At 42.1% G+C, this 60,948-nt stretch overlaps 5 protein-coding genes across 14 annotated transcripts in view; 3 read left to right on the top strand and 2 right to left on the bottom strand.

Moving 5' to 3' along the window:
• Positions 1-521: 521 nt before the first annotated feature.
• LOC148099996 (protein myomixer) lies at positions 522-1,380 on the top strand. The gene has a single exon (XM_087850317.1). The coding sequence runs from the start codon at positions 1,126-1,128 to the stop codon at positions 1,351-1,353; it is 228 nt and encodes a 75-aa protein (XP_087706443.1). The 5' UTR covers positions 522-1,125; the 3' UTR covers positions 1,354-1,380.
• A 15-nt stretch (positions 1,381-1,395) lies between these two features.
• mymx (myomixer) lies at positions 1,396-28,321 on the top strand. 6 transcript variants are annotated; one of them, XM_035915253.2, is made up of 34 exons: positions 1,396-2,024; positions 2,554-2,643; positions 3,874-4,017; positions 6,596-6,742; positions 7,217-7,408; positions 8,341-8,424; positions 8,644-8,762; positions 8,865-8,979; positions 9,061-9,138; positions 9,240-9,355; positions 10,391-10,553; positions 13,977-14,122; positions 14,211-14,307; positions 14,628-14,777; positions 15,031-15,180; positions 15,670-15,926; positions 16,985-17,120; positions 17,724-17,918; positions 18,401-18,553; positions 19,427-19,644; positions 19,976-20,159; positions 20,244-20,399; positions 20,585-20,941; positions 21,198-21,317; positions 23,064-25,004; positions 25,430-25,564; positions 25,676-25,750; positions 25,831-25,917; positions 26,023-26,114; positions 26,218-26,303; positions 26,383-26,446; positions 26,534-26,748; positions 27,186-27,332; positions 27,436-28,321. In XM_035915253.2, exons 1-34 carry the CDS (start codon positions 1,533-1,535, stop codon positions 27,699-27,701), a joined length of 7,167 nt encoding a protein of 2,388 aa, XP_035771146.2. In that variant the 5' UTR covers positions 1,396-1,532; the 3' UTR covers positions 27,702-28,321. The 6 variants fall into 6 exon arrangements, with proteins under 6 accessions (XP_035771146.2, XP_035771148.2, XP_035771147.2 ...); XM_035915255.2 differs by having other exon boundaries at positions 8,338-8,424; positions 10,436-10,553; XM_035915254.2 differs by having other exon boundaries at positions 8,338-8,424; positions 14,214-14,307.
• Positions 28,322-33,561: 5,240 nt separating this feature from the next.
• Positions 33,562-36,120, bottom strand: ntpcr (nucleoside-triphosphatase, cancer-related). The gene is made up of 5 exons (XM_006807673.3): positions 36,037-36,120; positions 35,480-35,642; positions 35,288-35,393; positions 34,445-34,660; positions 33,562-33,941 (listed from the first exon to the last, which is right to left on the bottom strand). The coding sequence occupies exons 1-5, from the start codon at positions 36,068-36,070 to the stop codon at positions 33,864-33,866; spliced, it is 597 nt and encodes a 198-aa protein (XP_006807736.1). The 5' UTR covers positions 36,071-36,120; the 3' UTR covers positions 33,562-33,863.
• A 1,139-nt stretch (positions 36,121-37,259) lies between these two features.
• Positions 37,260-39,989, bottom strand: map10 (microtubule associated protein 10). Its single transcript, XM_087850316.1, has one exon. It carries the CDS (start codon positions 39,897-39,899, stop codon positions 37,416-37,418), a length of 2,484 nt encoding a protein of 827 aa, XP_087706442.1. The 5' UTR covers positions 39,900-39,989; the 3' UTR covers positions 37,260-37,415.
• A 532-nt stretch (positions 39,990-40,521) lies between these two features.
• The window catches only part of sipa1l2a (signal-induced proliferation-associated 1like 2, genome duplicate a), an 80,104-nt gene continuing 59,677 nt past the window's right edge, over positions 40,522-60,948 (top strand). For 2 of the 5 annotated variants that reach the window (XM_006807670.3, XM_006807668.3), the window contains exon 1: positions 40,522-40,682. The gene's annotated coding sequence lies outside the window, so the exon portion shown is untranslated. Of the gene's footprint in view, positions 40,683-56,937; positions 57,626-60,948 lie in introns of those variants that run through there. The other 3 variants (XM_006807671.3, XM_006807669.3, XM_035915261.2) reach the window with 2 other exon arrangements.

Raw genomic sequence — 60,948 nt, 5'->3', positions numbered from 1 at the left:
CTTCTCAGACAAACTCAGTAACACTGGAGACTTCACAGCATGTGCAATAATGTTTGGGTTTTTTTTCTTTTTATGTTTCTATTTCTAAACGTTACATAATACCACCGCATGGGTCAAATATTAGAGAACACTGACTCCACAAGCGCTGCGCTGTAAATGAAGCATGCAGTAACATCAGTTTCATAACACTGCCTGAGTTTTGTTATAAGGAGCTGAACCGCACTGGAGAGTCACTGGACCAGGTGCAGGGGTCAAGTCAGTGGGCAGCAGAAGAGCGAGAGTTCCTTGTAAGGGAAAAGCTTTCAGCAGTGAAAGCATTTTCTCCCCTCTGCTCCTCTGCAAATGTTTTCTCTGCTGTCTGCCCCCCCAACCCTGACATAAGCACGCCACTCCTGGCATTCCGATCAGTCATCCCAACATTTGTTCTGCTGAACCTTTTGCCACCATCAAGGAGTGGTGGGGGTCATCATCTGCTTAACTTCTGTATGCACCCCTCCTCCTCTACACACTTGTTATGTCAGCAGCTCTGAGGTTTAAGGAGCAGAGCGACAGATTTGGTCTGTTTCATTCAGCTCTAACCCGTGAGGCAACTGCTCCCCTCTGATGGAGAAAGAGGAGGCTCAACTTAGACCTGAGGGAAGCATTCTCGCTCCTGGACAGACAGCATAAAGTTGAGTCTCTGAAAGCGATCCTTCTTATTTTTAAGACTTTTTTTTGTCTTGTAATTCTTGTGTTGGGACAGATCCCAATGCCTTACAGCTGAATGAGTTCTTCTGCACTTCAAAGTGGAGGTAAGGGAGAGGCAGTGTGGGTGTGTGTGAGTGTGACTCAGCCGAGGATATTACCTCATAGAGGATAAGCTGTGATTGAAAAGGTCCAACAGAGGTCTCTCCCTCTGACTCCATAACTCTGGGTCTCTTATCTTGCTAGATTTTCTGTTAGGGTTCAGAGGGGAAGTTTTGACAGCCAGGCTTTACAGCCCCCCCTGTTGCTCCTGACAGAAAGAAAGCGAGAGAGAAGAGGTGGTGACTTCATCCCTTCTCTTAACCAACCCTCCTTCTTCCCCCTCCTTTTCTGAGCTTTCTTTTTTTTTTCCAAGACTTTAGTGCAGCACAGTCAGGCAGCATGCCAGCAGTTTTCATCTTGCTGCGGTCCCTGGTTATCAGGCTCCTCAGTAGCAGACTGGTAGGCTCAGTGGCACAATATCTTAGGAGAATCCTCTCAACAGGCGCTACGCACCTTGGAACAGCACTGCGCCACATCTGGGACCGTGTTCGATCCCAGGAGTCCAAGGAAGCCATCCTGGGCTGTGTGCTGTGCATTCTCAACATGCACAAGAAGGTGGAGAATTGAGCTCTCTCTCTCCCTCTCTCCACTTTCGGTTCCACCCTCCACTTGACTGCTGAACTGAGACTGGACAACTGTTTAGTCAGGAGAGCGCACAAAGGGATGAAACAGACTTTTTTTTCAGAGCTCATTTGGACCTAAGCAATTTTGGGTTTTTTTGTTTTTTTCTTATTGGGACACTAGTCATGTCTGAGAGCATTGTGAGGAAGGTGCAGCCCTTTACCATTGGGACAAGGCTGTCAGCTCCTGCTGTGGCAAAATGTCAGGATTTTACACAGAGTTATCTGCCCGGCGAGACTCTGGATAACTGTGTGCTGCAGCACAATCTGAACTCGCTCTACCTCAGTGGATCACAGGTGTGTGCGCATGGACCCTGTCTCGTCTCGCCGATTGTCAAGCAGGTAGCCCCCGTGAAACACAACCAAGACCGGATGGCAGCGGAGGACCAGCTGAACCAGAACGTTGCCTCTGCCTCTGCTGTCTCCAGATCAATAAAGAAGATCACAATCTCTGGGAACAAAGACAGACCAGAGAACAAGATGACAGCAGAGCCTACAATTACACGGTGCACATCTGAAAACAACAATAACAACAACAACATCAGCAGCACATCAGAAGTACATCTGCCAAGGATAGTGGGTGTGAGCTGTGAGAATAAGCCCACTTCTCAATTTAAGGTACAAGACTGCATGCACACATAGAATTATAACAATAAAGAAAAAAAAAAAGACTCAAAAAATATGGCAGTGCATTAAAACAGTTGTTAAGGTAAAAAAAAAAGTCTAAATATAGATAAATATTGTTTGTCAAATATATGTGTAGCATACCTTTAGTTACATAAAGGATATTTGATAAATTGGCTATTTTAATGAGTTTCAAAATAATTAACCTTAAACTTGAAGAGGCCAGTTTTCCAACACTGTTCTGCTTTAATTATAGCATTTCCAGTAGAATATGGAAATGATCTAAACATGATCTTTTAAAAACATAAAGTTATTAAAGAAATGGCTGTTAATCGAAGATATGTTTGTTTTACTAGCTCCAACCGAAAAGGCCTGTTGGAATTAGTCACACGCACGTGCGCTTTCACACCGTGTAAAACGTTAATTACCAGCGTTCATTTTTGACTAGCTTTTTTTATTTTTTACCATTCATTATTGACATTTCTCGTCCCTCCCGGTTGCATATTTTATCCTAATATTTTAGGTTTTACTCAAAAAAGAGAGCAGCGATGAATTTCAGCCCATGCAGGGACAAACCAGACCGAAAACGAACAGAGAGAAATCCCTACAACAGGTAAGATGCAAGCTAACTGATACAATTTATGTCAAATAGTTAGCATTATTTAAAAGACATGTTTTAGAGTAAAAGAAGTGGTAAAATCCAGGAATTTTGAGGCTAAAATATTTTGTTATTACTTACTGTGCTACTGTGAGCAGCTGTCTTTAGTGTTTTATTTAGACTAAAGGAAAGCTAGCCCTTGTTGGGGGTTTCTTTATAGCCAGCTGCTTTTATATTATAAATTTAAAGCGAAGTGACACAGGGGTGGAAAACCAGTTCTAGGAACAGTGTGATTTGGTTGAATGCTACCCAGAATACTCGTTGTTTCCTCTTGATTTTGCTGTCGTGTATTTAAGACACGTTATACAGAACAAATAAACACAAAGTATATTTGTAGGATGTTGTGTAAAGCTAGTGGGCTGCTGGATTTGGCCGGTTCCAAGCTGAAGTCATTGCGTCTTGCGGATGAAGGCTGTGTTAACAGCAGAGCTTGCAGAGGCAGGGCCCACTGGAAAACATGAAGTCAGGAGTAGATGTTAACAAAAGAAAAGGCTAGCTGAAGTACTTGTGGAGGCTGGTTGTAATAATACACAGACTGCCATGGCCTTAATTCCCCTTCAAGAACAAAACAAGGAGTAATTTTTCCACATAATTTCCTATTTTGTTACCACAACAATACTTTGAGTTTACTCTGCTCATGTATTATTCATCCACGTTGTCAAAATGTTCTTATTACAAGAGATAAAGTGGCTTTGGTGCCTGTACCTGTGCAGGTAATAATGAGCGAACATGATCTGTCAAGGCTTTAAAGATGACATGTTTACACATAAGCCTGAAAAACATTGGAGGATCTGCCTGTTCCTGCTTCCCTCTTGTGCCCAGATGTTTCCTGATTGGGGACCAGCAGGAATGCTTGTCCATTAGTGAACTTGTGCCAGTCGTGTTCATTTCATCCTACGTGGTGCTGACAGTAGGTTTTTGTTAAGAGAGACCTTGGGGCCAGTCTGCCATGTGTTTGTAATGTGCCTGGATGGCAAACATAGGTATAATCAACGTAAGCGGACACTTAGGCATCCTCTGATTGTGAAGTGATATTGCTGGAGAGCTGTGCCTCTTTCTTAAAGGTTTTTCAGAAGCAATCATCATCTGGTGTATGGTTTTATCTGTTTAAAAAAAAAAAGTTTACGTTGGAGACAAACTGCTCTTGTGTTTTCAACACTTTCTCTGTGTTGCGTGCTCACACAGATATCAGTACCTGAACCGCAGGAGGATGAGCCTCAGAGGAAAGAAAGCCATCCACGCACACCGATTGAAGGGTCGGCAGCTGTTACACCCCCAAGTGACTGCTTCACTCAGCGCAACTCACTCTTCAGCAAGGAAGTACTGCAGGTAACATGGGGAAGGCATACCAGCGTATTAGCATCAGTAGCTCCTCGTGGTATTTCAGTGGGTTTATCATTTATTTTTCACTCTTTGACATACAAGCTTTATTTTCCTGCTCTCCGTCTTTTCCTAATGTCTAATAAACAAGGAAAGATTTGAGGAGATACTTTTTCTATGGAGCTTCTCGTAAATTTGCAGCCTCTTATTTTACAGTTAATTAATCAGAATCTCTTTTAATCTATAAATGCTACAAAGACCACAAGCTACAGTGGGCTGATCCCAAAAGAAACATGTTATGCTGTTCAGTTAAAATCAGAAAGGAAATTGCCTGTTGTATGACCCTCCGAGGAGAACAAAATATGTACTGATTCTTATTTTGTCCCTAAGAACTGTATGAGCTGTGTTCGGCTGAGGGAAGAGAGGGAGGGGAAACCGCCACAAGCAATTATTTGGGGATGAGATCATTGTTTGGCTCCATCTCTTCACGCCTATTGCTCAGAGAGACTCAGCCAAGCAGCACAACTGGTTGTGTTATCTCACTGCTGCGTTTACCCCAGCACACACAAGGACATTTTTCAGCAAGTTCGGCTGAGGGACATTTTTGTCCAGCAGTTGGCTTTGCCATCAGACCTCTGTCGAGCAACCATCCAAGTGATAGGCGAGAAAAAAAAGAATTACATTTGAGTATGATGTATGTATGTGTTAAAAGCTTTGTAGCACATTAACAAGCTTACTAGACTCATTGGACACAGTGGAGGACGCTTTTGTATGTTCACGGTTTTTGACATTTGGCTTTATAAAAGTGGAAGTTTAGGTACCTGGGGACCTGCCTGTTTTACAGCGATTTGGTTGACTGCTATTGCTGATGAAAATGTATTATTATAGTATTACATTTCTGTCAAAGTGGAAGTGAGCCTTCCAGGGAGAGACTTTTAATGGCCCCCAATGGTTCAAGCTAGGGGAGCGGAGCGGGTCACAACATGGCGCAGCAGGACTTTGTGTAGAGCCATCTGTCTCCCAGGCTGCTCTGCAACATATCTTGCCTTTCACCATTTCATTTCCAAGATAGAGAAATAGAGAAACTTCAACCCCCACAATGTTCTCTGGGCCAAGTTGCATTACAAAAGAGGTAAAAAATGTGGCCCGTTAATAGATATTTTATAACTGTCAATCAACTGTCCTTGTTTTCTCTATAAATTCCAAAATCAGATTTCTTTCAACATTTTATATTTATTTTAAAATTTGTTATGTATTAACTGCAGTGTTTATTTATGTGGCCATATTTTTTTTTAAACTGCAGTCGTTCTATTCTTTGTGGCTAGACTAAGGCCCAACTGTATGATTTGAACAGACCATTGTTGTGCAGAGTGGACAGGAAGAAACAAGGGAATCATAGACTTCCTGTATGAGGTCATTATAATGCCATGGGAGCCAGTGTGAGAAGATAGGGGCAGGCCTGTTTTGTCAAGCTCTTTTCCTTCTGTTGAAACCAGAAATACGCCCGTTACCCTGGGGGCCTTGTAAAGTTAATGACCTGCTCCTCTGGGGAGCAGTGACATCATATTTTAATCTAGAGCAAAAAGCTGTTTGGTGGATGTGTCATGTGCAGTCTTGATGTTTCATTGATTTTAAAGTGGAGTTGCTACAGAGTTTATTATTCAATGTCAGTCGTACCGAATTCCTTGGGAAATAATGCTCTGATGTAATGTCAAGGTATAATGACTTATTTGTGTGTGTAACTGTCAGTTGACGTACACAAAAGCAGCGCTGTGAAAAAAAAGGAAAGTCCGGATCAGTCTGACAAGTAGAAGAACCTGAGCTGATTTATTAGTTTTTGTAACTTAGGCGCGCCACTGACTTCCATGCTGTGTTCTTTGCAGAAAACAAACACGTACTTTCCAACACTTTCTGATTTTGGCCACCTGGTTTGGCCTTCTCACTCCATACAGAAGGCTGCCAGAAAAGGCTGCTCTGCAAGACAAAGCCTTATGCAATGGAGACGAGGCCCTTGCCAAGAGAAACTTCTGCTCTGTATAACATGACACTGGAGAACAAAGAGCTGGTCTTGATGTGCTTGATGTGCTGTATGCTGTATTACAATAAGACGGGAAAAAAAATTCGGTCTTTGCTAGATATGTAAAATGATGACTGCTCTTGTCTAGTGTGCTTTCATCCAGATGATATCTCACAATCCAAGCTCTAGATGAGCTTAAGGTGTGAAATGACTCGCTGCAAAAGAAAAAAAATAGAATATACTGTTGGTCCAAATGTACAAATCAGTCTTCACCATTGATTTTCACATGTACAAGGAAGCATTGCGTCACTTTTATGGGCTTAAATGTGCACAATAGAGTTTGGTCCAAAATCAGTTTTTGTCATGTCTGTACTTTGTCACTGTCACAAAAAATCACCAAATTGTTGTGAAAATTTGGCCAAACAGCACTGAATATATGCTCCCTAAACCAGCATGAAGTGTGTAAAGCAGTCTTACACACTCTCAGATTCAGGTCAGCAAACATATTAGTGAATAACAATGTGAAGCATGACTGAGACATTTTTGCCTGTGTTTGTAATTTGGATGTAGGCTGAGGCGTGGATCAAAGGCAAGCTACAGGATTTGAAGGATGGATGTAATATTCAGTGCTGCCCCCTGGAGGATTGGGAAGACGCCTCACAATTGCTTCAGAGAGATCTTAAAGACTTTGAGAACACCCTGATTCAACTCAACCAGGTGGGAAAGTTATTCAAGATGAGACTGGACACTAACTGAAATATCACAGAGTTACCAAAACAAGCACATCTGAGCACCCTATGTCCAAAATTAAATGTTTATTTTAACTTTTTAACACATAATGGGCATCTGAATGTAACCATTAATCACTGCGTTTAGTGTTAAAAGAACCTGTCAAATCATATAACACATAACATAATGGTAGGCACTTCCAGGCAAGAGAAAAGCAGAACCTCAGTATTCCAGGCGACTCTGTCAAGCCAGTTTATACTTTCTCCCACAAGAGAAATGTTTGGAAATTGTGCATTGGTCATGATTAACATTGCTCGGCAGTCAGACAGGCCGGCAAGGGCAGAAGCAGAACTCTGAGAGTTTTCAGGAGTATATCCAAAACACGAATGACAGATGTGTTGCCTCTGCTCTGGGTGACAATTCAAATGAACAATGTCTTTGTGTTTCTGTGTGTTTTAAAAGATGGGTGAGCAGCTGATCTGTAAACTGAATCCCACATCTGATTTGGTAAAGAAGCAGCTCAGTCAGCTCAGGGACCAGTGGCAGACCCTCAAACAGATGGCTGCAAATCAGATGAGGGCCCTAGGAGGAGCCAAGAACCTGCAGGAATTCAACAAAAAGGTGGACAAGCTGGAGGCATGGATTAAAGAGAAGGTAAGGAACATATCAGTCTTTCTCTACTTTTATACTACATACAACTAAAATTTTCAATTCAGGAGGAAGGAGCCAACTTTAGTGGGTTACTGGGTAAAGTCAAAGCATTTTGTAATATTGGTTGTCTTTACGATGCACGTATTTCCTTCAAATTGTCTTATTTTCTTAAATTCAACACCAACAGGGTGAAATGTAATTTACGTTTTCTTACTTTTTTTCCTTTTGCAATGTTTTGTATTTCACTGTTAATTCCTGAACATGTTTCATTTTTCTTATCCTGTTCACATCATCTTTGTAATCTCCCTACATTTCTCTTTCCCCTTCGTATTTATCAAAGCAGACAATCCACATATTAAAAAACGGCAGTTAATAATGCTCTCCAACTTCAACAATTATGCCAAAACAGTTGGCCCAGAGGCAAATCTAAGTCTACAGGCAGCTCCAATCAACATTTGTCAAGATATTAGTCACAAAAACAGCACTTTCCAATACAGGAAATTAGCTCAGTATCCTGAAGACATCTCTGGTTTGTGTATGTTCACCGGTGTAAAACATCTGCCTGTCATTATCAAAAAGCAATCATCTAATTCATTTTAGGCCTATGTTTATCTCTCTGTTCATGTCCGTGTCTGGCACAAGGGAACTGATGATTGATAATGGACCTGTGGGATTGTAATGAAGGATGCTGGTTATGAAGTCTATAAAACATCCACCCTAGGAGATGTATTCTCCATTACGTTCCACTCATCCTTTCCTCTGTCCCTTAGTATCAAGTTCAAAGTTCCTCACTACATGCTGAAGGCTATTTCTGTTTAGCATCTTGCTTGGTAGCAGAGGTAATGTGGTTTAATGCTGGTGCCTCTGAAAAAAAATAATGGTTGGGTTCCTAACAAATGGGGGCTATAAACACTGACTTTTATGTGTGCCAGCAGGAAGAGGAACAGTGTCTGGTGAATGTCCTGGGGGAAAATGTTGACAAAATGCAGTTGACTAGAAGAATTTTAGATCTGAAACAGGTGAGCTACTACTAATAATTACCCGAACACTGATAAAAGTGTTATAAACAACATTCCTGTGGTAAAAATATATGCATTTCCATATGTTAATAGCTTCCGTTACAGTTTTGTAGAGGTTTTCCAGTAATTTATCTATGGCTGCCTGTAATTTGTCTCCATCAGTGTATGGTAAAGACAGCTGAGGTCATAGTTGGATTGTGTTCTCCTGTTCCCCTGCAGGATGAGCAGCTACACAGAAATCTCCATGAGGAAATCAACAACTTGGCACTGAAACTGGAGAAACAAGGGAAGACAGATAGCAAAAACATATCCAGCAGGAGGAAACACATCAATAAAATGTTTGTCACTTACATTTGACTGAAAAATTGCATGAAACACCTCCAATCTAAAGATTAATTGAAGACTGAGTTTCTCTATGCTGCTGTCTGCTGTTTGTGTAGGTGGCTGAAGATGCAGTCGCATCTGAAAAACTACCATGAAAATCTTCATCTGGCCCTGGAAGTGTCCTCATTTTACCAGCAGGCTGATAATATATTATTTGCTATAAACAGCATGGTAAAACTTCTTGAAAACCTAATTATATTATCATATATTAGATCTGAGAGGTTCTTCCACTCACAGTGTCCCTTCTTTTAGAGGAAAAACATGTCTGTATTGAAAGACGTGGACAGCTTTGGAGATAGAGAAATGCGTGAGATCGCCAGTCAGATCATGGTAAGCTGTGTCTTTTCACTTAAAGCAGCACTGCTTTGTCAGATCTTGAAAGTGTGTTGCAGAAGCCTTCTCTACCTAACCTGCAGGCCTGTGTGTGGTAGATGCTTGATGTGAGTGTATCCCAGCTGTCGAATCTCCGTCCCGCCCTGGCTGCCAGTGTCACACGGAAGCAGAGTGAGGTGAAGGATTGCTGGGTACTTCTTCAGAAGCTTTTCAGGTACGCCAACAGGCCAAGGATACCCTAACAACTTTGGTGGCCTTAAATATGGGGATCATTTCACTCAATAATTGGTCCTTTACAACTACCCAGTGAGTTGGAACTTTGTTTTTTCTGTCATTACCCTACTGTTACTGACGTCAGACGTATGCACTGGGAGAACCAAACAGTTTTCCAAATGAAAATGAGCTCTGCCCGAAGAGTTTTCTCTTCATTCTGATTATCCGTGTCTAATTTTGGTTTAAATCTGTGAAAAATTACAAGCAAAGAAAAAGTCTGCCGTATGTGTCTGTTGACCAGTTAGCACACAGATTATCATTTACCTCTCAGTTTAGAATATGAAGTTTTCTGTGCTGATTTGGAATTTGGAGAGGTGTACAACATGAATAATGTATTGGCAAAACTGCAAGTTGGAGACGTGGTTTGTTCACCTCTTACTATTAAAATCCTGATGTCATCTGAAACAGTCTGCTAAATCTGAGTAGAACTTCTTTACAAGCATATTTGGTTGTTTTTTTATAGAATGTGTAAAATACATTTATTGTTACTGTAACTACAAGCACTATGTAGCCAGACTTTTTTTTTCTTTTTATTAACCATCCAGACTTTTGCATCCTTAGACTGATTAGGGTGCTAGAAGCTGTATCAAATTAATGACTACAACCAAAATAATTGTTATATTGTTTCAAGTTCCCAATTTTTGTATCAGAAGGCATTTAGGTTAAACAGATGGATTACTCCGTTTGGTGAAATAATCATGATAATAATGATTATAATTCTAATATTGCAAAATTTGTAAATTGTGCGAGTCAGAGCTTCTGATATCCATGTGCAAAAACTTTCTCATGTTAGTAGCCTATCTTTAGATCCAAATATTACATCATGCCGTCTCTTATCAGCTGCTTTTCAAGACTATTTTAATCAAACAACACAAACACTGGCATGAAACTTCAGAGCCATAATTGGAAAGAATCGCTGGCCTCTGAAGTCCTGCTGTCAGTACTACAGTAACCTCCTGGTCTGCTCACCCTGCAGGAGTGACAAGACCACGCTCTCTCTCTCTGGCTCCACTTTCACCAGGGAAGATTCTGACCTCCTGACACTGGCCCAAGAACCCCAGTGCAACATGGGAATGGAGGCAAATTGTATCATGGGAAAGGAGGTGAAGGAGGAGAAGAATCATCTGAAAGGCTGTGCTGTAAGTAGCTTTTGTATTTCACTGTAATACTGGAGAAACCACATTGTGGTTCCCAAGTAGGAGAGAACAACTCCATCAGTGCTGGCAAAAGATGACACCAGCCCCATTCAGTCCTACAAAATCTGTGGCCTCAGAAAGTGACGCACTTCGTCCTTTGGTTTGGAAACTGCCTGATATACAGCTAAAGCACAGTTTTCCAAAATAGAATTTGACAGATGTGCTGTAAAGCAGTGGCTTCTACTCTTGGCACCCAAAATACTGTTTTCCATCTTCCCTCTACTTAATTATATCATCGGATGTCCCAGTTTTGGAGAATTCCGTGATAAGATGGTTTGCAAAAATACCAATTTTGTGCTTAAATCAGTGCTATAGGGAAAAAAGCAATATGTAACTGTGTTTTCTATTTTTTGCCAATCACCTTCTGTATCATCTAACAAGAACCCCAGTCTTCAAATGTTGCAAATATGCCCTGTAGGAGACACAGGAAGAGCTTTTAGAGGTGTTATTTGTGCTGGCACAAGAATTACATAAGTTTCCATGAAAAATGTCAAGCCTCGACTGCACAACATGGTTGAACAGTGCGCCAGAGCAAATAAGCCTTTCCCTCCAAAATTTCACTTCATGGTAGAAAAATATCTTGGCTTTCAACCATTCTAACAAAAGTACAGTCATTGAATTAATACTATATTAACAGAGGGTCCATAGTTCAGTCCAGGGTGAATATTCTAGAGAGTATGTTTATTCCTTGGACTTGACATTCCTTGTCTTGGAGGCCTACAGGAATTTTATTGAACTCGCGGGTCCTCCTATAGTTACCGCACTGCCCATAAACCTGACAGAAAGTCTGATTATCCAGAAATGTAAGTGTGGTTAAAACCAGTAATTATGTGAATATTTAGTCTTTAAACTTAGCGCATTACATTTCTTTGATTACAGTGGCTGTTTGAGTTTAGCCTAGAGCAAAGCTGTTCTTGTATCGCTGACCTTGAGCACTTCTGATCCCTGCTGGGCCCATGTCCTAACTTTGTCAAGCCAGAAAGTACAGATGCTTGAGAAAGCAAACTTCATTCTTTCCATTCTTCTCATGTTACTATTTCAGTAAATTTCTCTACTCGTGTTTTCTCGCATCTCACCATCTGTGACAGGAGCCCATCAGGGCAGCAAACCTGACTCAGTTGTTCCTGTACAAACACTGATCTTGTTGCCATGGCATTCAGGACGACCTTGAGTAAATGGTTAGAATGGTCTTTATTGCACTAGGAGTTAGTAGTTGCCTGGGTACACCGACTATGGGAGCTTTACTTGTCACTGTTTTATGGAAGGGTTAAAAAGACACTCTATGCAAAAGCCTGGAGCCTTAAAGGCCAAACGCAGCGCTAAGCCCAAGCACAGGTACCTGTTAAAACAGTAAAAGTAATTTGTCACATAGTTTCACAGCACCCTAGTGTATGGAATTGAGCCCATTACTTTTAAGGGTGCAATGACGCAGTTACATGGATCTTTAGGTTAATAGTGACTTTGAGTTATTTGCACATTTGCTGGTAGACAGCATTGTCAGCGCATTTGCATATGTGTTCATGTGCACATACACACTGTATTTATTCTCTCTGTTGCAATAATTCAGTCAATTAGCTGTAAAGGTTTTAGTGTCTGTACGTGCTTCAATATATGCATCCATGTCTGTGTTAGCCGTATATAGCCTCTTGTTTCTGAAGGTAAACATGGCTATCGTCTGTTTCTCTGGCTAATTGTAGCCAGATGCTACTGCTGGAGACCAGATGGGTCTGCTGCTAAGTGATAGTTCTTGGCTGACATCATAGCACACTACAGAAAGACACACAGGGTGAGAGGAGATCAGTAGAAAAGGGATAGGAAGGAAGAGTGAACAGTATGCTGAAATGGTAAATGATTGGATAAGACGGTAAAGCACAGAATACCATTAAATATGACATACCAAATTGTTAAACGGCTATTTTTTCTGTAGCTGATATTCTGCCAAAGTGAAACGACACGACATGTTTACAGTGGAGTGCCCTGCAAAAATGAAAGACAGAAGCAAATGCCTGTCTACGGAGGAGACCTTAGCAATGATTATAAATTCTTTGACACGAGGTTTTTAGCTCTACAGCTTTAGCACATAAATGGGCCTATAATTTGCCTCTATGAAACTCAGCCTGGCCTATAAAATGACTGGCATGTTGGTAAATGATGTTAGACCCCTACAATTTACTGCACTTTGCATAATTTTGGAGGCGACACTTTTCTTTGCTCCCTGCCTCACTTTTTCTATAAGCCCAGTCAGAAAATAATATGATTAAATTAAGGGCCCTCCATAAAACACTGTTATAAATGGATTTTTTGTATAATTACTATGGCACATTGCCAAGTGCTTCCATAACTTTATAATTTCATATTCAGTATATATCATCTGGTTTAGTTAAGAGAAGCAATCAAAAACTTACATGTATAGCACTGTATAGTTAGAAACAGCACCAACATCAAGAAGTAATTACCGAATAAAGCAATAAAAAACAGCCTAAAACACTTGAATTAAATATTTGTATACATACATATACCTAATTATGAAAACATCAGTTTAAAAGAAAAGATGTTGTTGTAGTACACAGCTGCTCGCAGCAGGATGAAGAAGATAAAAGACCTGCACTCAGGATAGCCCAATGTAGCAGTCCAGATACTTGTGGCTCTCATTGGAAACTCTTCAGTAGAGCCCTTTGGCCAACCTTTAAAATACTCATATGGTTGTAAAAGTAGCTTAGTGGCTGTTGACGTCTTTAATATATTTCTGCCCATAGACAAGGTTGATCGCTGTGGCATTGACCTTTCTAAAAACTCCAGAGTTCTCAACAGAGTCGGGGTGGATGACCATGGAAATCACTGTCTAAAGCTGAAACAACACTGCTGCTTTAAATGGGAGCAGGGGCATGGGAGTTTGAGGGTTATATTTCTATCTACAATGGCTCTTTTTATGATCAGAGTGGTTTAACATATGTTAGTAACGTTGTGCTCATTCATTTTGTAATTTCACATTTTTAAACCTTTCTTGCCATCTTTAGTATTGAAAAAGTTTGATGCTGTCAAAAAGAAATAGCTTCTACTCTGAGACTGGTCTGGGCTGTTTCACTAAAAATAGTGAACCTTTGTGAGTATGTTTTGTGTCATTTACAGGAGAAACTCCGGGCAGCTGTCCATGTTGTCCAGCGTCCAGCCACATTGTAACATTCATATTAGTACTGAGCTACAGCAACGCCTCATTGTCTAGTGACTGTTCACAGCATGAAATCCTCTTTTCTGAGACGTTTAATCATCCTGTCAGCATTAATTCAGCAAAGGCCAAGCATTACTCACACGCCATGTTGCTGATCTTTTGGATTTTCCTACAGACATTTACTCCTTTGTCCACAGAGTACTGCTGACGGTGGGAGTGGTAGACGAACACAGAGCTGCCAAAGCCAGGAGCAGCAATCAGTGAACCACACCTCTTTACCAATGAGAGACAGCCCTGTCTGCACTGATGATGCTATCGTCGGAAATCAATTGAAGGGGGAAAGGTGACGTTTCTGCCTGGCTTCTCTCGCCATCTTACATAATGAAAGGTCTTTATGTAAGTCATAATTGGAGTCTATGTTTTCTTTGCAGCAGGAAGCCCAGAACAGAACCCAAGATTGCCACCCCCTCTCCAGGCCACCCACAGCTTCACATACAGCTTCAGAGGTTCACTGTGTCTGCTGACAAGGTGACTACTTCCCCTGCCAGTCACACCCACTATTCTCCCGACAATAGAAATCAATTTGCAAAACTGTTTCCATGCTCCACACATACAAATAAAAGTAAAAAAAACAGGTTAGCTGGCAGTAAGGACTGTGCCTTCAACATCAGAAGTGATTGCTGTTAGTTGTCAGCATAGCATTTGTATTCCGCAATATGGCCATGTATTTTTGCATTAACTCATATTTATCACTTAGAAGTTGTTTATGTGGTTTCCTGTAGCCTCAGCAGCTAAATCATATGTGTAAACTGTTCCTCATTACTGTCTTTGCTTTTTTTCCATCTCAGACTTTGTCATGGCTCAAAGACAACGTGTCCATGGCTACACAGGTGTGTTCAATAGCCAGTTTTGAGGGTCTGGAAGCAGCAAAGAGGTGTCAGCAAACCGTTGAGCAGGAAATCCTTAACAACCGAGCCAGGATAGAGGTGGTCAAAAAGGTAAACTGAAGCACACTGTCACATTCACAGTTTCTCTTAAAATAAAGCACTGAATGAATTCCTTTAAAAAAATCTCCCCACATTTTGCAACTTAGGTTTCTTGGCAGGTCTGGTTTATTAATCAATGAGCTGACATCATGTCTGAGACAACTTTACTTACCCAAAGCTTTAGATTAGTCTATAGTTACAATATAAAATTCACTTCACTTCTTATTCATAATTTTCTCTCATCACTTCAATGAACCTTCCTTAGGAGGGCCACGGGCTGGTCCGGGCACAGCACCCGGGAAGCGCAAAGATCGAGGAGTTCCTTGGCCAGCTGGAAGTCCTGTGGGAAGAACTGAGGAAGAGACACCAAAGGAATGCTGTCTTTCTCCAGGCCTCAGAAGAGCTGGGTTTTAGGGTAACATTCTTTTTTAAAGAAAAGAAAATAGTTCACAGGCTGTTCTCTCTTCTCTGTTGAAATTTATGATTATGACAAATTATCCTGGATCCTTTTTATCCCTACTAAAAGCTTTCTGTTCAGCCACATCCTGAGCTGTATGCATGCACTCATGGTTAGAAACTTGTTTACTTTATCACCTTAATTGGCTGAGTTGTTGAGATGTAGTCACAACATTTTATGAAGGCTAATCCAAGGAATATAAAATGTGCTCAGATATAATTTGATTATGACTTGGAAAGAGGCTGCAAATCCAGATTGATGACCTAGTTGGAAACCATGAGTCATGTAAGTCTTAGCAACTACTTCCACATATTATTGTTGTCTTTGTACAGTGTTTTTGGTAGTTTAAACTGTGCATTAAATCACCTTGAAATTAAAGCAGGAAAACTTCTATAACATGAGACATAAATTGCACTCCCCTAACCTCTCCATGTCTGTTCTGTACAGGTTGTAAAAGTGCTCCAGGCCCTTGGCAGCTTGGAGGCCTGGCTGGAGTCTGTGGAGCTTTCCATGAAGGAATCTGTCTTAGCCGGTGACCCCGAAACAATGAGCATGGCTGAGAGGGAAAGCCGTTTGCTGGAGAAAGAGGTGGCATCCCGCAGCCTGGAACTCAGTGCTCTGAGGCAGGAGGTGGACCGCCTTCATAGTCACAGCCACCCACGTACACGAGGGCTACCGGCACGCATGGAGGAGGTGGAGAAAAAGTATGTTAGAAGGATAGGTCAAGGGTAGCGCTTTGATATTTGTCATCATGGAAAGTTCATGTTATGGATCTGAGCAATGAGACTGGTGGTTTTTCTCATCACTGTGGTCAGGAAATAAAGGAAGTCAGTGTTTCCAAGAGGTCACAGGTTTGGGCTTGCCATGTTTGTAATCCAACATGGAAGAGTTTGTTCATAAAGCTCCCCAGTTCTTATTTAAGACAAACAGTTTCACCCCATAAACCACAAATATATATATAAATATATCCATAGATTTTTCTCTAAGTTGGCAAAAATATCTCTCCATGTGCTCATCATTTCACAGCCAAAGTTTATTCATTTGGGATTCATGCAGCACTTAGTGAGGTCTACCCCAGAGTTTTGACATGCACTTCACCCACAGCTTGTCAGTGTGTGTCAGAGTCACCCATTTCGTGTTTGCAAGATGACGCCTCTCTTTTTGGTTGGCCCTTGAAAGACAGGTTGTTGCCATCGACTCTCACTAAAACTTATGATGCTGGCTGGTTTACCCAACATACCTATGTCTATAAACAGAAGTTCAGACTCTGTAAAGAACACCAAGCTGACCAAAGAAAATACAGATGTGGAAAGGTCTCAGTTTAAGTGTTTCCAGGGTGGGGGTGTTAGATGGGGCAGGGATGGCCACTTGTGTAGTCTGAGGTCCTGTTGATGCAGGAGGCTCTCGCTAAGCAGCTGAAAGACACTTGTTATGATGTCATTATTTAACAGTGCACACAAGCAATGTAAGGGTCATTTATTCTGGAAAAATACCCTTTCAAAAAGATCCCTTTACCATTTCCTATATAAACTCTGCACAGTGGAGGTACCTCAGTGCACTAAAGTACAGGATATGTTTATGTGACACATGATATATGATAACATAAGCAGTGCTCTAGCACGGTACGAGTCACCTAGTAAGATGCTTGCGGTCTCTGTAATGTGGTTCTGCTGAAGGATGCAAGGTTGTATATGTGGATGTGGTTTACCATTTAGGTGTAGCTTTTGGTTATAATATCCCTGCTGGTGTTTGTGTTTCCCAGGTACCACCGTGTCCAGAGTGCCCTGACCCAGCAGAGCTCTGAGCTGCAGGACACGCGCATGCTGACTGAGTTCCTGGAACGTGTGGAGCTGGAGGAAAGCCAGGATCTCAGTGGCAGTCAGTACAGATTAGGGCAGGTAGGTAAATTTTGCAATAGTGGCATTCAAAGTATAAGCTTGTAAAAAGTTTCAATAAAAGAAAAATATTGTTGTGCATGTGTAGCCAGTTTTAGCATTACAGTACGCTGGTTCTTAAATATACTTTTCTACTCTATCTGAGCACTCAAAGCACTTTACACAAATTCCCTCATTCACTCATTCGCACAGCACTTTTTTCTAAGCTCTTTCTATGTAGGTGCTTTTATCTAACATTCATACACATTCAAACTCTGAGGGATTTATTGGAGACCAACAGACTGGAGCAGACGGGGATCAAACCACCAACCTTCCCATTAGTATGTGACCTGCTCCACCACCTGAGTTACAGCCACACTGCAAACACAATATAAATCCATTTTATGAACTCTACAACAGCTTTAAACTAAAAGCAGTCCTTATCAAAACTGTTGACAGTGTTCTATGAATTAATCAAAATAATATAGTATAAGAATTTTTAGATTAAATTATAAATTCAGGAGTGGCAGTATTGCAATGCACTACTACTTTTTCTCATTCACATTACTACCATTTTAATTCAGTTGAACTTGGCAAATGAATAGTAACTCTTTGTGTACCTAACAGCCTCTCCACAGTGAAAATTCCCCAGCTCCTACTTTGCTGACACTTCAGAACAGCGGCAGTGGTGAGCCTCTGTTAGAAACCATGGGAGACCCCGTGGAAGAGCTACGAGAGGCTGTAGAGATGCTGAATGACACAGTGAGAGAAAGAGGTCGGTCACAAAGCCACGACCAGGCTATCCAGGAGCTGATGAGCAAGGTAAGAAGATGAGATTATATATATATATATATATATCACACACACACTGATCACATATAGTCTGTTCAGAAAATGCATGTACACGAGTGCTGCAGTGGCTCAGATTTACTGTTTGATGTAGTATTAACATATAACAATATTAGAAGGTGCTGAATGGGTTTTAAAGTCCCCCATCTCTAATAGAGTTGCATCTGGTTTCCTTTTTCCTGTAGCTGTGCACATTAATAGGCCCAAGACAGGCCACCACTCCCCCTCACATGTGTGTTTTTGTGTTATTTCAATTTACTCTTGGTTTAAGAAAAAGGAAAAAAAAGAGTACACATTTTAAAAAAGCACATACGCAGATGGCTGGAGGGGAATCCATGACACCATTTTAAACTAATTTGCAATGTGGCTCTCATTGGAAAACAAATAATGTACACTGAAGTATAATGACTTAATAACATCCTATGAGTACTCATGATGACTTGGTGCATCGCCAGCATGCCAGCCTGGCAGTGCGTGTGGAGGAGTGCGTGTGCTTCAGCAAGGATCTGAGCCTGGACATCCTGGAGAAGGAGACAGACATGGCCATCCAGTGTGAGCCAGATCGCTGTGGCCTAGAGGCTCTGCGGGAGGAGCAGGACCACCTGGAGGTGAGAGAAAGATGCAGGCACATGTTGTGATTATGCTGTAAACATCTGAAATGATTCATTTCTGGTAATGCAGTCCAGTATTCCATTACACTGATGTTGGATTATGGACAATTTGCCCAGTGTATTTAAAAAAAGGGAAGTCCCCCCCACCCCAACCCTGACTGTCTTATACCTCCAACACATTGTTCCACAGTCTGTTTCCTGTTGTGACATATTTTTTCACAACAACAACAAAAAAAAGCCTGCCTTTTCTCCTTTGTGCCATGAGCAAGCAACATAGAGCAAGCAAAAGTTTGTTATTCCCGTGGGATATTTATTTGTGCTTGCATGAGTCACTGTTGTGTTAGCTCTCAAAGTGTATGTGTGTGTTTATGAGCAAATCTGGTAGGGTGTGTATGAGTGTCCACGGTTCACAGGGTTGGAGATGTGAAGTTGGGGATGGTAAAGTTCTGTGTGAGTCATTTTCTGGGCAGTGTTATGTTTATCACACGCACACACAGCTGTCTGTACTTGATACCTTTGAAAAGCAGAAATGACCTAATCTCCCAAACTGAAATAACTGTGCCGTCAGCAGACAAGCATCTACAACTCAGTGTTTTTGTGGCTTACTGTAGCTGAGAAACGTTATGAAGTAGTGGTCCCAGAGAACCCTCAACACTATTAATTACTGCCTCGTCAAAAGGAGGAAAAAAAAATTCCGATTGCAAGCTAGCTATAGCGTGGCAGCCCATATGTAGACCATATGGGCCTCTAACTGAATAATGTGCATTAAGCTATGGAGATGAGGTCATAGTCAGAGATACAATTGGTACAGGCTGTTTGAGTGAGTGGATTTGATGGGAGATGATAGATTCTTACTGTGATTCTCCACAGATTGACTACGAAATCATCAGGGAGGAGGTAAAGGAGTTGCAGAACCAGGCTTCTCGACTGAAGGATCTGTGCCCAGAGAGAGTGCACGTACTAGATGCAAAAATTCAGGCTACACTGCAGGCCTGGAACGAGCTGGGAAAGAGCGTGATAGAGAACAAATCACGTCTGAAAGAGTTTGCGCAGCTCCAGGACTTCTTCAGGAGCTACCTCGCCATGATGTAAGCAGGGCGTGAGGATGTTGTGACCCTTTTCTGGGCCTCAAGTTATTTTGTAATCAACTTTTGTGAGAACATCTGCCCCTTACAACATCTATCAAGGAAAGAACAGGATGTTCTCATTGTCAAGCACAGGTCCCTGGGGAAGTGTATAATTTAAGATGTGCTGAGAAGGTCAGAGCAAGTTTCCTGGGCTGAGTGTGACAGGGCAATGAATGTCTGTCCTATCAGGGAGAGCCTGGTCATTCTCATGCTTTGTGAATGTATGGTTTTTCTCACAGCCCTGTTGCTTGTCTCCTCCACTACCTCCCACCCCAACCTGATCTCTAAATAGCTCATGGACAGAAGACACCAGGTCATGCATTTTCTCAGATACCACCTTGCATTTTGGGAAAGATGGGCAGACATCACTGGTTGCAGAGCTGGATATGCAAATTGAGCAAAAGTTTGAGGAGTTTGATGAGCTGGCCGCCACAGGCAAAAATCTTTTAGACAAGGAGCACCACCTCACACAAATGGTGAGCAGGGTTTCACACGTGACTTTCTTTGAATATATTTTTGTTTTTATTTGGTTCTACTTTACGAACTCTAATGTCTTACAGGTAAGAGAGCGTATGGAGGAACTGAGGAGTATGCTCGGGTGGATCTTGGTACACTGGAGGGCTCAAAAGCAACAGTGGCTCCACAAGAAGAGCAGACAGGAGCCTTCACAGGACAACATTTACTTTGAGGCGACAATGGGCCCACCATCAACAGAGGTAAATAAGCAGAGGGACACTTACTGTAGAGACAGAATGAGTGAATGAAGGCTGGGGAGAACAATATAGCACCAGTGCATGTATGTTTTTGACAAGTGGAAATTGTAATATAAAATGACAAATATTTGTAGTTCAAAGTGTTTCTAAACCATTGTGTTTTTATGTTCTCTTTCCATGATACATAGAATTCAGCTCCTGAGCCAGAGCCCTTCCATTCTCATCAATCCCCAGTTGTCACCCCTACTGAAGACACAACAAAGGCAAGAAATAGCCAGCCATTGTGTTTGGTGCCCAGTCATGCTGAGAAACATAAAGAGGAGCCATCAGAAGATGGGTATGAGATCATGAACAGCATTGGACCCCAGGATGATCCTCCTAAAGCCAACGTGCTGGTGCTTAAAGAGGGCAGCAGCCCTCCTGTAGGGGGAACAGTCAACCTCATCCTTAGCTTTGGTAACACAGGGGACAGCCAGGTTCAGGTACTTGACCTGCCTGCTGGGACAAAAGAGGTAGTGGAGGAGACCTCTGAGGCTGTCCACAGGGTGAGAGATGCACTCATCATTTCACACTATAAGCAGCTACACAGTAATATGGGACGTCACTATTAATGCCCACATTCACTTCTCTCCCAGAAGCACTGAAACAGATGATATTTGTTACTGTTCCTGAAGGTTAATGCAGTAACACGCATTCCCTGAAACCACACTGCATGGGATCTCCCTTCTTGACTGTCTTGCTGTTCATTCCCCTCTCTCCTTTGGCCTTCACATCTTCCTTTTTCCCCGTTTTCTCCCTCAGCCCACTGTGCCTCAATCTTCTGCCTATAAAAACTTTTGGAGGCGCTGCCAGGGGCTTTTGGAAAATACTTTGGGTAGTTTAAAGCGAAAGAGAAAGATTTATCGGCAGAGTGCAAATGAGGTAAACTGCGCGGTGTGAACTGGCATTGCATGCTGCATCTCGAAGTGTACTGGGACTGCATGCCGTGTGTAGCTCTTTTCTTAAGGCAGCATGCTCTACTAATCTGTTACAAGACACAGCCAGTCTGCAGCTTCCCTGGCTTGTTTCCTTCGCTGTAAGTGAGACATAAGAGTAACGGGAAATAAGTCAGGCCGAGGTGCTATCATATTCATACTGACACCATCTCCAAAGTCGCTGTGGCTGGAAAATTTATAGTTAACATGAGAAAAGTGAGAAAAGAAAACAAACTGTTTTACTATTAAAACTCAGAGTTTCCCCACTTAACTAGAGTCGTAAATGAAAATCTAAAACCAAATAAATTCTGTTTTTAATGTAGTCCTTTCTGTTATGATTTTTAATGGGATGTGAAAAGAAAGGTGCTACTTTTACAATCCATTTGTAAAAATATAAACGTAATGAATAAAGTGATCTACCTGACATTCAATAAGTGAACAATAATGTTCTGTTTTCAGGAAAAAAATATTGTATTTACGTAACCTTTATAATTTACTTTAATGCTTGCAATAGATTTATAACAATACACCCCAAACCACAAGTTGTACAAAATCTGTGTATAAAAAGTTTTTCAGTTGATTTACTTTTCTTGGGAATTTACACCAAAAATAAACTGTTATCTTTGCAGTATTCACTACCATATTTAAAGCAGTTTTGCTCTCCATCATGCATTCCAGCCTTAAAAGCAAGAGGAATGATCTCAGTAATCTTGATGCACTGAAAACAAATCTGTGTATTTTGGCAAGTCTGTCTTTGCAGTAATCTGTCAGCAGTCATCGTGCCTTTTCAGCTCATCTTGTATAAACTCAGATGAATTGTTAAGTTCCCACCAGAAAATCACACAATAAAACCTGAGCTTTTTCTTACTGTTAAACTTTTCTTTGGGCCACAACTTGTTAAATGAGCCAGGATTTAAAACTGAAAAGATTTGCTGACAGAGAAAGAATGAGGGTGATGAGTAGGAAGAGCACAATCAGTCTTCTACCTACAGTGAACGTTGACAGAAGCTCTCTCTTCTTTGCTGTCATTTCACTACAAGCCTGATGTAAACCTGGTCGTGTTTGACTGCGCAGCTGTGCTAAAGTTGTTTGAAAGCAGTGACCTCATCCTCTCTTCCTATGAAAATCGTGCTCCAAAATGACTCGCAGCATGAGTGCTCTCTCAAGTGCCAGCAGAGGTTCAGTCATTAGACAGAGAACTGTTGCTGAACTTCGAAGAAAAGCCCCCAGACTGCACACCATGATTTATAGTCTGGGGTTTCCACAGAAACAAGAGATTAGTCACAGAGTTGAAAGGTCAAGACATTACAGCTGCGTATGACGGCATGTGAAGCCACATATGATTCTGATTAAGTCCTGTAAGTGTGCAGTTGCAATAATGTTCATGTTCTTTGTCCTCACATCTAATGTTTTTGTCTTTGATAATTTTTTAATACATTTACATTGTTGTGTCAGATTCATGCATTCCTGAATCCGTTGTATTCTTGGATGTGTGCGATCATTGTCTTAGTCAATTTTGCTCTCATGTCATCGTCCATCTGTAACACATAAAACAGCTCTTGTTCTCACAGAGGGCTGCAAGGCTTCAGCCTGCAGCACGCATGAGTCTATGGTTAACCATTTTTAGTACAGTAATCTCACTAATATGAGAGCTTCCACACATACCTAATATACTTTTTTCTCTTTTTAATAGGTAAGTACCTACTTGCATGTCAAGGATAACAACCTGGCTGCGGCCCCTGTGTATGAGAGCATCACCTTGCCCCGCCAAAAAAGCCGCTCCACAGCCTCAGCCTCCCCGACTTTCTTGCCATCCTCCTCTTTGCCATCCTCCTCAGCACCTGCACTTCAGGGAACCAACGTAACTTTCCACAACACGACAGGGAACGGAGGCAGCTCCATCTTCAGCAGCATCAAGAGAATGGGCAAGAAGCGGAAGAGGAAGAGAGACGCGCGTAGGCACACTATCCAGAAAATCATGGGAGTTGAGGAGCAAACAGATGGGATGCCTCATTGTACCTCTGAGACAATCACATACGACACACATACATGGCCACTGAAGGAACGTCGAAGGAAGAAGAAGAATGGGGATGGAGTAGAAGCCATTGCCTATATGAAGAATCCTTTGCTGAAGGACATTGATACAGAGTGTTCAGGGGAATACAGCATTACTCCATATGCTGTTTCAGCAGGACCCACCACTACACCCACAGCAGGTCAGGTGAAAAGCCACTGCAGGTTCCTCTCCTTGGGTTCTGTATTGAGTTTTGATCTACCTAAAGATATGACTCTCATCCCCAGCATTCAGGACATCATTACTATTGCCCCTCCAGAATCAAAAAAAGTAGCCGGGACTGATCCAGACCCTCACTCGCACAAACAAACATTCCTGAGCTCTTTCAGACAGACTAGACCCACTCCCACTGTCATGCACGACACTTCAGCTGAAAGCAGCTTTGCTGAGACACAGCTATCTACATCTCTTGGGAAACATCTTCCTGGTGTGGACAGCGGTTTACAACCTCCACCTTCTCCTTCTGTGGAGGAAGATGAGGATCAGACTGTACAATGTAATGATTTATCTAAAACCCAGGTGGCTCTTTGTGAGGAGGAAAAACAGGAGTGGGACAAAACATTGTCAGAGATTAAAACCAGCACAGCTGAGAAGGATGGGACTGTCCAGCCTTCACAGTTGCATATTTATGTGAACCAAACCTCCACCTCCACTACAGCTATACATAAACACGAGTGCCTTAGTGTTCATACACTCATTAGAGACCTAAATGGACACCAGTACCACAAATGTGCAAGACCCCACAGTTTTCATGAAGAGAGTCCTGGACTTCAGTCAAGCCAAGCTTCCTTCATGAGAGTCAATCTGAAGTCAACAAAGAGTGTTCGACAGGACTCTGTGGACTCTGGCATCTCCACCTCCAGCAGTCTCAAGCTTTGCAAAGATGATGCTCCACGTTCTGATAGCATGCAGCCTAAAGGAGTGGTGAGGAAGCTTATATCTCTTGAAGTGGGAGGTACAGAGTGCACTAAAATAAGAGAAAATGATTCAACAGGTCCACCTTCCCGCTCAGCAGTGATAGAAACAGAGCCTGTCCACCTTGATCACCAGCAGTTTGAGGAAGAGGAGGAAGAGCTAGAGGACATCTGGAACCAGACTACTAACTACAGGCAGAGCATTTGCTCAGACATCATGTACCAGCCCAATGAGGAAGAGTCCTTACCTTTAGACAAAGCCAAAGAGACACCTTCAGATACAACTCCGACTGTGCTCTACAGAAACCTTGTCACTGCCTCGGCACCCAACCTTCTTGTGGCTGAATTCAAACTGCCCACCCACATTCAGAACCTGCTGGGTTATGACAAGGGCCAGAGTCCCAAAGATCACCTTCCTCCACTGTCTATAGGAGACAGAAGGTCCTGGGCAGCTTTTCCTAACAGGGAGCCAGCCAGCAAAACTTCAGTGACAGTGAACGAGACTGCTTCAGATCCAGTGAAGCTACCTGATGTAGGGGACAATCAGAGATACATTTATCAGTACAAAGAGGATGAGGAGGAGGAAGAGGAGGTAGAGAAGGCAAAGGTGGGGGCGGAGGCAGACGAGCACACAGGTTGCTTGAAGGTGAGGTCAGGGTGTGATGATCCCACATGACTGAGATTATACTGAAATTACAAAAATAATTTTTTCTCACACATTGTGGTGGGTGGTCAGACAGACAAGTGTGTCAACAGTTTTTAACGGAATAGATTTAATTACTTTTTCATTATGTAAAAGAAAAGACAAAAACAAATGAATTCAAAGCCAAAGTAAATCAAAGCAGAAGTATATGCAGTTCTAGAGACTTAGTGCTAGGCAGGATAGTAGATTTTATGGTAGTAGATGTAGTAGAAACATGGCATATACTTTATATACTTTCGTATGTCAATATGGCTTGCACATTATGTGTAGTTACTGTGTGCATGTATACTGCTCTCACCCCAGTTGCATTGTAGGTATTCAAGGCAGTATAGCTACATTAAAAAGTTATATCTTCTCACCCTGAACAGGACCCGTCAGTGAGTCTTCTGTCAGTTCATATGGGTTTGGATGGGATCTGTCAGCAAAAGAAAGCCTCACAGAGCCAAGAGGACTTGGAGAAAGCTGAGGAGCATGTGGCCTCAGGGTGGCACTGTTTCACCTCAGTGAGTGTTACTGCAGTCTGTGTAGCTCTTAGTCAACTGGAAATCTGGGCTCTTCTATGAGTTTTCTTTTTTCATTGATTTTTTTTTTTTTATTAATTCACTTCCCTTCAGAGTGGAAAACCTGAGCTGCAGTCTATGGAGGGGATGCTTGAGAGGAAGCACAAGCTGCAGCTGGGAGGGAAGAAAGTAAGAAATGTTTAAGCCAGCACAGTCAGCAAATGTAAAGCGTGCAGTCAGCACTACACACTCTTATCTTATTTTCACAGGCAGCCTCCAGAGGTTGGAACTCCTACCACGCTGTCCTATATAGACACACCTTGTGCTTCTACCAGGATAGAAAGGAGACTCTGAGGGTAAGCCAAGAAATCACGACAAAAGGAGCCCAAGAGAAAAGTGAGGATTAATAATTGAAGTAAATAGAATGTGGTCACTGATGATTACACTGTGTTGTGCTGCAGAGTTCTGCATGTGGCCTGCCACTGAACCTCATGGGAGCAGAGTGTTTACCTTTCCCAGAATACACCAAAAAACCCAACTGCTTTCGATTAAGGTCAGATTGTAGCAACTGCTGTTTAATAGAAATATACTGATTTAAAGGCAGTGATGCCTTTCCAGCAGCTGGAACGGTAAAAATCATGTTTTCTGATCTTTAGGCTCCGTGATGGGTCTGAATATCTGCTTAATGCATCTTCACGCTTTATGATGAAGAAATGGATGATGAAAATACAAGCAAGCACAGGTAAACTAGTTATTTCACAGCTCACACTGAATTAATGTTCAGTATTATTAATCTAATTCATTTGTGTGTGTTTTTAAAGGTCAGACAGTGTGTAGGTCTTCAATATTAGGTGTCCCTTTTAATGAAGATCTCCCCAGTTCCTTGTAAGATGCTTTCAGATAATTTGAATTCCACAAAATCTTTGATATTAATTTCTGTAAAATAATAGCTTGCAATTCTTTTGTCCACAGAAAGCCCCCCTTCTGTTTTGGATGTCATGATCCAGACGGTTGCCACTGTTCCTCTCAACATGATGTCACCCAGCCGTTTCCCAGGCACAACCCACCGGGTACCACCCAGACCAAAGAAATTGTTCTCCTCACCAGAGAGTTGAATCACATGCCACAGAGTCACTTCAAGCGTTTGGATGAACATTTAATCTCATCCTCAGATGCGGGCTGCTGCGGTGAGAGCCTCTGCTGTGCAGACAAAAGCTGCATTTATCTGGGACCAGTTTAACAAATACCTCTGCCCCACTTTCGCACACGGCAATACAGAAGCAAAATAGACACCATTCTCCACCGCCGGCTTCTGGGCTGGTGGTTAGAGGATGCACTCTGTTATTATTGTTTTACGTACAATTTACATTTGATTTATTTTAAGTGCAATGATTTTATCAGCTAATGTAGTATAAAAGATGTAATTTCACGGCTTTGAATAACCAAAGAACTAGTGAAGGGTTGTTGCAGGTACAGTTGGTACCACTAGGGGGAGCTAAAGTATTGTCTACTTGCATATTAAAACAACATAACTAAGACTGGTGTTAGTACATTAAAGGGTTTTGCTTTTCCTCTCCTCTGTCACTTTAGTCCTACTTTTAATGTTCTCTCTGACCCCTCCTAGATGTTGATAAAGGCAGCTTAAAGCAGATGATGACTCACAGACTCTCTGGAGGCTTCAAAGACAACGCCTCTTCCTCTCCCCACTCCCCTTTATGCAGCGGTCAGGACTGGCTAAGTAGCAAGCGTCGCTCCCACTCCTTTACTTCATGTTAGTATGCAGCTAGTAAAATACATTTTAGCATTTATAATCTATAATATCTGTGTTATTTTTTTTTTGTCTTCTAATGTTTTCTGTTTGGTGTTTTTTGCAGCAACTTACCAAAAGATCAAACCCATGTTGCGCACCCCTGGAGGCAAAGGCCTGGAAACAGGCTCCAACTACTGTGTGACTCTGGTGGTGGGAGACAAGTCAACAGACAGCGCATCAGCAAGCAGAAGCTCTGAGCCTCCACTGCTGGCTTTGGCTGGGTGGGAGCAGGACAAATATCAGGACACAGCTCTGAGGAGCTACGTGAGCCTGCCGCGGCCACGCAACAAGTCTGTCTTCAAAAAGTTCTTTGGGAAAAGGGACCTCTGAGTTTATCGATGATGATTTATAGAGATTGAAAAAAATCGTTTCGAATGTGCAGTGCACATATTAAAAACAGTTACTACTGACCATATTTATGATTAAAAGACATACCACAGTTTTATTTTTGACGGATTTTATAGAAATCACTTAGCTGGCTTGAAAGTCCTTATAATAAATCATTTTTATGAGTGTTTATATTCTTTTTCGCTTTTCTTGTTCAAGCAAAAAGAAGAAAAGTGTATGTGTGCACTCTGTAGTTGCAGATTTGAATCTGTATTACTTCTTTTTGTTTGAGTAGTATTTCTCTTTTCTTGGTAATCTTTGTATAGAAACCCACCTGCTCAGCAGACGGTCTGTTTAGAATCCCAGTGGTATCATCTTGACCTGGTTATGACAAGTATTCACCATATCCTCAACTCACGATGCTCGTTGTACTATTACATCTTTACAGCTCCTCTGTTTCACATGTTTCATGTGTGTGCGCGTGTGTGTATGAGTTTGTATGTGTGCGTGTGGTGCACCAAAATAATTTACTTAACCACAGATCAGCAGTTTGATACTGCCGAGCTTGTTTGATACAGATACTAATGTAGCAGAGACTATTAATAATAAAACATAAAAAAAAACTTGCTGTGGTTGTGATTAAAAGAAATCATTTCTAAGACAGTTTTGCTGAAAATTTCTGTTGCTGGAGCTTTGTTGTCATCTCGGGAGGCTTTGAAGAGAAAAGGGATTAGATGAATAGAGAGATTAAAGGCCAAGCTAGGCTAAAATTACCCTCACATCATTAGTCTTATTTTTGCATATGTAAACCTGACATCATTTAGAAGCACCAGATCCAGGAACTCTGCAGACATGGCTGCATAATTAGTCATGCATAAAGCATTTGCAACACTGTTTAGCATTACAAAATATCTACTGATTCCCTAAAAGATGCCTCAAACAGATGGCTTAGAACACAGAGTGCGCATGAAAATACACTGAAAACTGCAAAGTCAAAAAATATCTTAAAATGCTAATTATTTCCATGTGTGATGACCTATAGGACCTACATAAGTATGAGCATGGGCTGTGTTTGATCTATTAGAGCAGCTCATATCAGCTGAGATGCAAATGCTGTGTCTGAAATTTTAATTTCAAATTTGAAAGTCCTCACACTTCATGCAAAGGCTAAAAATTGCTGAACTGTTAATTCAAGTGGAAGAGACTACCATGGCCGAACTGTTTTTGGGAGCAGTTTAAGCTGTGGAAACATTAGCTGAGCTGAGCTTGAAGTCTCTGTCCTTGATAATTTTCAACATGCACTAGTTACATGCAGACCTTCATAACATACTATGATTGTACCATTAGGCCTGCACATACACATTAAACTATGTCATTTTACCCTGCAACCACTAAATAAAATTTGTGTTGAGTAACACTATCACTGACTTTAACCCCCCCCCCCCCCCCCCCCCCCCCCCCCCCCACACACACACACACACACAAAACAAAACAGTTGTGAACTTTTAAGTCAGACCATGCTGCCAAAAGTCACAGTGTGGTCTTGGCACATACCTATGCATACACACATGCACAGAGCAGCTACAGTAGCGTGTGCAATGGAAAAAAGTTTGAACAGTTTTGCATTTGTGGTGTAAATTTGTCAGAAGCACCCAACAGAGGCATTAATCACAGCAGGTCGACAATCTGTGAATCATTATCCACACGCTGTAGAGATGAATACCTCTTGACTCGACCCTTTCAATATCCTGCAAAGCGCTCCATATATTTGTTCAGTTTATGTAACGCTGCGATAATCTATATGTCATTAGAGCACTCTGCGGTGAAGGAGTTAATGATCCACAGTGACATTCTTGATATGGCATAAAGCTGCTGCATGTACATATGGCAGCTATTTTCTTGATGTACACTGAGTAGAAACGTTTGAGGGTTTTACTCTCTATATATATTTTTTCTCTTTTGTAAAGTTTTGGAATGACGGACACATCAGCTCAGCGGCCCTGAGGGGAGCAATACCAGCCAATCAATGGCTCACCATAACCCAGATCATTGTGTCCTCTTTGCCCTCTGACCTTACATATCATCCACTGACAGCTCCTGCTCCTTCCACAGCTCCTAGGGGCTATTTTAACCCTCCTCTGAAGACACAGTGATGCTTCTGGAGGCTTCGAGTTTAGGATCATGTAGCGGAGCAATGGATACCAACTCACACCCATGCACCTCCGCTCTTTGTTTGATACGTTTCCTCTATCTAACCACTAGATACTGACCACAAGATATATCCAACCCAGCTGATGCAAAACTGGCCATGTTCCTCTTACAGGATGTATGACTCCTCACACATGACACATTCCCACAGGAAATAGGTTAGTGGTTTCTCTTGAACAACACAGAATTGTTACGATGAAATAAATATACAGCTGTGCAACCCATTGTATGAATAGTAAAGGGGAAAATGTGCATTTCTGAGATCGTGGAAAGAATTATTTATGCTATTATTTCATGTTTTCTTTTATATTTGTCTTTCATTCTGTAAAGTGAGCTTTTGCAGGAAAGGTATGCTGGCAGCTCAGGCACAGGCTTTGAAATCCAACACTGTCTGCCTCCAGCAGTCCCGGGGAGCCCATGAAGGTGAGGTAATGGGAAGAATGGTTTAGGAGCTATCTGCGGTGGGCAGCAGGGTGGAATAGTGGTTAGGAGCCCGGATCAAACAGCGTAATATCCACTGCTTTTGGATCCTTTCTGACATTAACTGCCCACCTGTCAGGACCCGCAGACTTTTGCCATGCTTATTAGCACAGTGAGGTGTGGACTGACTCAGGATTTTTTTTTACCACTATGTGGTGTGGGGACCCTGGACTTGGATTACCCATTGTGACTTGGATTACTGCTGGGTTTAAGGCATTATACACAGACACAATAGCTTTTTGGTATTATCCATCCCGCCACAATACAAGGCTGTGGAGATTGATAGAACAGTAGCAGTAGTAATAAAGTATTTTCAGTAGTTAGTGTGTGTGGATTTTTACACAAATCTCTAATCAGTCTAATGATAATCCCCATGCAGCTGAGTTATAGCACCTAAGGCTCCTCACTCGTGGCAGAAGTAGAAACTAATTTTAAAGAAGTCCACTTCTGCTATCTGTGCACAGAGCCTTTCAGGTTTATTTGGCTAAACAACCGACTGAGTGAACTGCATGGCACAGATATTCGTGGAGCCTGTTTGGCCGTTGCTATGTGAATATTTGGCTTGTTAATGAGCGCGCTGCCAGAAGGCTTTCTGCAAGGTGAATTAAAGCTCGGAAGGGGGGGGCAGGCAAAACCTAGTGGCAAAAAAACCCAGAGAAAAATATTTAAGCTCACATACCCAGGCTATACTGACAAATGACCTTGATTTAAGGGGAGTATTGCTAAGTACTTACCATGTGCAGGCTTTGGCACAGAGAAATCTGACATCACAGATGTTAAGAAGCTTTAGCCTCAAATCTTACAATAAATCATAGTCATCTTGGGAAATAAAGAGTGAATTTGAGATCTGTTTTTTGTTTTCTTTTTTTGGGAGAAAGTTGGACTTGTTGTTTATCTCCCACATGGTCTTTGAACAATATGTTAGATTCTTATCAGTAGTGCTTGGCCTTTTGGCCAAGGGCTTCTCGGACAATATATCATACATCCCCCGCCTCTACAGCTGTCAATGTGCCTCCTGGGCTGGTGCCACATAGTGCAATAAGTGGGGAGAAATTTCTTCATCTAAGCCCCCAGCTCCCCGCCACTCTCACTCACACAGCCCCAACCCTTCCCTCCAACCAGAAAGCGCCCTTTTGTCCTGGATTGTTTGTAAGCTCTTTGCATTTCTGTGCCCTCCGTGTGCTGGATAAAGGGTGGAGGGTGTCACACAGACATCTGTCACAGAGATATGGTGAGAATGCATCTCTGCGATATGGATATTAGTTCACTTCATATTCATTCAAATTGTTCTACAGGGTGGGCCATTTATATGGATACACCGTAATAACATGGGAATGGAATTGTATATGAACAAAATCGTGGTGTTTACAGAAAACCACAATAACCATATATTATAACATTACCATAAGACTGGGAACAAAACATAGTTGGTTTGTGTGTGTGTATTTTGACACATTTTACCCTTATACATAGTCATACATTGGAGTTACATTCACACAGAACATATTGATCCTGTTATTGGGTGATTTGCGATCTTTATTGTTGAGTACTTTCAGCTCTTCCAACCATTCCATCATTATTTTAAACCATCAACTTTACCAAAATATCTATTTTACCATTTATTCACTGCTTTAACCGAGTTATCACTACTGTGCCTTGCATTCACTTCATTGTTTGCACTGCTTATCCATTTTTAGCTCTGTATTCATGCTCTTGCGCTCTCAGCACATGGCGTTCAGGTGTTACAGCTGAGCTTTGTTAAAGCAACCCACAGTCTTTCTGTGCTTTCCCTGCCAGCAAGTGCCCCCGGCTGGGAATCACTTCTGTCAATGATATGCCCACAACATGACAGTTTGGACAGCATGGTTGCTAATTACATCATAACGCATCGAATGCATCCACACACACCCTTGATATGGTACAACTGGCAAGGCCTTGGCTACTGTTACATAACCCATCTGCTGTCTTGCTGCAGGGTGCTGACAATCACCTTCCAGTCAGGAGAGCCGCCTCCCTCGGCGCTACGCTTTGCCTTGCCCTGCCCTGAACCGCACCGTCCACTCTGCAGCAGCTACAGCAACATCATGTTGCCATGTTAGCTGAAAGATGCGACCAGTGAAATGTTGACTTTGAAGCCGTTTCCGCGACTGCTGCTGGTGCCAGCGGATCCAGCCGTACGTCAGCGGAGCCCACAAAACAGATGCTGGCGCAGCAGCGTGTCTGACGCACATCACAGCTGGCAGCTCTTTCTGCAGCCAGCCTGACAGGTTACATCAGTTATACAAGCGTTGTTTTTATTTTATTTTTTTTAAAAGGGGGGGGGGAAAAGTATTTTCACTTTGAAACGACCCAAAGATGCTTTGGTTTTGAGACAAACAGCTTTGCCAGAGGGTTTCTATTAAAAACCTTTATGCGACTGCCAGACTGTGGAGCTCACGCAGAGAGAGGGAGAGATTCCACTTGCAGCGAGCTGATGCAAACGATCAGCAAACTCGGGAACTTCGAATGTACTTGAGCTACTTCACCTCACTCATAGCCACTGGCACAGCTCATCAAATTTTTTAATATCTGTTTACTTGTAATCAAAATATGCATTTTACCTTTGCAAGCCTTCATAAACCACTTTGAAGCTTTTTTGTGAAAGCATGCCAACATCTCAAAAACCTTAAATCCACTGATGCTGTTTATCCTTCACTTTAATCTGACTACGCACTGATATTGATGAATATCTCATGACCGAGTGTGGAATCCACGCAAAGTGCAACATACTTATTTGCGCCGGAGAACACGAAAACACTTGCCAGTAAAAAAATGAACAATAAATACTCGAGAAAAACAAACTGTTTATTTTAAAATTATTTTCTGTTCACATTAGACGATGAATAAACCATGAAAGGATGGGCTGCATCGTTAAATATTGATCGACTTTCAATGAGAACAGCCTCAGGTTGATGAGACAAACGGAGGCTCGCATAGCAAAGAGCTAAATGAGTCAACAGGGGCACGGCTTCGTTCGCCCCTTTATTAAAAACGGCAGCACCACCTGACTTTGTGGGGAAAATAAAAATTAGATTTTGTACTAACAGAAGAAAAATGCCTTCTGATGTCTCTATAAATCAGTTAAACAATAAAGACCTGTTTTTGAGGCTTTGACGTATTCACCCAGAAACTGGGTGTCTTCCATCTCACAATCAATTATTCAGCATGCACACCAGTCTGAGGCTGTATGAGAAAGGGAAAAAAAAATTAATTGTGTACATAAATAAATGCATGCGACACACCAACTCCCCCAGCAGCCAGGGATGCCTCTAAGCTTAGGTCGCAACCCCAGTTGCAAAGCGCGGGTAGATTCTTATAATCGTCTCTGGCTGTTTGAACTGTTCCAGCGCTGACACTTAGAAAACTTGTAGTCAGCAAAGAGCCACACGCGAGCTGCAGGGTTTTTTCCTTTTTAGTGGCTCCATACGAAGCTCAATATTAGGCTTTCGACTTTAAACATTCCTGCAGTGTCTCTAAGATGTCTTGTAGAATAGCATTTCTGTTCTCCTTAGACACCTAAATGGGAAAAAGAAACAAGTAAACAAAGAATTTAGAAAGTGTTTGTAGCCTGTGTGAGCAGAATATACAGCCATGCATTAAATACAAAGATTAATATGAAATAAATATAGAATATAATGTCCAATGCCTAATCTGACCTCCTGTAATACAAGTAAAATTACCAATGGTATGTCTTTAAAAAAAGGTTCATTCTGCCTCATGTAATAACTCCCCCAGCATGAGAGGGAGTACAGTGAGTAGTTTGCATGACAAAATCCATAACTGAGTCTTCCGTGATGAATTATTTTGACATTTGAGACCTCCCTTTGTTGTTAAATCAGTCACGCATGATTTAGAGTTAATCCTGCCGTAGAGGAGGGATAATGCAGGGCATGGCCCCTGAATGTTAGTGAACAGACTGCTTCCTAAGGCCAAGTGGATGCAGCCTAAGCAGAATCCTATAGCTATCAAAATCTGTTTTAAAATAGCAGGGAAAGCATACTGGGATTATTTATACTCACAGTGAACACCTTGACGTCCCTCCTGTTCCGCACCTCTTCGACCAGCCCGAGGGGTTTACCTTTAGGGATGGGGATGGTGCCCAGGATGGTGCAGGAAGAGCTATCTAAGGTCTGTCTCACTGCCCTGATGAAAGACTGGCTGAAGAGCTCCATTTTCCCAATCTCATCAATGACAAACACCTTCCTGCTGCTGCTGCTTCCATCCGCCGAACCAATCTGGAGATGAACGATGCAGACATTAAATGGAGTAGTGGGGCTCAAGCTAACAATTACTTTGTCATCAATTGATCTTTAATTATAATGTCAGCAAATCCTTTGGTCTGTAAAACACCAGAAAAAAAGAAAAGAGAAATTTCCTAGTTGCTTAAAATCAAGCACAATCCATCTGAGGAGATATCTATTCATTTAAGCCCTAAAGACTATTTTGGATGCTTAGTTTGGTTAGTTAAGGGAAACATCTCCCTCATCGTTTTAATATTTCACGTATGACTGACACCGAAAGCGTTTTGCGTGACGCTACACTGCAGATCTGCTGTGATTACAGAGAGAGTGAGATGAAAGTGAACCACGCGCTGTCGAGGCACAGACATCTTTCTTTACAGCGCATGTGTAGGCGTCACTCCAGGTTCACTTTACATGCCGGATTAATCACGGTCAGTGACAGCCAGACGGCACCACGAACACTAAAAATGTCACTGTGGAATTTACGTGTTTGCAAGCTTCCAATTATTCCATCAGTTTTCAGGAAAAAAATCAAAGTGGAGTTGAGAAGGGAGTCTTTCGCTTGCTGTGATCTACTGATGAGGGTGGCTTTTAAAAAAAGCCCATGTGCTGCTTACTTACATTTCTGAAGAGGGGGAGAGACAGATTTTCAAATGAAGGCAAGTCGACCACATACTGGCCAACTGTGTACTCCCGCCTGCCGTGAGGCTGGCTGTCTCTACTGTCTCTGCAAGTTGAAAAAGACATGAATCAAAACAAAGTGAGAAAAAGAGAGCAGGCAGTTTGAGCGAGATTGCATGACAACACCGCTACCTGATTCTGGACAGGTGGCCCCTCGCTCCTGTCAGGGTGACCACATCAAAGCCGACTCTCCGGCCTCCTTCCCTGACCTCCTCCGTGTAAAAGCCTTCAACTCCCACTCCTGATGACACTAAAGCCTCGCAGGCTTTCTGGACCAGGGTGGTTTTCCCCACACCTGAAAGCAAAACAGACAAACTGTCAAACAACTGAAATATCACCGTTTCAAGCTGAGGGATCCTGCCTAAGTATTACTATGGTAAATCAATGTATTTAATCCTTACAGCTCTCAGAGGTAGCATAATATATTCATGTAAATCATCAATTGCGTCACTCCATCGTTATAATAATACTAAGAATAATAAACACAAACTAAACTAAACAAAAAAAGGCTGAAACGTTAATTGGGTTTGTTACCCGAATAAGAGTAACTGGAACAAGCTAACCTTCATTCAAATCAACGTTAAGACAGACTTTTTCTTCGCTGGGACTTAAAACAACTGACTGACCGCTTTAGATTTACAGCGACTTTAGCTTCAGCAGCGCTGGGTGCACTCACTGCTGACTGTTACCTGGAGGTCCTGTCAGAAATACGTGCTTGAACATTGTGGTTTCCACCGTCCAACGTGTTCCTGCAGCGCTTCCGGACACAGAGTTGACGCATGCGCAGTAAGAGGTAAAACTTAGGACGGCACATTTAACGATTTTTTACATTTTTTTTTTTTTTTTTTTTTTAAAAAAACCAAATCATCTGTAAAAGACAGGTTAAATGGGTACATTTATATATATAAAAAGTTTGCCATAAACAACTTATTTTTCTTTAAAAAATAAAACTTGGGTTTTATACAACTTTAATATAGAGTTTAACAATTTAATGTGAAAGAACAATAAATTGAAGAGGTCAAACAAATGTAGTGGATCAACAAGTCCAACATTTCCAAGTAAAAGTTAGTGAAGTATACGGTTGAATAAAACTAACATTTTCCGAATTATTAAGGTGCAGCTGGTTAACTCTTTTATGCAAGATGCCTTGTATGAAATGCCAAGTCTAAAATGTGATATAGATTACTATTTGTTTGAACTTGTGTTGCATTTATTTGCCTTTGTATTCATTCCCCTATTGATAACGTTCCAATTTTTCAGTTTTATCCATTGCAAAGTTACTAGTTTAAGTATGCATTCATGTGTTTGTGATTATCTTCAGATATGTTAGGACAGCCATTTCAATTGTGGATCTGACAACAATGAATTAATATTTAAAAATTTGACTTCACAACACACTTTGACAGCCTGCCATCTGAACACAAAAACAGAAACACATAATGAAATGTAGAAAGAAAATATTGAAATAAACCAACTTCTAAATAGGATGACACATACAAAGAAAAATAATAGTTAAATACGTATGAACAAAGAAATTTAAACAGATAGTAATTTAAAAGACATAATTGAAAGTGGTATAAGGTTGTATCATGCGTGATAATTTATTTATCTGTATACATATAAATATTATTTCCATACAGTCTTTGTTTTCCTTGTCAAATAATATGAGGGCGTAAATGGAAAGTAGCAGGTGGAATTTAAAGGAAATGCCCTGAAATCAGGAGCTGCTACAGGACCTGGAGATTTTCAGCTTGTGACTAAATCTGCTGATTTGGCGCTTTTATGCTAAATGATTTGCATAAATGGCACGCTTATTGAGATTTTTCATCCTCTTATATGTTATCTAAAGACTCATGGCCCAAAGCTTAATGCAATTATCTAGTAGCTCCAGTATTAACTGAGTGATTAAGATAAAAAATGATTGCAAAATTTCCAAAAACGTCTTTATTCAAGAGCATTTGCAGACATTAAGAAAAGGAATTGGATATACAAGTTGATTTCTTTGCTACATACAATACTACAATTCTTGATGTTACCATAGGGTATATTTATATGCTTTTTTTCCCCTTTACATAGTGTACCCAGGGAGTTTGCTGGCCACTAGCTCAGAGATATGCTGATACTCTTTCCTGAAATCCAGAGATCCCAGTTCATCCTCCAGTTCCTCTACCTCCTGGGGTTCAACGGAGGACACAGAGTCTGCAGACAATCCTCGAATGGGGATGCTGTGGTTGGCTAACGCGCTCTTCTGACCTCTCGATGACATCAAACTCTCAGTGCAGGAAGTTATTTCCACTCTGCCACTCGCTGACATCTGCTTTCTACTTTGCAGGGAGGCTGACCTGTCTCTGTCACACTCATCAGAGGAACAGCTGAGGGCAGAGGTTTGGGTACGAGGTCGGATGATGTGTGTACCCCTCAGAGTATGCTTTGGAGAGCTGGGGGCTTTGATGGGCACAGGAAGGGGGACTGATCTTCTCTGGACGATGTCGGATTCCGAATCAGAGTTCCAAAAGCGAACTGGAGACTTTGGAGTCTTTGCTCTGGAGGACTCGGGGCTGCTCAAAGGGTCAGGAGAGTAGGCATCACTAGGCTCGAGACTGTTAAAGTCATCAACATAGTCTGCTTCCTCATTTCCATCCCTGCTGGAGTCTGAAAATGAAGACTTTGAGCTGCTGCGTCTGCGGCTTCTTGAAGATTCAATTTTATCTCCACGCCTGTCAGATTCAGACTGTGATTGATCTGATTCACTGTGATGCTCGCTCTTGTCTTTGCTTTGGGGAACACTGTCGGTATCCACGCTGGGGATGTGAATACATTTCGAGACTCTTTCAGAAAGAAGAGACTTTTCTGAAGTTGTCGGAGAGCCTCTGCATTGTTTACCCTCAACTTTCACATGCTGTTTTTTCTGTTTTAGTGTGACTGTTTCCTGTAGCGCAGAATCCCGGCTGATGCTCTGCATCACCGTCTCAATATTTTCATTAAAATCAGAGCTCCTCTTTATTACAGACTTCCTTTTTCCAGACTTAATGGTTTTATGACCTAACCCAGTCTTTTCGTTTACTTGTGTTTTATTCTGTTTTAACTCCTCACATTCACGACGGTTTACTCTGAGAGGAGAAATCTGCTTCAGCCTTAGATTAAACGTTTTAGTTGTTCCACACACAAGCTTCTTCCTGGGTGATTTACATGAGCTTTTACTCTCAAGCAACATATTTTCTTTTTTGTCCTTTAGTTTTACAGAATCAGGTCTAACTATATGTGTGGAAACATTTCTGGGGGAATGAAAGCGTCTCAGATGAGGAAAAGTTTCCTGTTTGGTTTTCTTCATAGATTTGGTTTGTGCCTTCTGTGGTGTGTTTTTAGCTGAAAGCTCTGCAGAAGCAGGCCTGTATATCCAAGCTAGACTGGGGTGAACAGTTAAAGGCTGGTTGCTGTTTAGCTGTGACAGTTCAACGAGCAGAGCGTTTAGCAAAGGCATCCGCTGTAAGGCTTCCCCGAGGACATTTGGAGGCATTGTGCTTGTTTGTTGCTTTCTTATTTTCGCATCGTGTCTCACTTCTGAATGCATCGCTGGAGAACTTGGACTTTCCACTTCCTTTTCATCCACTTCGTCCTCTGAACGTGAATCTTCAAAAACAGGAGCTTCTGAATCCAGAGTCCATGATTTGTAATCACCTTGTTCATTTACTCCTTTTTCCTCTGCAGAATAGTAAAGATGTGGGGGACAGAATACAGTTAAATCCTCCTCAGAATCATTTTCAGCTTGGTCTTGTGGTCTGTGTTCAGTACCATCAAACACGTCATCGTCTTCCTCCTCCTTTCTATCTTTACTTAACAAAACTTCTGCATTTACCTCCGCTTTGCTTTGGGCTTTTCCGCTACACTGTGGGGTTGGTGAGCAGACATTTCCAGAGTCAGGAGGCTGCGATGTAGACTTGTTTGTCTCCTTGACATGTTCTTGTGCTTGCTGCCCTCCAGACACTCTCTCCCTCTCTGTGATGTGTGGCAGCAGACTCGCTCCTAGACATAACAGTTTATAACTCAGGGACATTGCTCCGACTTTCTCCCCCGCGAGGTTGCATATAGAGACAACAAGCCCCCTTTCTATGTGATAGGAGGGACTAGAAACCCCCCGTTCAGTCACATCCTGCCTGATTCTGTCCATCGCTTTAGCCAGTGATATCAGACAGGAGCCGACTAACTTGGGACTCTCCTCTGTAACATCCAGCACCATACCATACAGCGGGGTGTTGGACAGCTGTACGTGCAGTGAGTTTAAGTCCATTTTGAAGAAACAACACTTTCCTCTGTTAAAGGCGAACATTCCAGGTTTCTCCTTTTCATTGTGCCCGGGGTTGTTACTGCTCCCGCTGATCTGCTGCTGTTGCTGCTGTGACTGATAAATTAGCAGCGTCGGAAAGTTCAGGAGTGTGACTCCCAGAGCCAACTCGTTAAGGATTTTACAAATTTTCTCTACTCGAATGTATTCCACTAAAAGCTCCAATGAAAACAGAGTCTCTGGATTATCGCTGTTTGGTTGTCCCGACATTCCGAAAGCTGTTTGGCCACAGAGAACTAAAGGGCTAACTATCAAGATGTCAGATAATCCGCTAACAAGCGCTTTTAGCTTCCATCGGCTTCCATGGAAACATCTGTCGCGAGGGTTTTACGTCAGAGCGCGAGATTTGTGGGAAATGATGTTTCTCTACATACGACGCGGACTTAATTAATTAGCCAGTCGACAATTTCGGGGGAGGTGGGTTTTTTGCGCGTTTTATTTATTTATTTTAGCTATTACTTAAATTTGTTGCGCTTGTTCACAAGTTTAAATCGAGAAGCATAGAAAGCACAAAAACCGATAGACGCGGAAAGAAAAGCGATATTCAGGTAGTTCGAGGGAGTAACTTTCCTGCAGTTCACCAGATGGTGCCACTGTGGGGCTTATTGGACTTATACCCTAAAATAGACTTGTGGCAAATAGCAACAAGGCCACCAGACTTAGTTTGCAGGACAGTTTCATTAGACGCCTTTAGGTTCTTGTGGAGGGTTAGGGTTAGGGTTTATCTGGTAGTCTTCCTTCAATATTAACCTACAAACCTATATGTATAGGTCATCACAGGAGAGCGGAGTAGCGGTGGGCGGAGCCTCGCTGCGTGTCGTCATCACGCAGAAAGGTGCTGGATGGGTATCGCTATGGTCCGTGCTACTTCAGTCTGCCGGAGACTGAAAGGGGGAGATGTGAGAGCGACTACGGCAGCTTCAGCTGGCTTTACCTTTTACGGATAACTAACGCCGTTAACAACCGGGACAGGACACCGGCTCGGATTTGAAGGTAAGGCCTGCACGCCCTTTTTCGTTCTACCTCTGAAGGTAGCAACAAAGTAAAAAAGTGAAGCTGGGGAACTAAAAGCGGGGAGCGCTGCACACGGGCAGAGTGGCAGAGGCGTACAAACTCAGCTGGCACGTCGATGGTAATGGTTAACACAAAGGATAAAGTTGATTTCAAGCACCGATGGTGGTGCAGTCCGAGCGAGGGGTGGAGGTTATGATGTTTCAGGAGTGGACTTTATGTATATATATATATAACCTATATTTGTCTCTCTTCCTTATGACTTATGCTGCTGGTCAGTTTAACTGGATTCCTGTTTGTTTACTCAGGGCATTGCAAGCTTTACAAATAAAGCCGTTTCAATGTAAAACATCTTTATTTTAACATTCTTGGAGACAGAGTGCAAGCTTCTTATTTCGGTGTGATTTTGAAGGAACTGTGTGTTTGATAACGTTTACTTATGGTAGTGGTGATGGTTTGTGATGGGGGACGTGGGGGCACAGTGGACTGGAGTATTTTTGAATGAATCTGTTTTGAGTGGCGTGCTTCCATTAAAACGGTGGGGGGCGATAAAGGCAGCTTTGTCCAACTGGCCGTGTGTAATAAAGCCTTCACTTGCTTACCAGCCCATATGCTCTCACCAACCATATTTAATATTTTCCTCTGAGAACCTGAGTGGGATATGTTTTTTTATGTAAACAATTTGCTGTTGTGTTTTGTGTCCTTTTTGTGGTTTTACTTTGCAGCAGTTTGTTATTAAGAGCAGACAAAAGACAGTTCCCCCCTCCAACAGTCCCGGTTGTTTGGTTTCTTCATAAATAATATCTGGCAGCCAGCTTCTACACAGCATATACAATCTTGTTTGGTTGCTGGCCGCTTCTGTGACCTATTCAACATACACTGCACTGTATACTCCACTGGGAAAGTAAGTCCAGTGTTGTTTGTCCTTAAGCACCGTATCCTTCCTGCAGGAAGTTGAGCCTCCACGGTAACTAAATCCCCAATAAAGGGAAATAAATAGGCCCAATTCTCTGCTGATGGCAGGCTACAGATACGACTAGGTGCTAGGAGTGTAAATCCTGAGTTTCTATTGCTTAATTTACAGTCCTCTGCATGCTTTTCCTTTTGTCTTTGCAGCTTACATCTGACCACATCAAGCATACATAGTTCTCTGCTCCCGGAGCACTTAAAATCAATAAGGCACCATTATTTTTCACGGGGTTTTGAGTCTGGGAAAGATTAGTTTTCCAGGGGATTTGCCGAACTAAGTAGGCAGAGAAGTGTTTTAAGATGGTATGTTCATGGCCTGCTTTAATGTTTAACTTTTTTTTTTCTTTCCTTTTAACACTAAAAATGCTTGGTTTAACTGCAGCTGTCATAGGTCTGCATGTTAGGGAAGCAACCTGAATGGGTGCAAAGATGTCTGTAATGATGTGTGGAATATTAAGCAATATTGTGCACAATAGTCAATTGTTATTATTCTTTGTACATAATGGAACCCTAATCCCTTTTATCTTCTCATTCTCGCTATCATCATGCGCATATTTCTATTAGGCTACCTTTCTAGGTTGGATTAATGTCTTTTGTCTTTTGTTAATTTCTGGCTGCTGAGTTTTACATTTGAAAGTTACATTGTAGAAGCAAATGTAGGGTTTCAGATGATAAAAGATTAAAGATAATGTAGATGAGATTAAGGGTCCTGGGTACCCCATCTCACCCCCTGTCATTGGCACACTCCTGGAGCAAGACTTGCTCAGCAGCCACAATAATGACAGTGCCGTGGTAACTCCTTCAATCTTAATTTGAATAGGGATCTGTTGTGTTCTGCCATCAATAGGTTGCTGAGAGGGCCCCAAAGAAGAAATATGTGCTCATCTATTTCTAACAGCGCCTTCTGCATGACTAACCAGACAATGGGTAATTGAGCCAGATAGATATGTCTTTCAAAATAAAGTTATGTGCGCAGCTGAACAATAAGGCACCTGTCAGGTCTGGCAGAGAAACGGCTTCCTGTGACATGCCCGTGGGCCATATCCAGTTGTTATCATTGCAGAGCTGTTTAGGATGTCTTCCGGGCTACTGGGCCTGGAGACGCCTAACTAGAATTACAGCCATTATCCTTGGGTTGTGTCACAGAAATTGTCTGTGAAGATGTTACTGTAACACATCGATTATTTAACAGTGTTGGCGGTTATCAGTCTTCTCACATCAGTCGCTTGCTTGGGATGTTTCTTTTCTTTCTTTTGTTTCTGTTCCCACGGTGCTTTCCTACCAGCATGCTGACAAGTCATAATTTGGAAAACAGCAGAAGTGAAACAAAACTGCTAAAGGTCTTGGGTTTAAGCCAGGGTTTTGTTTTTTTTAATAATGATGATGCATTTCTCGCCATTGAAGGATTCTCTTGCAACCATTTCCAACCAGTCCCACACCCCTTTCATGTGATGAGGATCAGAAACCTCGTCTGGTGCGTGCTGGCTGGCTGGCTAGCTGGCTAGCTAGGAGTCACAATGGGTCTCCCCAACCAAATCCTGTTGCTTCAAAACCAACCAACCAGCAGACAGGGGATCACATGCTGCCTGCTCATGTTGTGAGAGCCACTCTTTCTCTCCACCTTTTTTGCCAGCCTTTGTTTTGATTGCGGTCTGGATTTATGGAAGGATTTAAGTCAACTCACCGCTGTCAGGACAGCATAGATGAAGTCATTAGGATAATGTTGTTGTCATTTTTTGTGAATTTAGTCTTTGCTCCACTTGGGGTCTGTTTGTGATGGATGTGGGTGATTCACTAAGCACTGTTCATAATGTGCCCAGAGTAGACAAAAGCTTCCTTTTTAATTTGGGATTATGGAATTTATATCGCTGATGATCGGGTAAAAGCACCAGAACTATCATCAGTACCCCTCATTTATCTGGTAAACAATAAACCTTCCACATGGTTCTCAGAGGAGTATTGAGATATCTTGTTCTCGCTGCTGATCAGCATGGTGATTTTCCTATTGGGTTATTCATCAATTTTGTCTGCACTGTACACAGTATGGTTTCTTAATGTGCAATCATTGTAATAGTATTAAGGTGCTAATTTTCTTGCTTAGTCACTGGTTTGTGCCAGTATTCATCTCAGGAAATCACTGTGAGAACAGGCCTCCCTAGTTCCATATTTCCACTCCTTATGCAAGATGGACAATTCAGACGTTATGGCTTGTGGTTTGTATCCTGGGAACATGGTAACAGCCTTGATGTCTGGGACATGTATCCTTTGTTAATCTTTGTTGACCTTACTTTGGCATCTGATAGCGTCAGCAGGAGTGAAGGATGCTATACGATGTTTTGAAGCTCCTTGGCTCTAAGTCAGACAGTGACTAAGGAATGGTATGTTGTATTTTTATATGCTTAACACATTGCTGTTGCTTGTCATGAAGACCAGCTTAACCAGCGTTGACCTCACCGTTTTACATGACCCCCACATAATTTTCAAAACCAGGCTGTATCCTGTTTGCAGGACAGACAGATGTGATGTTGACTACATGGCAGTGGTTTACAGACAGCAGACTGTACAACAATGCTTTGTCTGAAAGAAAATTGTTAATTGTCCATATGCCAGACAGAATTGTGAAATATGGGGCTTCTTGGTCTCGGTGAGACTGCCTGTTTAAATAAAAGACTTTAATAATTTAATGTAGAAGGAATATCATTGTCATTCCCTCACCTCAAATCACAGGTTTATCCATACAGTCAGTATGGTGTGAGGGTTGTTGTTTCACCAGACTCATATTTAACATTGACTTTTTAAAAACTAAAATTAAAAAAGTCCCGTATATTATAGATTTGTAGCTGAGAAGCATGTGGGCGAATGCTTCTTCCTGCCCCAATGAGCTATGCTCACACCCACTGTGTTTGTACCATAAAGGCTGGAGAAATGCCAGTGAAAGTTATTTATGTGCTTTGTCTAAATGTTTTGTCGCTGGTCTGCAATGGAGAGGATAAGTCCTGGCTAGTCACTGACTTGATGGGAGCCAAGACCGGCAGTGACCCATAGGTTAAGTCAGTCTGTGTTTCCCCCGACAGGCCCGCACAATCGGGACAGCTGACCTCTGTTGTTGCAGCCAGCCCACTTTGGAAGATAAGGAGGATTTGGTGCCCCTGTGCATACCTCCTCCCTACCGTAGTGGAAAAGAATAGCCCTGTTTAAGTAAATGGACATGACTGGGTGAGGATGATGCAGACAGAGTCCAGACAGGATGTCATCTCTGTACACTTTTCTATCAGCGTGTCTTCGTCTGTTTATTGGAACCTCAGTATATCACATGTGTCACACACAGGAAGTGGAACCGGTTACTTGTTAGGAATGTTGCTTTTACTCTGTTTGATTAAATGTGTGTCTAATTTGATTGGATCACAAATTGGTTGTAGTGTTTTCACCTGTGTCTGTCATGTGTCATTTGACTACTTCTAATAGAAAGTCAAAGGCCCCCGTAAACAGTTAAACCTATCATCAGTCAAATTTGATTGGCAGAGACCAATCAACTGCCGTGATATGCAAGTAAGGCTTATTCCAACTGTAGGAAAGATGCATATGATTTTGTATTTAGTGCTGTCCACTTGGAATCTGATCTCTCTCTCTCTTGCATGCACACACACCTATTGTATCAGCCCAGAGATCCAGAATCAGTGTTTCCCTGTTGTTTTCCCATATTACTCAAGACATTGTGTTTTCCCTGATACAAATGTATATAATAGTCATCATGTTATTCCTTGAAAGTACAGAAAACTGCTCCTGTAGTCTTAAAATGTGGGCCAAAGTGACACAAAGCCCTCCCGTGCATGCATCGGTGTCCTTGACTGTCAGATCGACCTGGGATAAGCTAAGGCATTTTAAGCGTTAAAAGTGCACGACTGGTTTCTGATAGAGGATGATTGTAATTAACAACTGAAATGGAGCAGATCCGTGACAGATGTGCCATAAAGTGCTCGGGCTTTAGTGTGTGTGTGTGTGTGGGTGTATCACTGGGGCATTGCTGCTGGGGCCAGTATCCTTCACTTAACCTCGTGAGCACACTGCAGTGCTTCTACACTGTTGAGCACAAGGTTATGACAAAAATCATTAAAATCTACATTGGTAGGAGGATGGCTTCAATGAATATCGCACTGTAGAGCTTAAGCGGTAACAAAAGGCTCAAGTTTTAATATTAGATATGTCTAGACAGCGGTGCAGAATTTTAACTCCTTTGCGCTATATGATGGGATTATTTTGTTTGATTGTTTTGCTGTGTGTTGCCCTTTTGTGCCTTGTTTGCAGAGTGGTATATGCAGGATTTCTGTTGTGTATCAGCCTTTTTCAAAAGGAAGGAACTTTCTCCTAAACAGCCCTTTGTCAATTGTGAGAAAGTGTTGCTTTTTTTTTTTTTTGCTTTTTATAGCCGGTTCCTTTCATGTTCCCAGCTCAATGACATGAGACAAATTAGAAAGTCTCGTCATGGTCTGTAGCCTGTCATTGTGTTTTTAAAAGTACTGATGAGACATATTGGGAGGAGGATGTTATTCTTGTTTGTGCTTCCACTGCTCCATAAATCAGATGATAATGAGTTTAGCTACCCTGGGAATCACCAAACCTAAAACAAATGTGGCCATTTGTGCTTTTATTGTCACTGCGAATTTTGAAGTGGTGTGATGCAATGCGTTATTGTGACTGTGTAATTTCTTTCGACTCAAGCGCAAAGCTATTAAAATCTTAAGTGTTGGCTCGAAGAGGTCAGAGCTGTTCTCCCAAGCTCCATTTGGTGCACATAAACATCATAGTGTCTACAAAATCCTTTAAATATAAATATTTGGTTTCTTGGAGTTCAGTTTAGCTACTTTCTCATTCATGCGTGATTAAACTGGGACATTACTGTGAAGCTTTTTTTTTTATTTTTTATTTTTTTTAAAGAAAGTCATTTACTGAAGCACAGAAATGGCTGTACGTGATGTTGCCTTTGGCCTATTCTTGTAAGTTGGTATAGTCTGAATATTTTAGACAAGCCTGAGATAATACAGGGAAACCTTTTACACAAAGTAGATGGGAAGGCTAAAGCGGAAAGAAGCTCAACAGTCAGCTTGGCCTTTCCTTGTTCTTGGGGCAGAAGCAGCAGCGGTATGATGTGTTTAAGGAGCACCGGCCCAGCCAAGCAGATCTAATATGCTAGAACATTATAGTCCATCTCTTTTTTTCCCCTTCCTATTTCTTTCTTTGTCTAGCCCTGCTTCCATGGGATTTGTAGAGATTATTGATGGAGGATAATGATCTTGAGTGACAGTGGCCTGATTTTCTTTTTCCCTTTTTCTTTCTTCTGTAATCGCACTGTTTGTCACTGTGAAGGAGCTCAACTGCCCCCTCCTCCTCCTCTGCAGCGGAGTGTATTGAAAGCTGCTGTGGATGTTTGGAGGTTAGCCACAGGGGGTGGCAAGATGCAGAATGCAGAGCTAGAGGGAAAGCACTGAGTGCTAGTCTTTATATGGGTTTACTGCCTTTAAAAGAAGAGGAAAATAAGATTACATAACACAATCAGGACAAACAGTGTCCCAGACAGTATGCTAGGACCCTGACAGGAGATTTGTGTATTTGTAATTCTTACATAGCTCCACAGCTGTGTGTTCATTCAGTGCTTACCTTCCCCAGGCCATGTTTACTGGAAGCCTTTGGAAGCTCTCTGAAATGTAAACAGGACTGTAGGGCCACAGGCAGTTCAGCGCTAAGCTGCATGAGCTCGAGCCAAAACACAACGAACCAATGAACACACAAATGCTAGATGCACAGCCAGGTGCTGTATATCTGACCGCAGGAGCAGCTGTATAATTACATTGTTCTCATCTGTCTCAAGATGATCTGTGTTTGGGAAGAAAACACAGATACCAAAGGACAGAGGTCAGAGGAAGCTGCCAACCTTTGATGGATAGTTTGTAGTGCATTTACTTCAATATCCTCACAGAAAGCTAAGCTAGCTACACGGCTAGTCATCAGGTCACACACGCAGATCTCTCAGGTGATGACATTTGACATATCCTGGGGGTGCATAACGAGAGAAATTAGTGTCAGTTAATTATTTCCTGTCATTTTGCTTAATTTCCACTGAAAGGTGGTCTGAGCCCGGGGGTCCCTGAGGAGAGGTCTTGCTTTTCCCTTTCCTCACACAGAGATGTTTTCTTGTTTAGTCAATGCTTACTTGTTTGTTATATATTTGCTGTTGTCCTGCAGAATAGACAACATGCCCATGGCAAGGTGGTGTACAGTAAGGCCTCATTCAACAAGGATTATGTGTGAAAATTGTCTGCTCTTCTTATGCATATGAGCTTGCTCTTTCTTTGTATAGGCTTCAAATTTTCACTGGAATCTCCACAGTTGTTGTTTGGGAAAGAGACTGAATGAAGGAACAAAGGGAATAAAAAAACAACAACAAGATATTTATTTGCACAGATTTATACAAAGACAAATATATTGTGCACATTCTTTCACAGTACATTATATTATACACATGGGAGCCAGATCAGCGATGACAGAGTAATCATTACAAATGACAAAGGTTCCATACTATCAGGCTAGTGTAACAACTGTGAGGGTCTTCTGTGACCTTAATCCCATGTGAATTTGCGACATCCATAATTTGTAAAGTAAAAATCCCCTGCCCTGCTACCAACCACATCCAAACAATGTAATAATGTCAGTGGTGCAAATCAGTACCTTTTTATTATTGCTTTCTCTCTTTTTGCCGTGTGTGTGTATGTGTTCTCAGCATCTTTCTTCGGCCTGTTTCCATCTTTTAAAGGCTGCACTGGCTTTTTGAGTGCACATTCACATTCACGGGGCTCAGGTTGTTACACAGCATGGAGACCCATTCGCAGAAAGAGCCCGCTCAAATCCATTAGAAGAGCGAAATCTCAAAGGATGATGAAATGGATGTGAGGCAGCATGCGGTAAGGAACATTTAGCTGTCTTTCTTCAGTACGCTCAACATTTATTCTGACATCATATCCAATGGGTAATGTCTGTTAATTCCAGTAAAACATAAAGACCACTATCCCGTATGAATGTGGTGCACGAAATATAGACGTGGGATTTGTCATTTCAAAATCAAATGAGCTCCCCCGGTCGTACAAATTCTGTGGGAATAGGGCTATCAGTGCTGAAAAGAAGCATGATAGGATTTTGCCCCAGGAGTCTCATTGTGGGCTGTGCTTATTATTGATTTAATATTGAACCGAATAGTGTTAGTGTCTGTGGTTTCTCGGGGATGATAGTAATGCTAAGAAATCAAATATTTCAAGGTCAGATGCAAACGTTACCCAACAGACTCCAACAAAGTGCTAAAGTATGTGTATCTCTTATTAACCAGGCAGATTTGGTGTGTAGGAACAGCTTGTGGGAGTCATTCATCTTATCAGCCCTTGCTGGAAATAGTCCAGCAATCTACCAAAAATAAAAGCAAGGCTTTCCTCTGTTCCACTGAGTCGGTGTAACTTATACTGATGCCAGCGCCTGGTGATTTCTCCAAATGCTGCCATCTTGGTGACATTCTTGGGAGCCTGCTGCAGTTTAGAGATAAGGAAGTGAGGAATAAGAAAATCTGTGTTTATTTTTGAAGCCGCTGTAAAGTCTGTCCAGTGCTGTGATTAAGGACAGTCACCTTCCTGTGCGCAATCTTCATCTTGTGACTGATCTCTGCACGAGTGAGGTCAAGTACATTAAAGACTCTAGCTCCGGCTCTGTGTATGTCAATCCGAAATTGCATAAATATTGATGTCAAAAGACTTTTACGTGCATTCGCTAGCGGAAGAGAAGCTGCGGTGTGGGGTAGAATCGTACTCCTTATGACTGTTGGGATTTTATTTCCACTCTCTGTTCACTCCCTCCCCTCCTTCATAAGGGCACCTCATCAGATCGTTGGCCTCAATCTGTTCTGAAGCTCAAAGGTCACTCAATCACCAAGGACCCACACGTCAGGTCCTATCAGTAAACTTGGCTCCTGGTAGGAGGAATTAATTCATCTATTTTCATCTCCCTGGACACTTTTCTTCATTTACCATTCAAAAAAAAAAAAAAAAAAAAAAAGCAGACTGTGTGGAAGCTGAATAAAGCAAAAGCAATAATTTTCCCAACCTCCTCTCCACACTTTTTGTTTTTAACGTTTTATAAGATATGTGAACATATCAATTCAGACAATCAGTAGAGGTTGATGATGGCTTGCAAAAACGATATGTAGATATGCGCTGTAGTGCGTTTTTCATCACTCAGACTAAAGGAAGGACTGATTTGGTTTGGTTAAAGATCAAGGTGTCTGTGACCTCATGCACATCCTTTCTTGAGAACACAATAAAGCCTGAGGGGATTTCGTGATGCTTCGCTGTTTTAAAATAAAAATGTTTTTGCCCATAAGTCAAGAGTTCATTTACTGATTGTGACAAAAGCGCTCTCACGTGTCTAATAGGATAAGATGATGAAGTGATGACATTTTATTAAAGTCAGACATGCGTGGATCCGACCTGCTGGTTTCACTGGTTAGTTAAAGTATACGACATCTAGGCATTAATTGTTTACGGCAGCTGACTCCCGTCTAAATCAGTGAGATCAAGCGTGGTGCTGACAGGCGGCAGAAAAGAGCGTAACAGATTTAGAGCAAAGTAATTCCCCTCGAGTATGGTAAGGTGTGCACAGTATTAAAGACAAAGTGCAGAGGCATGATGCGACAAAGATGCATTTTTGCAAATTTATGCAAAGGTGTGAGCGTGTGGGTGGCTTTTCTTTTTTTTGACACACTTGTAGCCACCACACCTCCCTTAAACACACCCACCGCATGCCATGCCAGCTGCAGCTGTTGTGCCTCAATGCTAGAGATGTACAAAATTCCTCTCCCTCTGCAATTAGAGCTGGAGATTGCTGAATAGCACACATTGCAATGTCCTAAAATTGCTCTCGGTCTCCTTTCTTGCTCCCGAGAACTCTGAGTAAATAGAAAGCGATGAGAGCGAATCGCGAATAAACTGGCCCCGTCTGCCTCCGAGTTGACAGATTGTGTTTTGTGCGAGCTGCTCCTTGTGATGTGCCGTTACCCCGGTTAAAGAAACCAAAGGGTGGAAAAAGGCCTCATTGATAGGGTGGGTTTCTCATGCCTGACTGGGAATGTTCGCTTTCCACAGAGTCAAGTGGTGCATTGTGATCTCAACCAAAGAAATGCAAATATATAGAACAGATGTACTACTTCTTTTCTTCCTCCCCCGTTTGTCGGCAGGAGTAATCTCTCACTGTGGTGGAAATTGTGTTGGGTGCACTCTGGGTGCAAGACTAAAGTGTTAACAAGGGAAAAGCCATGTCACCCTGGCACATGTGATGGCTGCCTGCCTTTCAGGGCCTTTTCTCAATAAGGCTAGATGCTCAGGAGAGATAAATGGAGGCTTTTGTGGCCTTTGCCAGAGGGAGAACTGCACAATGCAGGACACACACAGAGCGAGGTCTTTTCCAGAGAAAATGGTTAAAAGCAGCATTTCTACAGTCCCTCCTCCTTTCCCTCGCTTTCACTCACTCCTTCACTTTTCTCATGTCTCTCGCTCTTACCCGCTCACTCTCCAAATCTTTTCCTCCTCCGTGAGAACTGAACCTTGCTCCCATAATGTTTCCATAAACGGGCTGAGGGAATGGAAATAACTCGGACCATTTCCCATCTCCTCCTTCTATCCATCCTCCCCCCACTTGCAGTCTCTTTACAGGGCTGTGGACAGTACCTAAACACACTGCCTTTAATGATACAGAGTGTTTTACACAGCTCCGAGCACTCGCAGAGTGCACCTCGTACACCCTGGTCTTTGTAGCCTTAATATAGCTGTGCTACTGCTGCTTCATCAGACATTACCAGGCCCCTCCACTAACAGGACTGCTTTGAACAGGATGGAGGTCAAATTGGTCTTCTGCCTGAGATTTGAAGTACCACTGCACAGCCAGGAGACACTGCCTCTGAATTACAAGCTATTGTGCTCCTCTTCCACTATTACCTATCATCTTTTCTTATTCAGGGTCTCTCTGCCTTCTTTCATTCTTGCTTTTTCAAGTTATTTTTTACTTTTTGATACAGTCATTATTTCCCATGCCCACTCTGCCCATTCTTATTTGTCCTGTCTCATTATCTTTTATTGTCTTAACTGTCACAATGTTGCTGTCTGGTGTTTTACATGTAGATTTGCATGTCGGTTGTTGCCTGCATCTACAGGCCATCCTGCCAGCGCAGGGCAACCTCTCATGTGGGTGGCTGTCCTGGGAACAGATGTTTTTGGTGCCACTTGTAGGGGGAAAAGCTTTGAAAGCGACTCCATAAAAGAGATGCCAGCTGCATGACAAACTAGGGCCGCCTCGTCCTCAGGAATTCTATCAGAGCCATTTCTCTCTGAGCCCTGGAAACACTGCCTGTTGAGAATAAGCAGAGTTCTCACTTAATCAGCCTGTTCCCTTTGGATAACTTCATTAATTACAGAAGGAAGTTGTTCTGCTGGAACATATGCTCCAGATGGCCACAGACTTCACTTTTATAAAAAAAAAAAAAAGTTAATCTTTTATTTCTTAGTTTAGTAGTTAGATTATCTTACATGTTTCTTTCTTTCCACTCTCGTTGGTAGTAGACTTTCATTTTCAGCACCTACGACATTTCCAGCAGCTGGATTCATATGATCATTTAGCTTTTGCTGTACCAGTTGTTTTGTTTGTAGCGTACACCCAACTTCTCTAGCCAGCTGTGAAGCAGGCATCTGGCATCTTCTGCGGTCCTCTAAAAACACTGGAAACCATATCGTTAACAGGGCAAAGTTGCCAGTGTCAGCTTTCCTTTGCTACTTTAATGCCTCTGCACACGTCCGTAGCGCAGCACCTCTGATTTGGCATCTGCACTCTTTCCCCTGCCAAATTTCCAATGAAAAGCAGCTCTCTGGCCAGTGATTATTATTCACCTGCTAATTTTAACCACTGCACTCGTCACAAACCCTTATTATCTCCCCTATGGATGAAGGACGTCATCTGCGCTGCACACAAAATGCACTGAACCTGAACCATTGGTGTTGGCCTTTTGTTTTGTTTTTTTACCAAACTAAAGTTAGGATGGGTGCTCGCCTCAGGAGATCCCAGTCATATGTTTATTGGTAATGATATACAGTGTGCAAAAAATGAAAACAACTTGCTCAGATAAGATATGTTCAGCAAGCCAGTGGCAATGCTGTACTGTTCAAAAATTAATCTATGGGTTTGCTCAGCAGTGTGATTATAGCAGCAGGGAATGAAGTCTTCTTCATCTGGTATAAACAGAGTTACGGTTGCAAAGCAAATGATTTGGGAAATGTGGTGCTCAGATTTTAAATGAAGCATTATTTGTTGTCTCCCATGTATTGGGCTGTAAGGACTGTCTAAGAGGCTGAAAACAAAAGTTCCCTGAATGACCACTCGACCACTCAATTTACAGCTGAACTGAGCATTTCCCTCTTCATGACAACATGTACAGGGGTGTGTTGTTGTCTAACTCATCCTTTTAAAAAGTCTAAAAGGCAAATTTAATGTTGATTATTAAAGCTGTGGTCATTTTGAGTGACGGGGGAGTCAAAGGAACGGGGGGTTTCACAGCTAGCTGTCTGCTAGGCTAATTTGAGTCACTGAACTGGACCTTTGTCTTGTTGATTGGAGCATTTGAATCCAGTTATCTGACAAAAAGATGGATGGTTGTGTGGCTGATCATACTAGCAGACAAAAGAAGTCTGTGTGTGTAAGTGAAGTTCTAGTTTTCCTCTTTTAACCAAGCTAGCTAGCTTGGCTAACAAGATGCATTCTACAAGCTACAAGCTAATAACCACAACTAGCACGCAAGTGCTAGTTGTGCACTCTCAAGTGCTAGCACTCCACCGTCTTGTTTAAATGTGGTTAAAGCCATAAGGTGAAATTCGATGCTTCAAATTGGGTCTTCACAAACCAGAGATGACGCCATGGCAACTGCGTCCATATTTTATATACAGCTTATAGTATTGACCATCTAGCGATGTATTTCAATCATTTAGACATCCAAATGGCAAAGTTGTCTAGTAATTTTGGAAAAAAAAAAAAGTGTTTAGTGTATTTTTTATTTACCTCTTCTGTTAATCATCTTACAACTGTTTGACAGCTTTGAAACCATCACAGCTACATCGATATTCTCTTGCACATCTGCCATCATTTTGGTTCCACTCTTTTTATAGACTATTGATTTTCTCTTTTTGTGTGCGTGTTTCATTTGTGTTTGTTGTGCCTCAAACTGCCTGAAGCAATAATGCGTGTTTCCCTGAATTCTCTGACTCACCGCTGATCTCTGTGCCCCTCTCCTCCTTTCTCCTTTCCCTCCCTCAAGTTTCCATCTTTGTTCAGAAAGGAGGTCTCCTGTCACTCAAGGCTGTCATGTGCAGAAAAAGTTGCCTAGCAACAACATAGAGGGATGCAGAGCTGCTGTTTACTCTCCACCCGCTCACCTCATGTGCCCACTACCCCCTTCTCTTTCGCTGTCTTCCCCTGTTGTAGAGATGGAGTGTTATGGATGGATGGATGGATGGTGGAGGCGGCAGCGCAGCCTCTGGCTCTTTGGTGAATTTGGACAACAGATACAGAATAAACTGAGAGAAGGTGGAAAGGAGAGGAGGCGGGGAGTTGGTAGGGGAGTAGTGACATTCAAGAGATGATGTGTCTGCCTGTTGCCTGCCAGCTGCTATTCCTGCCTTCCTCTCAGCAGGGGGAACTGGCCATTTCCCTTACAGTACCCTCTGTACATAACTAAAAGAGAAACTTGTGCTCCCACAGCCTGCTGTTATCAGCCAGACTAAAAATACTGAGAAGCAAGTGTATCACATGCCTGGCTATCGTCACACACTCATGAAAAGAGGCTCAATCTCAGCAGATACAGGTACCTTTGATTCTCTGTGGATTATTAAATGTTCCCCGGTGGAAGCAATCAGGCAAACCCCTTTGTTAACTTGTTTACTGTAATTACATAGCAAGGAGCAATGGGTTCCTCACTGCCATGCTGAGGAAAGCTGCAAGTTGGCTGTGGAATGACACGAGTCACACTCAAGGTTGCTGAGAATCAAAAGGCTTCACAGACACAAAGAATCTCAGTGTCGAATTAGTATTTTTCTCCATCGAGTCGTTTTATGAACGCTCCAAAGCTTTTGACATCAATATGATGAAAAGGGTTGATATTAAGTTGTTAGTGCTGCTTCTGTATAGAAAGCTTTATTTAGCCCAACCTTTTTTGTTTATTTTTAACCACGCCTAGCTTAACAAAACAAATCCTACCCTTGCTCTGCCATAGGTATGATATAGTCTGGGCTGTTTTATTTTATTTAAATTTTATTTTAGATTTTAGTTGGCTTTTATTCACTTTCTTTTATGTAAAGTGGCGTACATGGTGTAGATGCCCTGTCTGAGACCAAAAGGAAACACAAGCCCAGCCTCAGGGATACACAAGCTGGTGTGTTCCAAGTGTTCGCCCTAATAAATCGGATGTTTTGTTTCAAATCAAACGTGCAGCTCCAACCACTGTGGTAACCCCTGGAAAACTTTTTTTTTCTTAGCTTCTCTGGAGAAAAAGCTAGCAAAATTATTTCCTATAACACTTCATTAGGTGTGCAATATATTAAGTTATTAGCTATAAGTGAAAGAATGCTTCGCTTGTCTTTAAATCTACATAAAGAGTTGAAAAAGTTTGTGAATTGTGTATTGATGAAAAAAAAAAAGTGTCTCTTCTGCCACTAAAACTACATTATTTCGTTATATTTCAGCTCATTCAGAATGGACCAGATGGCCACTAGCTTAGACCCCAATTTTCAGTATATTTCCTTAAATGAGTCCAAATTCTTTCTGGAGTGTTTGAAACATGAGCTGAGAAAAGATGTTATTTTAGTGTTTTGTGAATGTATGGTGTTCTGCATGCGTATCCGCTTGTGTAATGACTACCTTCACTATGTAAATTACCCATCAGACGCGTCCGTTAGTGTGCAAACGAGCAGCGTTTGTGGGATTGTGCGTTTCTCCACAGGCCCTGCTTGCACATGTGTGTAGGCTGATGAATAGTTTGTCTGTTTGCTGGGATGCAGTGACAAGAACTCTTAAGTGTTACCTCCTGTGGGCTTCCCACTCTTCAAATAAAACTCTTTCCTTCCCCTCAACTCAAATCAAAGCTGAGAACCTGCCTGCCGAGGCTGGATCAAAGGAAGACTGTGGCACAAAGACTTGTACCCGCTGCCATTCATTCAGCTTGATTAAAGTCTGTCATTTCCTGCTATTAACACGTTCCTACCTCCAACCAGAAACTGAGCAAAGCCGTTAACAGGAAGTGGCTAAAGTTGTCACTGTGTTTGAAGCTTAATTATGTAACATTATATGCTCTTTCTTTAGCCTTCCTGTGTTTCGGGAAGGCTGACTTTTTGAGAAATAATTGTTTCAGTTACATAAACATATTTACAAATAGTTGGTTGTAGTTACTAAAAAGGCACAAGTTCACATTTTTAAGCCACTCTTCTGCAGCAGTACTCTCCTCAGTGGTGTAGGTCACAGTTATTGCTCTCCACACCCATATTTCAGCCACTCCTTTACAGATTTCCAACCAGCTTCCTTCACTAAATCCATATTAGAGCCATGACACAGCAAGCTGACCACGGGTGACTCTCATCAACAAACACTTAATGGCAGCCTAATGTCGAAAGTGAAAATTACAGTGCCATATGCAGCTTTCTTTAATGGACTACCAACTTGGCAGGCACAGAGAAGTGATCATCTGTAGTGTTCACTGTGCAACTTTTATGAGATGATATGAAGCAGCACATAAGTTAATCTTTGTTGGTTGGTGTGTGTGTTTGTGCACGGGAGAGTGTGTAGACCTTAAAACCACAGCTGTTTGCTTCAAAACACCAGAGGAGGGGTGTCCTGTAGAGTTCTGTTTTCATACATTTCTCTTCCTTTCTTGCTCTGAAGACATCATAACCTCACCCCTCCCTGCCTCCCCTCGTGTCTGGTTGCTGCAGTCTCTGCTGCTGATGGGAAAAAGTATGCAGTGCTTAGCATATGGCATGTGGATAGAGGGATTATCATTTTTGGAAAAAAAGGAAAAAACCATGCCTCCTCCTGGGCCTTTCTCTGTTTATCTCTGTGTTTAAGGTGGTCGTGGTTGCTGCTAGCTCTGTCTGCCAGACAGACCTTTGTACCAGGCTGTAGTTCATAAGAGAGAATGGATAAGTGGATTCCTGCATCTCCCATCACTCCAAATGTCAGCCATCATGAGGAACTTGGAAGGTCACATGCTTGATCTGGGGATCTTTTCCTGGGAACAATAGCTAACCCCCCCGATTTTTCTTTTCTTCTTTTTTCCCCTCCATTCTTGTCCTTCCTGTCAGCCCGAGAAGCTCTGAATGTCACGGTCCATTCCCTGCCCCCAACCACCAACACCAACACTCAGCATAGCTCCCCACCCCAACTCTTAACCAACACAGCCACCTACTTTCCCTTACATATGCTAATGCTGCAGCCTCATTCAGCTGTTGGTGGCTTTGTCACAGGGGGGAGGGCTGTGTGCATTAAGGGGCAGCTGTATGCATTTCACTAAATTGACTCCAAATAGCTGCCAGACTTGTCCTGATTTTACTCTCTCCTTCTATTCTTTATACCTTTCTCCATTTTTCTTTCCAAGCTAGCTGTTAGTAAAGGAGCAAAAGGAAGGTGCTGCAGTTTATTTTTTGAGGCTTTCTGCTGTGGAGTGTGTCGGGTTTCTCTCTTTCTTTGTGTGCTTTTGGGTGGCTTGTGCTCAACAAGTGGCTGATGGATTTAATGCACTTGGATAGCATCTCCACAGTGAGCTCATTACCACAGTAGCTCACAGGTCTCTGTTCTTAGAATTTATGGCTCTGATGAAAAAGGACTCTATTAATCAGGTAAGCATGGCAACTATTTATCTACTGTTGCTTTTTCATTTAATGGCCTCACACAGGAAAATGGTGTAAAGGCTAAATAATGCAAGTTAGTTAACATGAACTTTTGTTTGAGTCGCATTTATGTGCAGCATCATCTTTATAAAAAGTGGAGTATGGCCTTTCTGTGTTTCAGACAGTTCTTGTGAGGTGACTAAATGAGTGATTCATCTGTATATCCGTGCTTGCTCCTGTCTTCTGTTCACATCCGCTGATTGACTGAAGATGGTTTTGTGTCAGCAGCAGAGATTGCAACTGCTGCCCTGAAGTCCAAATTATCTCTCTTACACCAAAATTCTGTCAGCAGCACCGGGCTGACGGTGAGGAAGAAACTTTGAAAAGGAAATAAAAAGCTGCTGCACTGAGTACACGGAGGGAAAGACAGTCTATGGCGGCGACGCGTGCTGAGGTCGCCCTGCTGTCAGGCTGCATAAGTGCTGCTGCCCAGCTGATGCGTGTGAATGTGTTTGTGTCAGTGCGTTGACTCTGTCTTAACCGCGTCAAACACCTACTTCCCCTCTCTTGCCGGTGATAATGTGACAGCGTGGACTCTGCCTGACCTGACAGCAGAAGCACAGATCTTCTGAGAGCTTTCGAGCTGAACACTTTCCTTTTGCAAACTGAGAGTTCTCCTCTCACCGTTTTTCTTCTCCTCTCCCAGAGAGAGTGTACTTTTCTGAACAGGCTGCCATTGGTATGGCTGTAGCTAAGAAAGCAGCAGGCTGCTGGGAAGTGGCGGGGTGGGGGATGATGTGTGCTGATGGAAATAGGTGGTGGTTTATTCTGGAGACCTGCTGGGCCACATCAACCCTGCATGTCCCTTTCTGTCGCCCGATAGCAGAGAAGGCCGCTGTGGTTAGGCCCAGTTTGCGGGGGACAGATGGTCCCTTTTGGAGAAGGGCCACAGCACAGTGGTCTCTGTTCGTGGGGCTCCACCAGAGCAGCCAAGAACAAGCACAGTCTCCTTCTGTTGGGAACATTCAGGAGCTTCGGTCTGTGAGACCTAATGGATTCAGGAAGTGACATCTAAAACTTTGCATGCGTGTTAGGAGTGTGACTGTGACGCTGATAATTTTGAATGACCTTTAAATAAGTGCTTTGTAAATGCGCTGCTAGTCAGATTTCCAATAACACTGCATTCCATTAGTCATATTAGTCAGTATTCTTTAGTATTGTAACAGAGGAGAGAACGGGGGACTCTTTGTCTTTGTCCATAGCCAAGTTTGCAACATTGCTTTAATCTTTTAATTGGTGCATTGTGAGCTTTCTGTCACTTTCCTGCAGTTCTTGTTCTTTGTTTCCATGCGAATAAACAGGGAGAATCTGTTGTCCTGTCTATTTTAATTCTCAGATCACCCTGAAACAACTAAAGGACAATGGCAGTGTGCTGCCCGGCAGGCGCTGGGCAGACGGCCAGCTGGCAAAGCGACGGGGTAGGAGACTCCCATTTTCAAGCAGAACCAAGAGGAGGCTTGCCTCTCCTGCACTGCTTATAGCCAGCACCGTGATTATTGTGCTCCTTCTATATGAGCTTTAGTCCAAGCAACTGGGGCTCTTTTCCAGAACATAGCTTTGACGCATAGCTCAGCTCCACACTTTGTCGATGTGATGCGCTTAAGCTACCCCTTGATGGATTGCTGTTAGTAATTATGTTAATCTTGGCATGTAAAGGTCATCATTCTAGTGCTGCAGTGGTAATTTTATCAATGGCTGTCATCCGTAATGCATTACTTGGCAGTGGAATTTAAAGCCATGCAGCAAATTCATATGGGGTATTTTATACTTGCACTGGAAATATGACAAATTACTTGAGGGTTGAACTGTCAGCTTAGTCGCAACCAAGCTTCAGAGCTTTTGAAGTGCTTTAAGAAGATGTGTTTTGATGTTTAATGAGCCTACAGCATATAAAAACACTAAGTGATTGTTTTAGAGGCTCTTAATGTACATCAATTTAAAACATGCTTTATAACTTTGCAATGCAGACAGTGACTTTGAAGCCATGTTTATGTGAAAGAAATCAATGTGCAGTCATTGTTTGTTTTTTTGACTCATTGCATTGTATATTTCTGCAAATTCTCTATTGAGCTTATTTTAATTTTTTTAATTATTTAAACCATTCACGTCTTGATTTACTTTTACTCTCGATGTCTTTGTATTGTTCATCACCCAACCTCCCCTCAGCTTCATTTCTTTTAAAGTGAGTTACAGGTGTTTGGTTTTTAACCACAAGTAAGAGTAAGAAAGCCAAATTTGTAACTACCAAAACTTTTTAGCTCTTCATTCTTTGTCATCTCCTTAGAGAAGGCTTATTAAAATATTTTTCCAGCCAGGTTGTAAGCGGTTACTTGACATGCTGACATTAAAAAGCTTGGGTGTTGTTAGTGTCGCTATTTTTATCTTTAATTGTGACTGAGATGAAAATCAGGCTACACTGTAAGAGTCAAATGCTGGTAATTCCAAAGTGTTAAGACTCCATTTATGTTAGCAGTAATTATGTTGTCTTTGTATTTACCCCTTAGCCAAAGTTCACTCTACAGACTCACAATTATTTAGGCCACTTTGCTCTGGCGGAGCCTTTTTCTTTGTCTATAGTGGAGCATATGGTAGATATTACGGGATTTGAAAGTGTGCAGGAAATGAAAAGAATTCACTCTTTTTTTTTTTTTTGTAGTTTCTGTAAGGTAAATACTCACTGTTCCCTCAACCAAGTGAAATAGAGTCACATCGTGGTTGACCCCTGAGCCTCAGACTCAGCTGTAGCCAGCACATTCCAGATGGAGCTACAGCCAGCACAAAGCAGAGCAGGCTTCAGGGCACGCTGGTGTAGCAAAACGGACTGCGTGTTCATGTTCATGTAAGCTGCCTCCCTGATAAGACTAAGGCTACAAATAACCACCGGCCCAAACCGCAAACTCCACAGCGAAGCAAACAGCTATCTTTTGTTTAATTGTACGTGTGAGAGCATAGCTGTTGACAGATGAGGTGTGGCTCGGTAACTGCTGGAGGACCGTCACCTCGGGTTAGAGCTGCAGCCACAGAAGCAGATTATCAGATTCGGCTCAGCTCGGAAAATGTCTCTACTGCCACTTGTATTCCAGCCGTTTTCCGTCTTGTGTCTGTGGAAAGCTGTTCAATTTTAGGATGCTGTGGAAGTATAAAAGTCTGATTCTGGTATGAAGCAACTTCCTCTTTGAAAAGCTTCCCATCTAGTCCACTTGATCTAGAAAGGAAACAGGTGAAAGGATTTTTACTTGAGTTTTATATAGATCAAAATGCAGACAGAGCAT

The sequence above is a fragment of the Neolamprologus brichardi genome, chromosome 13 (genome assembly GCF_056152115.1).
Source record: "Neolamprologus brichardi isolate AB-2024 chromosome 13, ASM5615211v1, whole genome shotgun sequence".
NCBI classification, from domain to species: domain Eukaryota; kingdom Metazoa; phylum Chordata; class Actinopteri; order Cichliformes; family Cichlidae; genus Neolamprologus; species Neolamprologus brichardi.
The sequence above is the reverse complement of the archived record's forward strand: the minus strand, read 5'-3'. Positions and strand labels throughout refer to the sequence as shown.

What these genes read in the sequence shown, in the direction of transcription:
- LOC148099996 (XM_087850317.1), top strand. Translation starts at nt 1,126, where the DNA reads ATGCCAGCAGTTTTCATCTTGCTGCGGTCCCTGGTTATCAGGCTCCTC.
- mymx (XM_035915252.2), top strand. Translation starts at nt 1,533, where the DNA reads ATGTCTGAGAGCATTGTGAGGAAGGTGCAGCCCTTTACCATTGGGACA. An exon ending in GAGAGAAATCCCTACAACAG is followed by an intron (nt 2,644 to 3,873) that starts GTAAGATGCAAG and finishes GTGCTCACACAG; the next exon opens with ATATCAGTACCTGAACCGCA. An exon ending in GGATAGAGGTGGTCAAAAAG is followed by an intron (nt 14,778 to 15,030) that starts GTAAACTGAAGC and finishes AACCTTCCTTAG; the next exon opens with GAGGGCCACGGGCTGGTCCG.
- ntpcr (XM_006807673.3), bottom strand. Translation starts at nt 36,070, where the DNA reads ATGTTCAAGCACGTATTTCTGACAGGACCTCCAG. An exon ending in GGCCACCTGTCCAGAATCAG is followed by an intron (nt 35,394 to 35,479) that starts GTAGCGGTGTTG and finishes TTCAACTTGCAG; the next exon opens with AGACAGTAGAGACAGCCAGC. An exon ending in CTCTCCCCCTCTTCAGAAAT is followed by an intron (nt 34,661 to 35,287) that starts GTAAGTAAGCAG and finishes GTTCATCTCCAG; the next exon opens with ATTGGTTCGGCGGATGGAAG.
- map10 (XM_087850316.1), bottom strand. Translation starts at nt 39,899, where the DNA reads ATGTCGGGACAACCAAACAGCGATAATCCAGAGACTCTGTTTTCATTG.